The sequence below is a fragment of the Protomyctophum bolini genome, assembly GCF_963924005.1.
Source record: "Protomyctophum bolini genome assembly, chromosome: 2".
Classification (NCBI taxonomy): Eukaryota; Metazoa; Chordata; class Actinopteri; order Myctophiformes; family Myctophidae; genus Protomyctophum; species Protomyctophum bolini.
Window position 1 is genome coordinate 39715853 of NC_137863.1, and position 63866 is coordinate 39779718.

Sequence of the window (63866 nt, forward strand, 5' to 3'; positions counted from 1 at the left end):
TTTTGTCTTTTCCTTTTTGAGTTTGTCTTGTCAAAAAGAAAAATAAATCATGATTCTGTAATTCATTGTTGTAAATGATATCTGCATTATCAATAAATAAATCTTAAAAAAAAAAAAGAACGTTGTTCTGAAAGGCAAGGGAATAGAACACACATACTGTGCAACTCACGCAACAGCAGCTAAGGCCTTTATTATCATGTTTGAAATGTGAGCCGGTGCCCTGGTGACATAACTGAGTTCCTGGGTGGAGTCATGTCAGGTGGAGGCGATGAAGAGAAGAGATTGTGATGGAGGTTCAACTGCTTGGCTCATTAATTATTCATGTATGATCAAAGCTATCCACTTGAATAGGTGTGGGAAGAGGGTCTGATTCCAAAGAAAGAAATACTGTTTCTAGGAACACTTTCATCCTATTTCTATGGCGTGCAATTTGTTATTCTGTATTTAGCTATGCCAGGAGATTATGTTAATGTTGCGTGTTGTGTGTATTATTAGACCTGTTCTTTTTCTCTTTTCTTCTTACGTCTCCTGCTCTACCCTACGTATATCCTCTCTCTTCTCAAGAAAATGACAAATCATCTAATGTGATCTAATGTGATCCTGGGCTCTACACACCCTCCACCAACCTAGTCCCCATATATGGGGGACAAGGAGAGAGCAACGGACTTGAACTCATGCTTCCTTCATGCCTGAGTGTCCAAGTTGCTCCTTTACACCTGACAGGGGGGAGTTTCCCTGGTTGGACGTAGCGCATGGAAGGAACACGTTATTCCAACCAGTTCCTTTCCCCTCCATCAGGCGCCCCGGCTGGCCAGGGGGAGGCAGTTTAGTGACCAGGATTACTGCATGTTTTTTGTGAGATGGAGAGCAGTTTAAAGATGTGTTTGTGCTGACAGCAGGCCATGGACATTTTCAAATTGGTTTAGTGAGAACTATTACATTTTTGTTAATGAATGCAGTCATCCCTCCAAGCTATATATGGGATTTGTGTCCGAGAAGGCTATGGACCGGAACTAGCCAAGTATAGGTACTCACTTGGCTAGTTCTGGTCCCTAGCCTTGTCAGATTTAAGGGATCTAACTAGCCAATTAGGCTACAATGCTTCTGTCCCTCCAGATTATGGAATGTGTTAGGTGTAACGAAGGCTTTCACCTAGAACTCCATATATGGAGATAACGGAGATATCTGGTGCTGACATCACGTAATTGTAGAAACCTCATATATGGGTGTACACATGTATCACATCGTCATGATACGTACGCAGTTGGCTGGCATCCAGTAAAACCTTATAATTAGAATAACCCGAAGAGGTTTAGAGCTAGCTAGCAGCATTTTCTACGCTCCTCGCGACAGGATTCCTGGCCTTACAACCCAGATATCCTCAGCGATGTCTGGCCTTACAAGCCAGACGTCGTTGCGTCAGAGAATTCGGCAACTCGGTTAAGTTCTTACCGGACACCACTGCAGCGGGTTCTAACACAGACAACCAGCACTAGTTCGAGCTATTTTATATTAGGCAATGGCAGATTGGCACCAGCCGATGTTAAAGAAACTTAAAAAATGTATACATACGTTCATCAATGTGACAAATACCCTCAAACTCCCAAATCACAATATGTTCGTGCACATTCAACTCTGTTCGTGCTGTCTCAAGTCAGTCTTTACTCTTTAGTAGTCCCTTTGACAGACTGTGTGCCAACATTCATCAACACATGCACCAAAACTAATAATTATGCAGTGCTGTCTTGAAATCACAGTGAGCATGTTAGATCTGAAAATGTGGGTGATTTTATTGTGACATCCCTACTGAATGTAAAGTTGTGTCATGCATGTGAATTGGTTGAGAGAGGAATTAGTAACCTTTCTCTTTCCAAGCAATATTATATTTTCTGGCAAATTAAATGAAACAAAACTACTCCAGTCTGTAAGGACCTTTACAGCCCAACAGGGAAAAAGCCAGCTGGTGTAGCACCACTATGAAGCAGTTTACCAAATGTGGGGTTTAGTGTGTTCCTTGGACTAGCCATTTCTGATATTAGCTGAGCACACACACACACACACACACACACACACACACACACACACACACACACACACACACACACACACACACACACACACACACACACACACACACACACACACACACACACACACACACACTTCATCCCCTGCCTTCAGCCTGGCGGAGATAAGAAGTAATTATGGTATTTGAAGCATGGCAGGAAAAATAGGTTTACTAACGATTCAAATATACACATGCCAGCAGAAACGGTCCTATTAAACCCTTCATTATGTCAGTGTTCACTGATAAATCCACGTTTCATTGCAGCCCTTTCAGAAGCCAGGTTATAATAAATTTAAGCATAGAAGACCTTCACTGCTTAATTTACTGACAAAATAAAAGGTGGAAATTGATTTGTTATTGTCATTAGAATATTATCCAAACACCCTGAGATGCGACATGAATATACATGCTCTATTCTTGCAAAAACAGTAGACTGCATTCCAGGGCAACAAAATAATTGTTCATTTATACTTTAAATTAAAATAGAAGATCTGCCAGCTCACAACATGGCACTGAGATGTGTTATGTGTTTGTAGATCTGATCATTTTGGCCTGCCACATGACCACACAAGGCATAAACCATGTTCAACAGTACCTCCTCACTAACATGGCAGCAACCACAGCTTTTAAACAATTTTGTGCCATTGACGCTGGTCACCAATTCCTGTCCATGACCAGTCCATATTGTTTCTGAAGCAATGAACTATATAGACCTCACCAGAGATCAGCATGGGACTAAAACACAAATATGTTATAAGCAACATTGGAAATAAGCTTTCGTCAGGGAGTAGTAGAGTATAGGCAGGGATCACTGGAATGACAGTATACTGGTGCAAGGTGCAAAAGTGAAAAAAGGTCACCTTGTGTGGCACATGGAACTGCCGGCTGCCATAATAGTGTGTGAGATTTATAGATTCTGGACCATAAACACTATATTAGAAGCTTTTAATCCAGAATTGATTGATGTCACCATGGGCCACATACTGTACACAGTATGTGGCCCTCTTCATTATCACCTTATGTATTTCACAAATCTCTAATATTTGTGAGCACTTCACATATCTATACAAATTTTCAAAAAAGGACACATTGCTGTCCAGAGAGCAAAAGGGCAGGTGCCCTATAGCGCCACCTAGTGTCTATCTGTGCACGTCCCTGGTATGTGTACAGTGGGGTGTGGTGGTAACTGTACATCCTAATTCCTTATCATAAGGCCCAAAGCTTTGAGGACAGCTGAATCCTCAATCTAAATTATCTCTCCGCCCCCTGTCCGTGTTGTAACGGAAAGAAAGTGTGTCAACTTGATTGACGATCACGACACGTGCCCCGCAAAAAAAAAAAAAAAAAATAAAACAAGAAAAGCAAATATGGCTTTCCCTGCTTTCGTCCTCTTCTCTTGTACTATTTTATCATTCATCCTTTGACTTTCAAACAAAGTGTGAATGGGTGTCAGAGAGGTCAGACAGAGAGCAGCTGAAATGAAGAAAGTGGCAGAGGACCAGCAAATCCTACTCCTGAGTGTGAAATCTGAGAGAGTTTAAGAGCACCTGGCAGACAGACAGGTAGGTCACTTACAGGACTCTACCAGCAGTGGGAAAATTGAGCCCCGTGCTGCACAAACACAAGTGAACTTGGGTTTTTGGCTCGTTACACCAATGGCTGACAACGCGCTGACACATGCAGACAGACAGACAGACTGCCTCAATGTGCCGCCGAACACATAATGACAACATCCTGGGTTTGATTTCTGCCTCGGTATCTACTACCTACTACCTACTACCTACACGACAGCGACAGGTAGTATTATTCAATACTTGCTTGCTTGGCCGACTGGCTCCTGTCTCAATAAAACAGGAAAGTAGCCATAGGCTATACAAAATAATCTTATCAAAGATGGCAATCAAATGAAACAATATGAGAACAGCGAGAACCACAAGGCCTTTTAAATTGGTCGTCCTGCTGTGTAAGTTGGTCTGAAGACAACCACGTTTGAGTTGACTATTGTCTTCAATCTTTTGCTTTTACTCTTCATTATCACCTTATGTATTTCACAAATCTCTAATATTTGTGAGCACTTCACATATCTATACAGTACATATAACTTAAATTGCTAAATTGCTTATATTGCTATTAGTGACATACATACATCTATATATCATTTATCATGTACAACAATACATGTATTATCATGGTCTGATAACCACTGTTATCGCAACATTAAGAAGAAAGAAAAAATTAAAATGGTTCTGTTTCTTTCTCTTTGTTTTTTTCCTCTTTACCTACAGAGACTTATTACTTTGTTAAAAAAATCACACCCGTGAAATGAGGTGCACTCTTGCCATCGTACATCAATTTATGTTAGCGGACATTTGACATTGCTACATAAGGCACATAAGGTGGTCTCTTATTGGCCAAGCGCTTCCACCAACATGTGATTGGTTAGCCGATTTGCTCGTTTACATAAGTTTTCCCTTCAACGTCAATGGCAGTTAATGTAATCATATTTAGCGGAATTAGCGGAATGATGTAAATTTTCCCTTCAATGTCAATGGCGTTTATAAAACAAACATTGAACTACATTGAGACAACAATTAAACCTGTGTATAGGAGGGGCTGGCACCCCTCAAAAATCTACACTATAGCTGAATATAGGAGGTGTATAGTGCCCCTCAAAAAGTTTTTATTTTATTTTATTGCGTGCATGCGTGCGTGCGTGCGTGTGTGTGTGCGTGCATGCATGCGTGTGTGCAAATGACTGGATCCAGACGCCAGGCTCTAGATCGGATCACACTGGTTAATATGGAATGCAAACCAAACTTTCCACGGTACTGTTGTTAACATGAGCAGAAGGCAGTGGATGACCTCAGACATCTGTGGTGATGGAACCTTTTTCATTGTTGAGGAATGCTGATTAGGAGGCGGGTGGCATAATTGCTCCCTGTGTGGTTGGGAGGTTAACCACACAACACATTTATAGTGTTCACGTTGTGAACTGCTATTTTCACCAAATGTTCACCTATGGGCACGACTGCCTATCCGCCATCAACAACTGGATGGCACAAAACTTTCTACAGCTCAATGCAGACAAAACGGAAATCCTCATCATTGGCCCAGAGGCTAGTTCACATACCATTCGACAGTCCCTTGGCCCACTGGCAGCAAATGTCAAAACAACAGCCAAAAACCTATACTTTTTGACAGTAGGATGACCCTTGAGCCCCATGTCAAAAAAGTTACCCAGGCATGCTTCTTTCATTTACGCAACATCTCTAAAATAAAATCTATTCTCACTCCCACTGACCTAGAAAAGATTATGCACGCATTTGTTTCATCCCGCCTTGACTACTGCAACGGACTATATACACCACTCTATCCAGCTCCTCTTTATCCAAACTTCAACTTGTACAGAACACAGCAGCCAGAATTCTCACCAACACCAACCGTCGAGCACACATCACCCCGGTCTTAGCCACACTCCATTGGCTGCCCATCAAGGCTAGAATAGATTTTAAAATCCTTTTAACTACTTTTAAAGCCCTACATGGACTGGCCCCACCGTATATTTGTGATCTTCTGCCCCCCAAGGTCAATGTGAGATCCCTGCGATCCTCTGATAAAGGCCTCCTAATGGTTCCTGGGACTAAGAGAAAGAAAAAGGGTGACCGTGCCTTTGCAGTAGTTGCACCTACTCTATGGAACGCCCTGCCTTGCACTTTGAAAAATGCTGAGTCTGTAAATATTTTTAAAAGTTTGCTGAAAACGTTTTTATTTCGGGAACATTTTTCTGATTTTATTTGACTATGTTGTTCTTATTTGCTTGTTGTACTGTCCTGTTTTAATTATGATTGATTTTATTGCGTCACTGTACAGCACTTTGTAACATTGTTAAGAAAGGTGCTTTATAAATAAAATGTACTTACATACTTACTATTTTTACCTATTATGAGATGCCCAGAATGCTAGTGTTACAATTTAGGCATTCACTGTAGCATGCTCTTATCCAGAGAGACCTTCAATAAGAAAGGTATACATGTACAGTACATCAAATAAACGCCTCAATAAACTATAGGATCACAGGTAAACCAAGACCCTGGGACCAGTATAAACAAAATAGTATCACAATATGAATCTGTACATTGAAACTGTGTGTGTGTGTGTGTGTGTGTGTGTGTGTGTGTGTGTGTGTGTGTGTGTGTGTGTGTGTGTGTGTGTGTGTTATTCCACTGTTTTAGTTTCGTACCTAATTTGTTGTATAAGTTCGAGTCGGTTGTAATCTTGTCTAATGTCCCTTTAAAGAATCTCAAAATAATTGATTAAAAATAAATCTGGCATGGAATGTCATTATGTCAATTCCTTTTACCTAAATTAGAATATGATATGCCTGCTTTGGTATTACTGTCACTTAATTGTCACTACACTGGCATCATGTTTACCAACAATTATCTGTTGCACTGGTGCGTGGCATTTAATGAGGCAGTTTAGCACAGTATACAGAGGTCCACAGCTAGTGTACAATTTAAACCATATGAAAACTTGTTACTTAGGCTTGTTTTTTTGTTTTTGAGTGGTGCAACTTACCCTTAACCCTTACGGAGCTATGTGTGTGGGTGGCTGGCTGGCTGGGTGGGTGGGTGAAAACAGCATGGTTGTTTTTCACCACCTGTGCGCAACCTAACACAACACAAACACAACACAAACACACATGCACATATTAACTGTACGTATATATTGTGATTTCGGGTGTGCCAGTACAGTGACAGTACAGTACAGTAGAGGGTACAGTAGACTGAGTAGAGAGTAGCGTTCCTGTGGGTCTGGAACTCCCCCCCCCCCCCCCCCCCCCCGGGGGACCCCCACACGGAGTTGCACCACTCACTTCAATGGGTGTGATTTTTTGTTTATTGACCACAAAGCATTGAACACTAGCATCTCATAATAGGCGAAAATAGGTGAACATTTGGTGAAAATAGCAGTTCACAATGTGAACACGATGTGTTGTGTGGTTAATTTCAGTGCAGTTCTTTGTCCAGCCAAGCCACATTTCTTGAACACACTGCCAGTGGGCCAAGCAAGTATTGAATATTTGTCATTGTCTTTGCATTCTGTGATTTATAATCCTACTATAAATGTATGTGTGCTGTGCATGCATGCAAGTGATTGTGTCTTTTAAGTTAACGTCTCTCGAGAACCACCCCAACGTCCCACCGACTGACATCATTCTGACATCTGCATAGACTCCATATTCACTCCATATTTGGACATGCCTGACAAATAACTCCATATATAGGAATAAAGGTACACAGAACTCCAGAACTCCATTCATGGGCATAAAAACATCATCTCATCATCTCATTCCCGCCAATCACATTTTGCGTCCTCACATTCGTCAACAATGTTTGTGTTACGCAATGTTTGTGTTTATACAAACACTCAATATTATCCATTCATTGTCAACGGCATTTTAATGTTTGTGTAGGACAAAGTTTGTGCGCACACACACCAAAAGCTGGACATATAGGGGCTATCGCCGCTCAAAAACGTCAGACAATTCATATACTTTTAGTTGTATACCTGCATATTGCAATAATGTGGTTGTTCCAATATTCCAAGCTACAGCTGGACTTGTCTCACCAATGCCTTGGCACACCATTTGGGAATCACTGATACAGCATCACACTACTGTACGTCAGCGGTCAGGGGGGAAAGGTATTCCCTGCATTATACATGTTACGTATTGCCACCTCAGCTAACACTACAATCACACTATTTATGTCTCCCATGCCCTTGTTCCCTCCTGACCCAACCTTGCATGGCACTCACGGACATGCAGAGGGGCCTCCCTCTACAATATATGATTACTAGACTGGAACAACCTAGTGCGTGCTTCTACAGTGGCTAATGCTCTAAGATTACGAGTCTGGAATGTCTGGGCCTTGCTACCTGACGTGCACTTTGAAATCCTTCCATCCCTAATGGATGAGCATAGGGCTTTTTAGATAGAATTACTAGATCACATGTGCCAAATGAGACACTCACGGTTTCTGTTTACCTGTCATTTTCAACCTTGCCGTTTGAGTAGTATCTCTATGGTTATTCCACATGCATTTGCATATTTGTAACAAAACTCTTTGTACTCCCCGTACTGTTTAATATGCAGCAGGTACAGTAAGGGTTGCTATAGAAATATGACCATGCAGCCGAAAGCACCGCTGACCTTGGACAAAATAGGAATTGGGTCTTTGTTTACAAATGGTTCCAGTCCACTGAATGGAAGTGCTGATTCTGTTCTTTGAATTATATTTTGCCGCAGCTCAAGAGCAATTACCGAAGTTAAGCTCCAGGACCGATTGTGGTGGTGCAAGCAAGTATTACTGCAGTACAGATCAAGGAACAAACACTTAAATCGTCACCTCGTGTTCCATATCTAGATGACTGCATAATCAGCAGAAAGACTGAAATAGGAGTGAGGGATCCTATACAAACCGAATCAGGACGGGAAGCCCTTTTGGGGTCATTGTTGTACAGTATATTAGCAGCATAACATTTTTGTAATGTTTCAGAAAACTTAGTTCAGTATTTAGAAGGCCTTTTTTTAGAATAGGCCTTAAGGTCCCTGCACACTGGACACGTTTTCGGATTTTTACCTGCGTTTTTCCGTCTGTTTTCTGAAAAAAGGCGTCCAGTGTGCAACCACCTTTAGCCCTAAATGGGTTAACCATCACATAACCATATACTGTATTATGCTGGAGAATGTAATTTAACAAGGTATGGTTCCCCAATTTGGTACGGACTCAGAATGAACAGAGCCAGATGTGACAAAAGTGTCAAGTTTATGTTTATGTAGACAAATATATTCAAGTTAAAATACGGAAGGGACTGAGAACAAGGGCAGGTGGTATTGGGTGAAGGCTTCAGGGCCTACTGGGTCCTCAGAACTAAACGTATAGCCTACAGCAAATAAACCAATCAAATCAAAACAATACAAATACACAAAACCAAAATCAAATAAAGTAAATAAAGTAATTAAAGTAATCCCAGCAAACAAAATCCAAAATATGCACTATTAATTAATGGCCCAGTATATGCGTGCTATATGTCCTATATGACATGACATGTCCCAACAAACAATCTGTAGGCTACATCTGGTTACCCCTCAATACAGATCATTAACATTATACAAAATATAGCAAAATGACTAAAACAGAACAAAATTCCAAAACCTAACCAGTCAATATATTCAAGGCTCCCCCTTAAGGCTCTCACTCATCTATCCACAGCCACAGGAGTCGCTGTGGATGGATGGATGGATGGATGGATGGATGAATTTATTTTGTCATTGAACACAAGTCTACAACGAAATGTACTTGATGGCATCAATCGAATGCAATGCAAAAAAGAGCGACATAGATAATGCTAATGTGTTAGTAGCATATAGGTACCAATAATAAACAGTAAGAAAACAGTAGGAAAAGTCAGTATATTTACGTACATTGTACAGTGAGGAGTTCCCTCTTAAAACCCATTCCCCTACCCTTGGCCTTTACTCACTCAGGCAGCGTCCCAGCTCCCCGTCACAAAACTCTGTAAATGGAATATTAAATATCACTAATTAAAACATATCCCCATATAATCTAAATGAATCATCAAAGCTGGCCTTTTTGACATAGGACCAGAGACGAGGGCATGGCTGCATGACACTGAGTTGGCCATCTGATGATACACGAAAGAAGAAGATCAAAGCATCAACATTTGTTTGAGGTTTTCTTACCAAGTACACTTAGTACACCGCATGCCTCCACGTCCCCAACAAACACTCAAATCAGGCTTCTGGCCAAACATGAGGCCTCAAACCTGCAGGTCAACCCCTTTACTTTGACGCACTACCCTTAAAGGGGCAGTGCTACACAAAGCAAAGTGTTAAATAGCTCTATATTCTGATCAATATCATTGCTATAGATAGTGTGTTCAGTTAACAAAGGGACTTCCTGTCTCTTCAGTGTCCCTATTGTGGGGAAATCGAATCCAGTCACCTTGTGGTGGATTTAAATGCAACCTTCAAATATTTTTATATTTATATATATTGTATTACTTCTCTATATTTTATTTTTTAATAATAGCTAAAATACTAGCCAATCTTCAAGCTCACAACGTGTCGTGATGTGACACATTTGGAGCTTGTATATCAGCTATTTTTGCTGTTTTTCGTAAGGTATAGGCTTATGAGAACAAATTGAACATTTTGTCTCTTTTGGTGAATCTTGTGACTTATCTATGTTTTTTTATTTTTTATTTTTATCCCACGATTTTGTAACCTAGTTTTTCTTATCACCCAGTGCCAATTATCTAATGTAATCCTGGGCGCTACACCTCCTCTGCCAACCTGGGGGGGCAGCGGACTGACCTCATGCCTCCTTCTATGCATGAGGAGTCGAAGCTGCTTCTTTTCATCTGACAGAGGGGAATTTCCCCAGCCGGACGTAGCGCGTGGAAGGAACACGTTATTCCGACCAGTTCCTTTCCCCTCCATCAGGCGCCCCGGCTGGCCAGGGGGAGGTAGTTTTAGAGACCAGGATTACGGCATGTTTTTGTGAGGGTATCTACCCTAGGGGACACGGGGAGAACATGCAAACTCCACACAGAAAGGCCCTTTCGCCAACCCGCGCCTCGGGTATGGGCACTGATGACACGGAGGAGGGAACACGCCGCCAGTGCCCACAGCGTCCCCAGCGGGAATCGAACCCAGGACCTTCTAGCTGTGAGGCGACAGCACTACCAACTGTGCCACCGTGCCCCTTTATCTACTTATCTATGTTTACACAATGCTTCACCCCCTCCAACTGTATATACTTTCCCCGTTTTAATTTAGAAACTTGCTTTAATTGACAATGAAAATGTATGTCTTCTCATGCCAATAAAGCTCCTTTGAATTGAATCGAATTGAATATCTTAGTTAGATCACGGTTCTTGCGAAGCATTGTTCTTATAGGTGAATTATTTATAAAGACGGCTATTTCCATGTGGACAAATGAGGCGTGGACTGTCACCGCATTAGGACAACAAACTAAAGCATGTAGCCTCTGCTGCTTCAGCACTGACCACTAGGATTTAGTAATGGTGCGTTATCATTCACGTGAAATTCAATTCAATTCAATTCAATTTTATTATAGTGTCAAATCACAACAAGTTGTCTCAAGACACTTTACAACCAACAAAGATCCACCCAGAGCAAGCAACATTGCGACAATGGTAACGAAAAACTCCCCTTTAGGAAGAAACGTCAGGCAGAACCCGACTCTAGGGTGGGCGGCCATCTGCCTCGACCGTGTCGGGGGGGGGGGGGGGGGGGGGGTAGAGGGAGAGAGAGAGAGATAGACAGAGAGAAAAGACAGAGAATAGGCAGGTGGGCTCCGTGGAGGGGTCTGGTCCACATCTGGTCCAGGTCGAGCTCTGTGAGGCCGGGTCCAGGTCACACTTCTGGTGGGCTCCATGAAGAGGCCTGATCCACGGTCACACTCGGCAGTCAGTTGGGGGTTAATATTAGAGGTCCACAGAACTGCGACGGGGAGGACGAAAAGAGACTCCGGGGAGAGATTCCCCGGATGCTGGATTAGTGGCAGGCCTTACTGGAGCCTATATAGTGTATATTACAAGTACTGCTGGGAGACAAACCCACACAACAATGTACGACCATGGTATCCAGCTAGACCCGGAGACAAGTCTGGCCATAGGCTTTGTCGTAGAGAAAGGTTTTCAACCTTGTCTTGAATGTGCAGAGCGTGTCAGCCCCACGGACCGAAGCCGGGAGAAGGTTCCACAGCTGCGGTGCCTGGGACCTAAACGCCCTGCCTCCTATTGTAACTTTTGATATTTTTGGAACAGTAAGCATGTTTGCATATTGCAAACGCACTGCTGTTCTATTTGGTTTGTAGGGATCAATGAGATCCTTGAGATATTGTGGTGCCTGACCATTGAGGGCTTTGTAAGTGAGAAGAAGAACTTTGAACTCTATTCTGTATTTGACCGGGAGCCAGTGTAGGGAGGCCAGTGAAGGAGTGATATGGTCTCTTCTTCTGGTACCTGTCAACACACGCGCCGCAGCATTTTGAACTAACTGTAGGCTTTTCAGAGACTTGCCTGGGCAGCCTGATAATAGCGAATTGCAGTAGTCCAGCCTTGAGGTGACGAAGGCGTGGACAAGTTTTTCTGCGTCATTTTTGGACAGGATGTGCCTGACCTTTGCAATATTTCGCAGGTGAAAGAAAGCATTCTTTGAGATTTGTTTGATATGAGATTTGAAAGACAAGTCTTGATCAAAGGTAACCCCCAGATTCCTCACAGTGGCCTTGGAGGCCAAAGTAATGCCATCTAGAGAAAAGTTCCCATCGACCAACTTGTCTCTCAGGGGCTTAGGGCCGATCACGATAACTTCCGTTTTGTTAGAGTTGAGGAGTAGGTAATTACCTGCCATCCAACTCTTTATGTCTTTAAGACATGCTTGAAGTTTGACTAGTTGGTCCGTTTCGTTCGGTTTCATCGATAGATATAGTTGAGTGTCGTCTGCGTAACAATGAAAATCTATGGAGTGTTCCCTGATGATGTTGCCCAGAGGGAGCATATATAAAGAGAAGAGTATTGGTCCAAGCACAGAGCCTTGTGGGACTCCGTATTTGACCTTTTCACGTGTAGAGGAGCCATTATTGACCTCTACAAACTGAAAACGATCAGACAGATAGGACTCGAACCATTTCAGTGCGGCACCCCTGATGCCAACCAGATGTTCCAGTCTCTGTAGCAGAATGTGGTGGTCAATAGTGTCGAATGCAGCACTAAGGTCCAGCAACACCAGTACGGAGAGGAGGTTATTATCTGCTGCAGTCAGGAGGTCATTTGTAACTCTCAGCAGGGCCGTCTCAGTGCTATGGTTAGCTCTGAAGCCCGACTGAAAGCCTTCTAATATATTGTTGTTTTGTAGAAAATCACACAACTGTTTGGCGACCGCTTTCTCGAGAATTTTGGAGAGAAACGGAAGGTTCGATATAGGTCTATAGCTAGCTAGAATGCCTGCATCAAGAGTAGGCTTTTTGAGTAGAGGTTTGATTACCGCTACCTTGAAAGATTGTGGCACGTAGCCTGTCACCAAAGACATATTGATCATATTGAGTAGGCATGTACCAACCGGAGGCAGGACCTCTTTGAGTAATCTAGTCGGAACTGGATCCAGGGTACATGTCGTTGATTTTGAAGAAGATATCATTGAAGTGAACTCAGAGAGCTCGATTGGAGAGAGACTATCCATATATATATTTGGGTCTGCGGCCACCTCTGAGACCACCATATTTGGTGGCAGTCCAGTGGGAGCCGAGAGTAGTTGTAGATCAATTTGATCTCTGATAGTTTCTATTTTGCCATTGAAGAACCTCATGAAATCGCTACTATTGAGAGTCGTAGGAATCCGTGGGTCCGTGGAATCACGGCTTTTTGTCAGTTTTGCCAAAGTATCAAAAAGAAACTTTGGGTTACTTTTGTTTCCCTCTATTAGGGATGAATAATAAGTGGCTCTGGCCGTGTCGAGAGCCTTTTTGTATATTTTGAGGCTATTCTGCCAGTCTATACATGATTCTTTCTGTTTGGTTGAACGCCATTTCTTTTCGAGTTTGCGAGACGTTCGCTTGAGGTTTCTAGTTTCCGAGTTGTACCATGGGGCTAGCCTTTGTTGCTTTATTACCTTCCTTTTCAGGGGAGCAACAGAGTCTAGCGTAGTTTGAAATGAGCATGTGACACTATCAACAAGTTGATCGAGTTGATGAGAACTATATGTGTGAAGGTCCTCTATTTTGTTGAAATATACAGAGTTGATGGCTGATGGAACCATTTCCTTGAATTTGCTTACAGCGCTCTCGGATATACTTCTGCCAAGGACATTTTTGTCCAGTGGTGTATAATCGATCAATGTAAAATCGAAGGTGATCAGATAATGATCAGAGAGATCACGGTTTTCTGGAAAAACTGTGAGGTGCTCTATTGCAATACCATAGACCAGAATGAGGTCAAGGGTATGGTTGTGAATGTGTGTAGGTTTGTCTACACATTGAGAGAAACCGATTGAATCAATCAATGAGATGAACGCTCTATTCAAGCTATCAGTTCCTATGTCCGCGTGAATATTGAAATCACCAATTATGATGATTTTATTAGACTCGAGAACTAGACTTGATAGAAATTCTGAAAACTCTGATAAAAATTGTGTGTAAGCGCCGGGGGGGCGGTACACTGTAATGACTATCAGCGGCTGTATTGATTTCCAGCTTGTGTGTGAAAGGTTGAGAATCAAGCTTTCAAATGATTTGTATGTAGCTCTAGCTCTAAGACTAATTGCTAGGCCTGTATTGAAGATAGCAGCCACTCCACCTCCAGTTTTCCCATTGTCTCTAGGTATATGTGCATTGGTGTGACTTGGTGGGGTGGCTGTATTTAAGCTAACATATTCTTGCTCACCTAGCCAAGTTTCAGTCAGAAAAAATATATCAAGACAATTGTCTGATATAATTTCATTGACTAATGTTCCTTTTTTGCGTAGAGATCTAATATTTAGAAATCCACATTTGATATTTGTGTCTTGTGGTACAACTGTATTGGTCTTGATTTGTATCAAGTTTGTATGTACAGCTCCTATTTCCTTTTGCTTTTGTTTTTGTTTGTGCAGCCTATATGGTTTGTTCAGCCTGTACAGAGACTGTATAGTTTGTATAGTTCTGATTTGTGGGACAGGTTGGGTAGGCGGCTGCACTGGAGGAAGCACAGAGAGCTGTGTAGGACTGCAACTCTGTTTCCTGGTCCCAACTCTGGGTGGTCATGATAATCTATCTATAAAATCGTCCATATTTCTAGAGATGAGCTTTGCACCGTCCCAGGTTGGATGTATGCAGTCTCTCTCTATCAGACCAGTATTCCCCTCAAAGGTTTCCCAATGATTTACAAAGCTCACGTTATTATCTGGACACCACCTAGACAACCAGTTGTTGAGTTGGCGCATACGGCTAAACATGTCATCATTGCTCATGTTTGGCAGGGGACCAGAGAAAATTACAGAGTCCGACATTGTCTTTGCGTATGTGCAAACTGACTCAATATTTATCTTCGTAATCTCAGATTTCCGAAGTCGAGTGTCGTTGCCCCCGCAGTGAATTACAATCCTATCATAGCGATTACATTTACTTTTAGCAATAAGTTTCAGATTTGATTCGATGTCGCCAGCTCTGGCCCCGGGGATGCATTTGACTATGGTTCCTGGAGTCTTTAAATTCACGTTTCTCATTATAGAACTACCGATAACCAGAGTTGTATTCTTAATGACACGCCGCTGCTTGCGTTGCGGGCCATCAAGTGGAACTGAAGGCTCACCGTTACACTCAACGGGTATAACAGTGAGTGGGGAAAAACTGTTTGAAACGTGAAGTGGTTGGTGTCCCGTGTGCTTTTGTTTACTTCCACGCTTTCGACCAGTAGCAGCCACCTTGGCCCAGCCGTCCTGTTTGTGGGAGCCCCGACCACCCGCGGTCACCGGCGACGGCATGCCCGTCCCCGTCAACCGCGAATGGTGGTGGGCTCCCCGTGGTTGTGTGTGAGCTAGGCTAACGTTTGCACCGCTAGCCAGAATTGCCTCCAACTCGCCGAGCCTCCCCTCCAGCACCGCAAACAAGCTGCATTTGATGCACATGTCCGAAGCAACAAAGGCGTCAGGGCTGTAACTATACATATTGCATACGGCGCAGGAGAGAGAGCTAGAGCGAGAGGAAAGTCCGCCGGGAGGGAAGGGGTGGTGTTGGCGGAAAGCCATCACAATCGCCCGGCTGAGCCGACAGAATGAGACGCTCGCCCCGCCAAACAACCAGCCCGAGTAGCGATAAGATCGCCACAGAGTAGGATAGTTAACAGTGACAGTGTGTGTCTAAACCACAGCAGCGCAATACAATAATGTTTGGTGTTTGTCCCGTTCGTGCTGCTGACAACAAAGCTGTCAGACAGCAGACGGGCAACACAGGAAATGACGCAACAGGCTTACCGTCTCCGAAATGGGTCCGATGCTCATTGTGGTCATTGTGCTCATTGTGGTGAAAGGAGGGACATCCGCATTCCTCAGGAAGGTCGCAAGACCGAAACGTTGCTCAATAAAATGCTCTGAACCAGCAAGTGGCAGTGTGCGGATGTCCCTCCTTTCACATGATTATACTCTCTGTCATCATCGCACCTGCTCCAAATTGCCTGCCATGGTGTGCGGAAGTCTTCTCTCTACGCGTTATCATTCACAAATTACATACCGGTACATATATTGATTGCTACATTTTGGACAGGAAAGCCGGTCTATTAATAGTCTGTCTTGTTTGACTCAAATTAGTTATACAGCTGAATGGGAATAAAAATGGGAACGCCTTCCGATAACGGGGCAGCAGTGGCTCAGGGGTAGAGTGAGGTTCCCAGTTCGAACCCGGGCTCCCCCAGAGTTAGTGTCGAAGTGTCCTTGAGCAAGACTCTGAACCCCTAATTGCTCCCGATGTGCAGGTTGGTGCCTTGCATGGTTTCCTCCGGCATCGGTGTGAATGTCATGTGTGAATGGGTGAATGTAATGCACAATCTATGTAAAGCGCCTTGGATAAAGGCGCTATAGGCCTATAAATACACCAGACAGACAGACAGACAGACAGACCAAGCATATGTGCAACATCATCAGAGAGTGTTGAGGTAAGGTGACAGTGACCCTTAGGGAGGAAAGGATGAGAGGAAAGGAGAGATGGACGGACGGACGGACGAGGGATTGTCCGCAGGGAGGAATAGGTGGGGAGGATATTAGCAGTATGATACCCTGACGCGAGTCCCCCTGGGGCACTGCAGCAGCTGCCTTCACGTGCGTGATGCACAAGTAGCCCGTATCTCCATCGTTTGTGTGCCTTCTCTTTCTTCCCCCCCACTTTTTACTGACGCAAATCACTGCGTGATAATCACTCTCTGGCTCCTCTCATCCCCTCTATGTGTCTGTCTCCTCTGTGTGACTTATATCCTGTTGCTGGTCGGCCGCCTGTGTGACAGACAGGAGGACGTGCTTCAGCCGACTGCGTTCTCAATGACATGTCCAGGACCTTGCAGGATCATGCAAAAAAGAGATCTGCGTGGAGGAGGAGGACGATGACTCAGCACACAGCGGTGTTTGTGTGTTTGAATGAGTGTGTGTGTGTGTGTGTGTGTGTGTGTGTGTGTGTGTGTGTGTGTGTGTGTGTGTGTGTGTGTGTGTGTGTGTGAGGGTGTGTGAGGGTGCGTGTGTGTGCGTGTGTGTGTGTGTGTGTGTGTGTGTGTGTCTGTGTGTGTCTGTGTGTGCATGCGTGCATGCATGTGCGGCGCACATGTATATGAGTGAGTGTATATGTGCTTACTATGTATATGTTTATCTACGCTTGTGCCTCCTGCATATAACTTAATTAGGACACGTAATGACATGCCCAGCTGTGGCGGGAGGGGCACTAGGGTGAGCACATCAAAGGGGGTGGGATTGTAAAGATTTAGAACTGCTGCTATGACCTTGAAGCCATGCGCTCTGTTCCTGCAGTGGTGCTGCTCACGCCGCAATGTTACAGGGCACTAGGAGACAGCCAGTTCCTGGCTGCAGCCAAGTGAGAGGTAGAGGGAATGAATACCGACATTAAAGGCAATCAGTTCTCTGTCATGTAACACAATATTCCTCTGATGTTGCCAGTTTGGCTGCCCTTCCCAATGAGTACGAGATAACTTTGCTTAGAAGTTTTGCATCTTCACTGCAATCTTGCAGTCATATATTTGTTGTATTTTTCCTTATGTTCATACTCAAATGAAATGTGAATGAGAGAAATGGAGTTGGACTAGACTGTGCAGCCTCTGCAAATTAAAATCCCCTTTCTGTCTTTGGCGTACTGCTTTGCATTTGTGCTACAGTCAGAGCCATTTTGTTAATTTGATAAAACTCAAATGTCTGGCACACACAAGAGAGGTAGCCTACTTAAGCTGGCAGGGTCAATATGAAGGAAAAACACTCACCACCCTCACACTCACCAAGACGCATCACCTTTGAATGACTCTCTCGGAAAATAATAGATTTGTCTCTCTATTTGAAATCCATACCAACTCCTCTAGGGGACACGTGTGCCCAGACAAAATAACCTCTGTGGAAATAGTCAAGGATTTACCAACTGATTGCTGCCTGAATGCTGCCTGACTCATGTATCTCCCAAGCTGAGCAAACATATGGTACACATACACACAGCTCTGTATCCGCCATGCTGCAGTATACCACAAGTAGTGCAAGTAAGGCTAAATGTGTGATATTTTATTTAAATTAATTTATACTGATCTGTGTCAAGGTCAGAATGTTCCGACACAATACAAATATTTACAACCCACTTGACATTTGAGGCGGTAACATTTCAGCACAAAGTTCTATTTTGATCATCCTCAAACTGGCACAAGCAGTATATATGCAGCCCCCTTGGCAGATGTGCTTTGCTGTTGTGACAGGTACGGTAACATGGGGCAGTAGAATACAGCATAGACTCCCCAAGGCGTCGGATTGGATGAGCTATGCATGTCTATGCTTACTCTGCAGGAAAAGTGGGGAAAGAGAGGGTCTCACTCTCCCCTTGCCGCGTCAAAAAGCGATTGGCTCCCACAGAGTGGGGATCTCCTGCAATAGGGCTATACCTCCACTAATACTATCCTACCTCCACTGACAGCATTCTACCTCAACCCGCATTGCCCCACAGAGAGAGCAGGGAGCAAAGAGGAAGGAGAACGGGTGACCCCTGTCATCTCAACACTGTGTGTGTGTGTGTGTGTGTGTGTGTGTGTGTGTGTGTGTGTGTGTGGGCACGCGCGTGTGTGCGTGGGCACGCGCGTGCATGCATATGTAGGTGCCCGTTTGTTTTTGAATGCGCTAATGCATGTGCATGTGTGGTGTTGTGTGGGCACCACCATAATGCCATCTCTGGTTTCGTGCAGGGTATTGGATTACTCAGTGGCAGCTTTAATAGTGCCGGAGACACTCAGATCTCTTGATTGTGAGTCTGGATGAGGGAGAGAGGGCAAAGGAAGGGAGGGAAGCGGAGTGCGTCTACCAGGGGAAGGCAGAAAGGGCACAACAACTTCTGCAGAGACACACACAGGTTGGGGACACACGGGTAAGTCAGACACTTAAACTTTGGCAATGTTCTTTTAAATGACATATGGTTACGCTGTATCTCTGTTTGTCCTGTGTTTTATCTGTCCGGCTCTGATAAGGGATCGAGTGATGTCACAGGATCTGTTGTGTTTGTCAATGTCAGCTCACTGTGAGAAAAGGCTAAACAGCGTTGCACTTTTAAGTGTTCCTTAGATAAGTGGAACTTGTGTTTTTAAATTCAAGACATAGATTCAATATTTGCATTGGTAGGTCTAATATATGTGTACTGTACACAGTACTTTAAAAAAAATATATATATATTGTTTTAGGAATCATTAAACCCCTTTTGATATGCTTTAACATCACAAAGGGGATTTTATTGGCAAGGCTGTGGACCGAAATAGATTAATCTATATACTCACACAGTTCCTCTCCCCTGTCTTCTAAGTATTAAGTATTCTTCTCCCTGTATCAATATCCCCTATTTCTGAGAAGGCATAATCAATAAACTTATTTTTTGCCTATATCTAACCACTTTATCCTGGCAGTGGAGGATACAGTGATCGCACAAACCTATAGTGAAATCGATTCTATATTTTATATTAGTTTTGTTATACCTGCAGCTATTAATGCCTGCAATGCAAGTTGAAATAGAGCCAGGAGATTATCCTTGGCCATGCTTGGTGTCAAGTGTAGACAGGGTTTGAAGCTTAAAAGCTTCAGGATATAGTTACCGATCCAAAGCAGACAAATGGAAAGATAAACAGCTACTTAGAACTAACCGTTAACACGATGAACACAAGACTACAGTATAACCTTGTATCAGTGATACGATGAACACAAGACTACAGTATAACCCTGTATCAGTGATACGATGAACACAAGACTACAGTATAACCCACATGTATCTGTGATCTGTTACCGATCTGGTGGATCGCTGAACTATACGAAAATAATGAAACCAACATGTGATAATCAAGCTGTGTGAAGATGGTTCTGTTTTCATGCATAGACAAAACAATTTAACATGATAAAAACATCCCTTATAAAGAACATATTCTGTACTTTAAGTAAAGTGTCTTCAGTACCCAATATTTAATAATAATGCAATCCACACAGTACATTAGTGTAAGCATTTTTAGAGCCTAGCTGGTGGAGTTTGTGTTGTTTGGATCAGATCACAGGTGAGAATTGAAAGTATATAATAATAATAATAATAATAATAATAATAATAATGAAAAAGCAACGTAACAGATGACCGTTATCTACTGATGCTGATCAGGAAATCACATGTGTCTTATCCACAGAGAAAAGGATATTGCACCATTTTGTGATATATATTACTAGGCCTATAACGACTCCTTTTTCCCCCCCTTCTTTTCCAGATGAAAGAAAATCCACCTGAAATCACCCATTAGTTACAGCACAGTTGTCTGAATGACCACCAGGAGGAAGGTGGCCCTCTGGGGATCTCCAACGTGGCACCTCTGTCTCCTGAGCCAGACTGACAGACGGACAGACTGTGGCCAGCACCAGGGCAGGTGATGGAGGTGCCGCTTGTTAACTTTGAAAACATGGATGATGTCGGTGTCAACATAGGTGACCCCAACGACTCCGGGTACCCGACCTCCCCCACCTCAGAGACCCCTGAGCAGAATCTGGTGGCCAATCGACTGACGTTGTCGCCACACCAGTCACCGTGCAGGAGCCCGCGCGGACGCCTCGCGTCAGACCAAGAGGGGTTATCACCCTCCTCTCCCCCGACAGTGACACCAAAAGGGATCAAGTCCAGCAGCAGCAGTTTGATCTCAAACTTGAAACTTCTGATCACCGGCGAGCCGTCGCCCACTGACAGCGTCTTCAGTAAGATGGATAAGAAGGATTGTTGCGAGAATGATGAGGTGTATGAAAAGCCAAGAATGGACGAGAGAGATGAGAAAGTTGTCATCAATATTTCAGGCCTGATGTTTGAGACTCTGATGAGTACTATTAATCAGTTTCCATATACGATGCTCGGTGACCCCATGAAAAGGATAACTTACTTTGACCCCATGAAGAACGAGTACTTTTTCGACCGAAACCGCCCTGCTTTCGATGGCATCCTGTACTATTATCAGTCTGGGGGGAAGCTCCGTAGGCCAGCCAATGTACCATTAGATGTATTCGCTAACGAAATAGTTTTCTATGAGTTAGGACATGAAGCGATGGAACAGTTCCGTGAGGATGAGGGGTTTGTCAAAGAGCCAGAGGTCCTCTTGCCCACTAATGAGATACATCGGCAATTCTGGCTCTTGTTTGAATACCCAGAAAGCTCCAGTGCAGCCAAGTCAGTGGCGTTGGTGTCTGTGTTTGTCATTGTTATTTCCATCTTCATCTTTTGCCTGGAAACCCTGCCAGAGTTCAGGGAGGACAATGACTTTATGGTAACTGTAACTCAAGTCATCAATGGAACGCAACAGATTTCTCCTCAGCCAGCTGCCAAAGACCTGGTGGCATATTTCACGGACCCATTTTTCATTGTGGAAACAATTTGCATCATTTGGTTCTGTTTTGAGCTCGGCGTCCGTTTCATAGTCTGCCCCAGCAAGGGAGCTTTCTTCCAAAACATGATGAATTGTATCGACATTGTCTCCATAATCCCATATTTTGTAACCCTGGGAACAGAGTTGGGTACTACCCCCGATGAAGATGTGAACTCTAGTCAGAATATGTCCCTGGCAATTTTGCGAATCATCCGCCTAGTGCGAGTGTTCAGAATTTTCAAGCTCTCCCGACACTCAAAGGGGCTTCAGATCTTGGGACAAACCCTGCATGCCAGCATGAGGGAGCTCGGACTGCTCATATTCTTCCTCTTCATAGGAGTCATCCTATTCTCCAGTGCCATCTACTTTGCAGAGGTGGACGAGCCCCAGACCCAGTTTGTCAGCATCCCTGACGGTTTCTGGTGGGCTGTGGTGACAATGACCACTGTGGGATACGGTGACATGTGCCCTATCACCATTGGGGGCAAAATGGTGGGCACTCTCTGTGCCATCGCTGGCGTCCTGACCATCGCCCTGCCTGTCCCTGTTATCGTTTCAAACTTTAATTATTTCTACCACCGTTCGACGGGAGGAGAGGAGGAGAAGGCGATACTGGACGCAGCAGCAGAGGCAGCCCTGAAGACAACAGAATCTATAAATCTAAAGTATGGAAGCACACCCTCTGTGAACAAAAGTAATGGCACCTGGCAGAATGAGAAAAATAGCATGCCCTGATTTAACTGAGAGACGTTTATATGAAGGGCATTACAAAGTTGAAGTCAGTCATATACACGGTTCACTGAGTCATATCAGTTATAATCTCTCAAGTCATTATTTTGTATGTCAAACATTGTGCATATACAGTAAGTGCAGTATTAGTAAGCAAGTATTTAATGAGACAACGAGACAGAAGTTGTCCATCTGAAAGATTTGCATGTGGATGTGTCAAAGTGCAATTAACACAATTCAGAAAACATTATTATTTCAGTTAAAGCAAGCCTCCTTCCATGGGATGTAGTAAAAAGTGGGTGAATTATATGATCCTTTATTTAGTGCAAAGACAATTTAAGCGAAGGATGAAACATGTCATCCCTGGATTGGTGCTACACTAGAATGGTGCATGCACAATGCACCAAAGGGTGAATGAGAAGACAGCATCCAGGAGAAAGAGGCACTTCTACTGCCACAGACACTGGGAGCTCCCTGCCAGCAAACCTTTGCTGTGGAAACATTGGTTACGATGGTGTCCCACAGCAAAGTGTGTGGACATACTAAAGAGTGATACAGGGATGAGAAGTACTGCTGCACTAGCCAGAGCACGGAGGATCAAGGTGACTGCTGGAAATGCTGCTGGATGGCGCGTCTCGAGGATGACCGAGAGAGAGATAAGTGTGAAGGCTCATTAGGCAAGGCATGTTGCATAGCACATTTCAACAAGAAGGCAATTCAGAGTGCTTTACACAGAGGTTCTTAATGAATTATGACAATGCAAAAGAAACTCATAAAAAAACATGTTTAAAGACTATTTAAAAGACAATTTAAAATACCTATTAAAGAGATAAGTAAAATTAAAATATGGTAAAATAAACTAAGTTATATATGAAAACAAGGTAAAACTACGATGAAACAAACGCTTCAATAAAAGGCAGTGAGAGTTGTCAAAGACCTGCAGCTTTCTGGGAGTTTGTTCCAGATGTGGTGCATAAACTGAACGCTGCTGCTTCTCCACGTTTAGTATTGACTCTGAGGACAGAAAGCAGATCTGCCCCAGATGGCCTCGAGGTCTGAGATTAACACAATAATGTAGGCAGTACAATAGACAGCTATTGGCATTGCTTATGTAGACTTTTAGAGCCAATATAGATGTGAAAACTGGGAAGATACATACTTTACACGATTGTCCCTGTAGCCTAATAGTAGCAATGTCTTTAGTCCAGAGAAAAGAAACCTATTTTGTATATTGGCTTCATTAAAACAGGATGCATATTCTGAGCTCATGTTACAATACATTAGTCTATACTTGGGTCTATTCAGCAGAATCTAATTTGAGCTTGGCATGGATTTCAAGGACAGCTAGGAGAATGTGCCTTTAGGGGAAGACAAGAGGACATGACTGGACATATTGTTTTGTCAGCAACATTCTATAGCAATGAATCTATAGTCATTATGTTCCAACACAAAGCATTCCCCCATGTTATACAGCATACAAATATGTGGCTAAACAGCCAGCCCATTAATAAGTCTGCAATTAATCTAGCATATAGTCAACACATAAATCACAAAACCACATATTGCACAACGTAATACAAAACAATGCATATTGTATACAATACGCTCCTATTAGTATATGCTGTACTTGTAGATTGTAGATTTGATCGGTAAACTACGCTCACTGAAATTAACACCTGTGTTTTCAGCCACATGGTTTTGTTTAGACTTTTAGGCAATCAAATTCAAGTACACTGTACACTGCACAGTACCACATCCTTTACAATATAGGTAGTTGTTTAATTAGACTCACTCAAAATAATCATCAGTCTTCCTCAGATAACTGATTGAGATTATACATTAAAAACATCCTTCACAAAACACATCATTGTATTATTGCAAGTCCATCTCACAATCACTATAGTTGGGATCTGAATCACTACATCAAGTTGTTTTATGTGAGGGATGTGTTTTAGATTGTATAAGCATGATACATGCTATACAACAAGTGCAACATAAGGCATAGTAATGATACAACCCTAATTTGCTAATTAAGTATTGAAGATTTCAATATCCATTATTTTGGTTATCTCATGTCTGTTGCATGGTATAGTATACCAAAACAAGGGCTATCTCATTATCAGTAATCTAAAGTATTAGTACATATTTACCATCGCTAAATGCGATACAAAGTTTTCATTCCACAGTAGGCGTAATTTCTAATTCCATACCACTTGATTGATTGACAGGCAATATTTCTGTTGGATTTGCAAAATATTGCAGTCAGTGTCCTGCCATGAGAATATGAATCGGTACCCACTCTATATGCATGTCAAGCTTGCTCGAAGTATGAGTGTATTTCATAATATAAGAAGAAGAAAATTGATATATGAACAACAATGGATATAACTGTAACTCAATCAATACCTTTCCATTAATCCTACTGTATGCAATGATATTGTGTGAGTACACAAACCAAAAAAAGAAGAAAAGAACAATGTAATTTCTATTCATGGAACACAGCAATACCTGAATTCAGATGCAATAGATTGTACAGGTGACATTGATTAGTCGCCAGGGTATTCAGCACTTTATTGTTATCCAAGCACTTAATTTTGACACGCACACGCACACACACACACACACACACACACACACACACACACACACACACACGCACACGCACACGCACACACACGCACGCACGCACGCACACACACACACACACGCGCGCGCGCGAGCGCAGTATATACAGTAAATACTGTATATAAGCACTGTTAATGTATGTATCAATATTTTACAATGTACAGAAGCATTATTTGCTGTTTTATTCATTCTGTAATGAGTGCCTTTCATTAAACATGTATCCTAATTGTGTGACATATTCCTCAATTTGTATACCGTATAATTATACTATAACATGTCAAAAGCTTCCACACAACGCCATGTAAAGGTTTTCAACTACCTGTTCGATACAACGTAAATGCTGAAGGGAGCCATGACTGTTGTGTGTTGACGACGTATACAGTATGCTTCCAAAACTGAATACCCATTTACACCCTCTGTTAGCTGTTATTAACACCTTCTCACTGCACCCGGGCCTGGCCTGAACCCTTCCTCTTCTCTCCTTCATTCCATCTCTCGATGTTCCTCTTTCTGTCTTTATCACTCTGCGTGACTGCGTCTCACACCTGATCCTCCCGGCCTCTCTCAAAGACTCTCCCCCCACTAAAATAAACCCGGTGGGTCTCAGCTGAGATTGTGTCATTTCACAGGAGGAGACAGGATTTATTTTTATATCTGTGGTTGTGTACACGAGAGACTGGCACAGAGACTGGCACAGCAAACCACCACTGTGTGATTCCTATTAGCGAGCCTGGTATCCAATGAAGAATCGAGTATATTATTATCATAAAATAGATAATTTTATCGATCCCCAAATGCAAATTAAGAATACTTAGTAGTAGTGTTGACCAAAAAAAGGAATGTTGACACATCCACAATAACACACACTCGAAAAATAATTGAACAGCTGAATAAGCACCATTGACAAATTGATTTAATTTTGCATGAATTGATATTGCCAAAAGGTATTCTGATGCTACATATACGTGCTTGACAATGCTTTCGACTGTCTAGGATAGCTTGAAATGCAAAAGGAACTAATTAAATATGTAGAGCAAGTTAATCATTTATAATATAATCTTTCTTGGCCTCCCCCATACAGTATATTTATGAATACATTTCCAATAATGACTTTGTCTTGGTCTGAACACAGGCCAGATTTGTTTTAAGCCCTTTTAATTGTCTATATGTATTTCTGTTACACTCGCTGGTTATTAATAACTGTAACATTGACATTGTGACATTGACAATGTTTTGGCCATTACTTTCTCTGGAGATGGTTGACAGGAGTCTTTTTGCAGTGTGTTCAATGGTCTGATGACCTTGTCACTGGCAATCAGGTAAATAGTCTGCCCTTGTGCCTCACTGATCACTGATCACTGATTGTGTACTGACACCTCCTGATAGCTTTTTGTCAGTTAAACTGACTGGCGGCTCCCTCAAGGTCAAACCCAATTTGAGTCTGTCATTTATAATTCATGGTGTTCCTCAGAGATCAAATCCTGCCTTTGATAGGGATTCAAACAGAACAGTGGCCTGCGTGACCACTGTGGCACAGCAAACCGTGCTGCGATCCTTTACCCACACCGACCTTAGTATCCCTATATTATTGGCATGTCATTATAGGAGAACATTCAGCAAAAATAGGCAAACATAACAAAAGACGACATATGAGCTCACAAAGTGCCGCAGCGTGCTTGCAGTAGTCCTAGATGGGCTATTCACTATTGTATGTACATTTAAGTATTGAGTTTAAGTGGTTAATGGATCTGAATATACCCAGGTTGTATTACTCCATTCTTACAATTGCTTTCCAAGTGAGTGACAAACCGGTTGTCTTAAGGGTGACAGTTGGGTCTTGCGCTGAAGCACAGACGCTGAACTCTCATATCAGTAGATTGGGTTACTGTTTTGTCAGCACACAGTTTCAGTTTTCTTGTGTACTTGAAATGCAATGCATGCCTTCTAGAGGGCAAAGGCTCATGGAGTTTAACTGCCTCTGTTCATACTCTGAACCCTTGAAAAGTGTCTTGTTTCTTCCTAGCTACTGTACCTGCACTTAGGAATCTAAAGCAGAGTATAGGGACAGTGGGGTATCAGTCAGACTGTACCAACATTACCCAGGGCTTATCTTAACACGTTTGACAATGACCACTGAGCGAATGAGGCATACTTCACGTACTGTACGTATATAAAGTCCACCAGCTTCAAGTGACACAGCAATTTCTGTGTTCGATTTTGATTCGAATGCATCTATTACACCAAACTATGGTGTTACTCGGGCCATTGATCACAATGCCTTCATTTTGCTGACCAAGAACATTGCGTCCTGGGTTTTGTATTACTCTTATGGCTTCCCTATTAACTAACTTACACCAAGTGTGGCTAATATTCCATCTGATCTCTGCAGTGGAGAGAATTAATGACTGGTAGATACATATTTCTTGTTGGGGACTGCTTTCCTGACATGGCATATTATTATCACATTGTAAATTGTATTGAAATTGTTACACAGTCTTACAGACCATGTCAAACCAACACTTAATTCTCTTGATTCTTTATGGCAGGAGAAAATGACACATTGCGGCACACATCGCGGTGGATGAACAAAGCGAGCACCTCCGCCATTGGTGTTTTTGGGGAGCCGAGAAGCGGTCTTCTTCTATGACGAAATAAATGGAAGTGAACTGTGGTGGGAGCTGAACTATCACTACTGCCATCTAGCATTCTATGAGTTAAGATATCCCTCACTTTCATATTGACTAAAATGTGTAGGAAATGCATTGCGCACTGTGTGGTTTATCGGGTTCCAACAAGGAAATCCCCCTTTTATATGCCACTACTGCAGCGACTCGAAGACCTAATTGAGCTAATTCTCAGTGTAATTGAGTAAAAGCTACAAACTAAACATATATAGGTAATGGTTTGACCATCTAGTAGTTAATAACCACACTCAGATGGTAATTGTCTCCACCAGGCCGAAGGACTGGGGAGAGAATATGTTTTGTTTCCCATGTTGTGTTATCTCCAAGTGTGAAGATAATATACCATAGCTCATATTCTGTATTTGAGGTGCATGTATACTACACCTCAATAGCCTAAACATGAGGATATGGATGTGTGAGACACAACTGAGTTATACATTAACATTTAATATTTTTCCTTCGCTTCACTGTTGGCGATGTCACAGGGAAACTCTTGTGATCCTCACAGAATGCAATGTGCAACCACCACCACCACCACACTTTGTGACTGCAAACCCTTCAATTATTCAGCTGACATTTTGGTCTACCTCAATAATTCAGAGCGGCTTAAGAGGCCTTTGTGATGACCAGTCTTCTTTATAACAAACTGACCGTTATGATTAACAACAATATGCAATGGAAGGTATTTCCCTTGCCACATTTGGATGAAATGTTACATTGGTCAGGTGCCCTGTGAATATGCTTCCTTTATCATGCCTCTTTCCAGAATGATTCGGTCAGCATGTCCCATACAACTTTCAGATGTAATCACATCGGACATCAGAGCTGCTAATGATTCAAGGGGATTTATGAGAGGTTCTGCGCAGTGACCGCTGCAGCATCTGCCCCTGCTGGCCGGACGAAACATGAGTCCTGAAATTGCCCTGCTTAATGCCCATGAAAAATGTAAAGGGGGGCCCTGAAGCATCACCTGGGATCCGATTTTAAACATGTGGTTTTCATCTTCAGGGCCTGGTTTCCCCGGCACAGGATATCTTAATTTGCCTTGACCTGATACGACTTTTACACGTGTGGCAATTAGGTACTTTGTCCAGCACTCTGCAAAATGATGTACTGTAGGCTACATTTTCCCTGCTCTAAAATTTCACATGAATTATTTTAGATAATGATTTTTTTTGGGGGAGTATAAACAGAGACAGGAAACCATGGACAGAGCTAGAGGTGAGACAACCAATAACATTAACAACATTACTCCCTCAACACATTCCCATAGGCAGAAAATAACAAAATTAACATTATTATAGGTACGCCTTGAGGCATGTGTGTGTGTGTGTGTGTGTGTGTGTGTGTGTGTGTGTGTGTGTGTGTGTGTGTGTGTGTGTGTGTGTGTGTGTGTGCGCGCGCGCGCGCGCGTGCGTGTGTTAATTTTCTTTCCCAAAAAGATTTTCAACCATCTTCAAAATTAGTAAACATTTTCAAATTGTAGATAGTCTTCTTTTTCTTCAAACCAAGCCGCAGCCAGAGCTTATTGTATAGCACTGAAATAAATGGTGTGATCACAAAGTGGGAAGCGTTTGTGTGACACCTTGTGTCAATAATGTGTTACTACACTTACCTATCTATGGCCAGTCTGATATCAGTGATAACCATAGAGTAGTGATACCCTTACTGTAAGAGCCATGAATTGGTTTGGTCTATGAAATGATGTTTGGTCTATGAAATTAGTGGGCTGTCACTGGTGATTAACGTGGATGATTGACGGGCATAGGGGCGGACCTGATTCACCCGATTCATTCAATAACTCGCATGTTCACCTGCTTCACACACAGTGAGAGAGAGGGGGTGTGTGGAACTGGGAAGCAGCACCTTTGTTGACCGCTTTATACCGCTTATTTTGCTTTATTTGATTTACTTTATTTACGTTGGATCGCTGTGACTACTTTGCTTTATGTTTGAGCCGATCCCATCGCCTCAGCGACTTATTTTTACATCAATCTCCCGTAGTCGCTCAACACTTTAAGCATTTTATTTTGGTGTCACTAGGCTTAAACAAAAACTATTACCAACTTTTTTTCATTTTAATGATAATGCAAACATCATCATTTAAAACAATTAATTGCATAATCATGATTTTCTTTTCTTTTTTTAACAATACAAGACAAACTCAAAAAAGAAAACTGCCAAAACAAACCCACCCCCCACCCCAACCCCAGAAAGGTAAACTACACAGCTCTGCATTACTCTGTATTGTAGGCTACACAACACCACTTGACAACATCAACTCGGATAAATAAATAAAAATAACAATATAAATAAAAACTAAAACTAAAATCAACCCAGAGGAGATATTGCGAAAACCTCAAAGAACCTACCCCATATCTTTTCAAAAGTAGCAGGCTTTCTCCTTACATTGTACAGTATCTTTTCAGGAGTAGCCTACAGTATGATGAAAGCTCATTCAGCCAGTGTCAACTATTACCAACTTTAAGTAAATGCTATACTTTTCCCTGCAATATTTTACCAATCTTTAATTTAAATACATACCAAACCTGTAACTTTAACTCAAGTATTGTTCCAGACAGTTTCATTTTCTTTGCCATGTAAAGACTTTTTCCAGTTCAACAGTGATGTGCACCACTTCAATACGTGACAGGCAAATAATTTACATCTCCCAAAGTTCTGTACTGGTCTGTGTCAGTTCTCCATCAGATACAGGGGCCCCCAGCTATGGAACACCTATACAGCAATCTCATCAAATTCTACTTCATTAAATAATTTATAAGTTTAGGACCCACTTAATTGACCAGATCACTTAATTATATATATTTGTATCATCTCTTCTTTTCTCTAATCATGTACATAGATAACCAATAATTCTAATATGTTCTTGTTGTTTTTTTGTTTTGTTCTTGTTTTATATACTGCAATCATGTTTTCTGTCATATCAGATACAGGTGATGGTATTCCTGCTGGGCATTGCTGCCTGACACACCTCCTCCAGTGCCTTTTGAACAGGTGTGCAGTGTGCTGTGACTTTGGATATACTCTAAGGCTGTGAAACCTCACTGAACACCTCTGTGGGCCCGCCTAAACGGGTCATCAGCTGGGGACCATATAGCTGGATATTCTATATCTCTTGTACAATGTTTCATTGTGATTTGGCCTCGTATAAGCCCCTTGGGCTTTTTTGCCTCAGCCTAGCACTTTACCCTTAATTCTTATATTTATATGTTCACTGTGTTGTTTTTTTATACTGTGCTGAATAAATACAATACAATACAATATACAATACAATATTTCTGAGGATTTAAGATTTTCCCACATTCTGTTTTCACAAAGAGGCTCATAAATCATGAATGTGGACAGTAATCTTAATTGTAGATTAAGATTAGCTATTATGTCCTTGTAAGGTTATATGGGTCAATATCAAATTGCGGGACTTTTTCAGTTTAAAATTTTCTGGAAAAAAAGTTATTATTTTCTAATATATTATTATTTTATCTTACAGAGTATTCCTTAGAGATTATGTTTTCAGTAATTGCCAAGCTCAGGCATGTTCTGATTTTAGATATTTAATCAAAAAACAGAGATGGTAACTCATTTTTGGTCAACTATGTTACGGACAAAAACTGTAATTGTCTGTATATGGATAAATGTCAGATTTTTAAACAAATCATTGTTCTTGGAAGAATATGCGTCCGCTTACCTTCATTTTAAATTATAATCTCCAATTATTAAAGGAAATGTGTTTTTTTAGCATGAAACCTCCTAATTTCACAGAATGCTGTTACCGGTCCAGATGTTTTCTCCTAAAACTCCTGAAATTCATGATAATTTTATTGAAAAAATTATACTGAGCTACATATTTCACTGCTACTAAGTTGCTAAGTTATTTACTTGGAGTTTATGGAACAACTATATATATGTTTTCTTTAAAAACCTAATGGTAACTTAGTTGACAGCATGGTAACATAGTTGACTAAAGTAACAGAGTTGACTGGACATGAAAAAGTATAATGATTTATTTATCAAATAACCTAATCATGAATAAAATGAATTCATGATTATTATTGTATGTTAGCAAACTGCATATTCCACCTCTTAGTGTATTGAATTAAGACCATTTGATATATTGACAAACAAATACAGATAGTTAACATGGAACACTTGCCAGTTTATTAACACAGATTTTACAGACATTGTAAAATGTGCTCCTAACCTGCAAAAAGAAAACGCTGTGTGAAGTGAGTGGTGCAACTCCGTGTGGGGGTCCCCGGGGGGGTCCCCGGAAGTTTTCGTGCTCAGACGGACACAGACAGCTAGCCAGCCAGCCAGGGACGGACACAGCCAGAGACACACATAGCTGTCTATAGGAGTGGTTGCACCACTAAAAAAACACTCTTAGCTGACAATAGATGACTTTCATTCTATTCTTTCACATCGAGTGACAGTGACTGCAGACTACACACTTGTAGACAGATGATTCCTCATGGAGGGCGTCCCCCTGGGATTGGCCCTAGCCAGGAAAGTCACCAGCCTGACAGGGTGGGGGCCCACCCACGGTGACAGGATGACCAGGGGTGTGTAGGATGGAGCCCTGAGGCTTGCCCACATCAACTCCTGAATTTTTTTCTTTCCCTAAGCATATCAAACCATTCATACAAGTTTGCCATGTTCTGGATTCTGAATCGAGAACACTACGACCATGTGCTACATCAACAGGAAAGGGGGACTGAAGTCTCTAAGCCTGCACATGTTTGGCACACAGGCTGTTGACGTGGTGCGACAAGCACCTCTTGTCACTCATTGCCTGTCACGTCCGGGACTCCTGAATACTGGGCAATGCACACCAGGGACTGGTGTGCATTCCGTTACCACAACTGGTCCTTTGCAGAGGTGGCGGCCCAGATATGGGACAGGTTCGGGGCACCCGAGGTGGACCTGTTAGCCTCAGAGAAAAACAAGAAGTCTTGACTCCTTATCTCCCTGGCAGGATCAGCAACCCTAGGCCTGGATGCCATGGAACAGGCACTGGCCCAAGGGTCTGCTCTATGCATTCACTATTGGACCTGATTCCTCCCGTTCTGGCCAGTGTGAGGACTCCAGCCTGGAGGCAAGAAATATTTCCCCTCCTTTACGACCAGCCTTGGTGGCGCCTCCTATGGAGGGACCTGCTCACGCAGGCAGGGCGCAAGATCTTCCACCCACATCCACAGGACCTGGGCCTCTGGGTCTGGCCCGTGAGGGGTCAAACCTGAACGCAGAGGGCCTGCCCCCGAATGTCGTCGCGATGATTATAGGCGCCAGGGTCCTGGCGACTATAGACAACAGTACAGCATCGCTTGGAACATGTTTGAACGTTGGTGCTCGGCTAGACCTCATCGGGTGGTCCCGTTCCAGGCCTCGGTGGTGCACATTCTGACCTTCCTGCAGGAGATCCTGGATAGAGGCCTGGAAGGCCTCCGTTAAGGTCAACTTGGCAGCCATTTCGGCATACCACGTCGGCATAAAGCAAGATGGTGGGAGAACACCTGCTGGTTCGACAGTTCAAGAGAGGCGTCAAGCGTGCCTGTGCGGTTTCCAGATCTCTGGTCCCGTCCTGGGATCTGACTCTGGTACTGGATGCCCTATCACATCATTCCTTTGAGCCGCTGGAGAAGGTGCAGGACCTGAAGTTTCTTCCGCTCTATTGGTTGCCCTGACAACTGCAAAGCGTGCTAGTGACATGCATGCACTCTTGGTCAGCCCGAGCTGCATGAGATTTAGTGGGAACTCAGGGTGTCTATTAGGCCGAACCTGGTTTTCGTGCCTAATAATTTCCCCTCTGTGAGTGCTCCAGTCGACCTAGTGGCGTTCCATCCGCCTTTGTTCTCCTCGGTGGAGGACAGGAGACTGAATCTACCCGGTTAGGGCATTGAAACTGTATGCGGACAGAACTGCTCCCTTCAGGAAGGGTGATAAGTTATTTGTGGCATGGGGTTCTCAGGTCAAGGGAAAACCCATATCAAAGGTAAGACTTTCAAAATGGATTATGGAGCCATAGAGAGGAATATAGCCCCCAGGGGGTCTGAGGGCACACTCTACTATAGAGACATGTCTGCATCCTGGGTATGCCTCCCTTTTTGCAGGGTCGGCATCTCGCCGGGGACAAATTACCAACGCTGCTTCTCTGCAGGTGATAATCGTGACATTTTCCCGAAAAACATGTTTGTCTTTTATTATATTTATTTATTTAATATTTAAAACAGTGTTTTTATTTACTGTACAGTTAGAATAGTAAATTAACTGCTGAAAACTATAAGAACATGACATGAGTGTCAACTATGTTACTCTTAGTCCACTAAGTTACCTATACAAGGGTAACATAGTTGACAGTAACATAGTTGACATATTTGCTGTTTTTTGGTCTAAAATCAACATGGCTGCCTATCACCAAACACCACATGGCATTTTTACAGAAAGATTCTTCTAAATATTAGATCCACGTTTGAGAAAAGTTTAAATTAAAAGTTATTTATAACAATATTGTAGTAACACTGTTGACATGCGATAATTCCACACATGACTCACACACTACTTCATGTTAAATATTGAAGAAAGAGGAGAAAGAACATACATTGGAGCCATGCCAGTCTGTTCATCAGTAGTTAATGACATCATGTGTAGCAGGTCATGTGATTTAGAAATGACACACCCCCTTGAGAGGTGTTTTTGTAATGGGTAACTTAGTTGACAGTGACTTCTCGGACACGGATAAAATGTGTTATTTTCCATATAATAGTTGATATATTGCCAAAAACATTATATATGAAATGATTATCTTAGCCGTATAAAAATAAAATTATCAAAACAATTTTTGATTAAGCTAATTTTATTGCTGTTTAACTAATTAGAAGATGGTTGTTATTACATTCGGACAGTAACTTAGTTGACATTTTAGTGATATCCAGCCATTTTTGTATTAATTAATGATAAAATTTGTGTAAATAAGTATAGTATTTGTAAAGACATGATCATAATGATCATAAATAGCATTAGTTTTTTTAATTTTACTAAAAGTACATACAAGTTACATCCCTCGGACTTCAAAACTCCCGCAATTTGATATTGACCCATATACAAAAAAGTGGTCTCATCATAAACAAGAATGACATCACTATAGGTGTTGTTTTTGCAAAGAGGAAATAAAATTGACTCCTACTTGTTATGAACATCTACGGTAATTGGAAGGGTTTCCTGGAACAACTTGGGTTGCGTCGTTATCTAATTTCAGTCACCTGACAATAAAAACTTGGGGAAATACCCCACCTCCCCATACGAATTTCTCTTTCTCTCTCTCTCTCTGAAGAGCGCACCTGCCACCTGACATCAGGTATAATATATGTGTCATGCTTTCTAAAGCATCACATGCTGAGCTGCACGCTAGTCTTGTTTGTCAAAGTCCTCTGACTGCGCCACCCACTAAAATGTATAATAGCTCCATATGAACATAACGATAGGCTGCTGGTAAAAGAAGGCGGAGGCTTCAGCGATGTGTCCCAACATGGGTGGGAATGTGAACGTTGCATACTTGCATAAGTAATACAGCCTACCATATGTGCACTAAACAACACCTTTATAAAAAGGTAGACCAGGCTACTGCGCGCCAATCGTATCGAATTACTTACAAGAAACATTGTTGGTGAAACAATTTCGGGTGAGTTCAGTTCTGTTCCTTCGACTGCTTGATGTAATGTAGCCTATAGACTATGGCTATAGTACAATATGCTGTTTTAGATTCAACAAGGAAATATAGGCTAAGTGGTAAGGAGCTGCTGCGTACGCATCTGGAATATATGAGAGAGAGAGAGAGAGAGAGAGAGAGAGAGAGAGAGAGAGAGAGAGAGAGAGAGAGAGAGAGATAGATAGATAAGATACCCAGATAATAATATTTCCATTGTGGTCCTTTGACTGTTAGTGTGAAAACTTAATGCCACTTGTTGGAGGTGGGGTGGTTAAATATAAAACAAAACAAATACATTCATACAATATGTATTCATACAAGACACACTTTCCTATCAGACATAGTATTAATACGTACTATTAGACCAATCATTGTTTTTCTTCTGATCTGCTTCATGTAGTCTTGCCAGTTGCCACCATGGAAACACAAGCAGAGGGCAGTCTTCATCATGGACAGCTCATTTCTGTGACCCGCAAGGACACCACCCGTCTGCTGGAGGTGTATGTCAAGCGAAGCCTCAGCGTCAATGACGGGTCGCCAATTGGCGAGAGGCGTGAGAGGAGGAAGAAGTGGGTGACCATGCCTGAAAGGCACAAACGGATACGCAGGTCGTCCAGTGACCCTTCCATTCACTTGGCATCATCTCCAACCGAGGACTGTGAGACATTTGCTGCAGTTGAAACGCCCCCAACGAGCCAGTCTGAGACAGCCCCAGAAGAAACCGTGAAAAAGTCCAAGAAAAAGAAAAAGAAAAGGCAGAAGCCTTCGTTGTGGAAACGCTTTTTGGGTTTATTCTCGGAGAAAGAAGAGGAGCCTATGAGTGGACCTGAGCTGCCTGATGTCACAGCAATGTCCTCCTCTGACAATGCAGCCACCGGCCTTCCCCAGCCTGCCACCCCAGACACTTCACGTCGGAGGAAGTCCATAAGGCGCAGGTTCTCAAAAAAGAGACGATCTCTAAGAAAGTCAAACAAGCAGACGCCCATCACTGAAGTTGGACGTAAGTTTGAAAGGCAAACAGTGGCAACACAGCATGCTGTAATAGAGGGTAGTAGTGTTCCATGCAAATAGTGTTGTCTCTTTATAGTGTTGCTGCTATAAGGATTTCTTAAAGAGGGTTAGAGTGTGACTCTTAGCCCAGTGGTTCTCAAACCTTTTCAATACAAGGACCCGCAAATACCTGAACTTGTATTTGGCCGCAGACAAAGAAAATATTCAACATTTTTCTAAAATCTTTCAAGATAGCAGATAGCAGATCTACAAGCTCAAGCTCAAGTGTCGCAATGTGACGTGTTGTGAGATTGTATATCGGCAAGTGGTTATACTGCTTTTGATGCTATATTATCTCCATCTTTGAGAAACACTGCCTTAACCTATTCATAATCATAACCTTTTTTTGTTTTTCAATTGTTTCTTGATTATTGATCTCAACCATTGCATTCAAGGTCATCAGAATGAAAATGGCATTCAGGGATCATAATATTTTTTGGAATAATATTATAAGTGATTAACTGATTATATGTGAGATGCAGGACCCATCAGGGTCAGATTCATGACCTTTTGTTGACTCTTTGTTGTAGCCTAGATATATTTACAGGTTAAACTACAAGGGTACCCTGTTTCTTCTAAAATAAGTGTTAATATAAACAAATACTACATGCTGTGTTTTCAGAACTTTGCACATACAAATAACTAAAAGTTGTTGTTTTGTTTTTACAGTTGTGAGTGTGGAGCCTACCTACTCCTATTATGAGAAGGTGTCAGAGGAAATGCAGAAGATTGTCCATGACCATGAGGTTAAAGAGAAAGAAGAAGTTCTAACTGATGGTAATATTGATTAGATATGGATTTAACGTTTAATTAATTTGTTACGTTGGTTGCCGCAATCGCCAATATACAGGTCCCTCCCACACATTTTGCTAGCCAATTACAATGTCACAAAAACAACAATAATAATATTATCATTATTACACAGAAATGTGTGTTGTCACATTGGTATAATGAAATGAGGGAGAAAAGGAGTAAAAAGCTAAGAAAAAAAGACAAGTCAGTGGGTGAACTGGCTCTCAGCTCTCACTCGAGAGATTTTGTCTGACTTTGCGTGTGACAGGATTTCACGTGTACAATGTTTTTACGCACCAAAAGACAGACAGAACGTTAACAGAATGTTAAATGTAGCCCCACCAAGGAATTCTTGGCTCTGTCTTTTACTCCAACAACAACCACCCATATTTAACCCTTACAGCTACTCTATTAGTGAGTCAACACTATTAGTGAGTCAAATGTTTACTAGCTTCACACACTCACATTTGTTTAGAGATTTACTAATAAAAGTAAGCTATGTCTTTTTGACATGGACTGTTAACCGTTAACCCTGGCAAGTCTTCCAAAATAAATAGCAAAAGCTTATATTGTTTGTTGTCGTACAACAAATAGAGCGATTTGGTTAAAGGCTCAATGTCGTGCAACCCTTTGCACAAGGTGTATATAGAATGTAGATATTTTCTTGAGTGACATTGGTAGAAAGGGTCATGTGATGAAGTCTAAATCAACCCTAAACCTTTGCTTTCATTATACCACAGAGGAAATAATCAAAAGGATAATTTCCCTGACAAAAGAAGAGGGGGATGCCATAGATCATAAGGTGGGTATTAAATAAGATCAATTCAAAGATTAGCAATCAAATCATTGATTTCTCATTCGTATGGAAATTGCTGCTTCAATTAAAATGTTGTATTGAGCACACAATGCCCAATATGTCCTATAAGTTGCAATTTTGGTCTGGATATTCAAGTTTCTTTCTGCGGTTTGCAAGTATAGCTACTGACAGTAGTCTATTTCCTTCTCCCACCTAGCTGAAAGAGAATCCTACACTGAGTAACTTCTTCCAGGGGATGTCCTACACCTCTTTCCAGAAGTTGGCAGACACCTATGTAGAGATGTCACCGGTCAAAAGCAAACTCACTGTCCTCCCCACTGCACCAGAACTCGTCAAGCTGGCCTTTACCCTCGACTTCACTGCCAGGGTAGCTTCCCTGTCAAGACAGAATATAGGTCACATTACTGGCTTGGGCACCCGCTACTTAGAAGACCGTTTTGAATATAATCAGGTGAGTGTGTAGCATCAGCTTTGCTGGACTTTCCCAAAAGACAGTAGAAAAGCATGATTTATCCATCATCCTTGTGGGCTATATTCAGCATGCGACACCATCATCATACTAAGGAACTTAAATAGAGCAGAAGACTCCAGCTCATTGAAAATGCAACAGTTAGAGTGCTCATAGGGGACAATAATAGTTGAAAACATTACTCCCATTCTTAGACCACTTCATTGGCTCACAGAATTGACTTACTGTGTACAAAGGGTTTGCTCCTGAATACATCTGAATGATCACTGCCTCTAGTCTAAACTAACCGACCTCTTCCCTCTAGCTACTGCACTAGACGCATCACAACACCCTGTGTTGAAACAACGCGCGCACACACGCACGCACACACACACACACACACACACACACACACACACACACACACACACACACACACACACACACACACACACACACAGAGATAATTTACAGTACTGTACATCTCTTTAAAAGCATATATTTTTTATATTTTTTCTTTACAGGCCTGTACAGATCATCCATGGTCCGATTGTGATGATGCTAATGACTGAAACAAGACGACACATAACCATGGGGCCATGCAATAACAAACATCTTCTACAGTTAAAGTAAAGTGGTCTTCTCAGACTTAGTTGTAGTTGGTTATGTTGCAATCATTAGTTCCTTTTTTTTGTAAAGTAAACATACTGTATACCAATCAGGAACTGTTAACACATTGAGAGCAACAGGATATGGACATTTACTGTGAGGCACCTTTTGAAAGATTGTGTCTATGTTCACCCAACAAGACATCTAACTTTTCATTGTTGAAGCACGACCATGAAACAGTTGAATTGCATTAGTAAAGACAAGTGAAATGCTGCTAACACTAACCACCACCGCCTCACCCCCAGGTTCTGGCTTGAGGCCCCCTGGTAGGCCTGTGCAGTAATCTTCCTCTGACTAGGAAGGCACAACAATCTGATGTTAATCATTTTTCACAAAACTGTTTAGGATAATTAAGGCATTTTTAGCTTCAGGTGTAAATGGATTCATCGTCAATGACATTTATATATTTATTTAAACATTTAACAAATAAGATAACTACAACCTATTTAGTTAAATGTAAGCCATACAACTATAAACTTGTAATAAACTTTGTTTACTTTTTTATTTAAGAAGAACTTAATTGCTATTATGGAATGTGATCATTATGAATGCAGGCATTCAAACAGTCAAAATAAAGGATCAGTGATTTTGTAGCATTTGCTAATTAAAACTTATAGCATGAGTCTGCTTCATTCAACGGAGATGGGGTTCTGCTTTCAACCAATTCTATTTGTCTGTCCAGCATGATATCTCCTAAAGTACTTTTGCATGAAACCTTGAGTACACAAAGGTTTTATGTTCGAAATGTTGAGTATGGGTCCCCAGCATGTAGAAACTGGCGGATGCTAACTTGCATAATACGGTGCATAATAGTCCACTGGCAAGTGGACTATTATGGAAGGTTTGACGATCAGGCTAGGAAGAACATATGAATGAAATTCATCTCAATTGGTTGGCTAAAGGGGTGCAGTGGACCTGGCCTCTCATAGACAATAAACAACTTCAGTCTTCAGGTGAAGGCTTGTGGAATATCATGCCTCCACAAAAATGAATGCAACCAATTAAGCCAAATGTCTCATTCTTTGGCACAAAGAGGCAATGCAAATAAGCATGAACACTGTGCCAACAGTAGCCTACTGTTATATGCAAATTGGAAGTTGTTATACGACTAATAGCAAATATAGATGGTTTACAAGCTCACAGGTTAAAGGAGAATTCCATGCTAGAAGGTTATTTTGTGCAAAAGTGCATTATTGGCTATTTCCCCTACCATAAGCCTTCACTGAATTGAATTGAATTGAATGGGGCATTGGGGTGTTGTGCTAATTCCCTTATTTCCATCGCTCAAAAAAAAATCATTTTTTTGTATATATCTTCTCTTCATAATGTAAATAGTATCCCAAGAGGCACACTTTACTACTTATTTCGATGGAAATAAGCAAATTAGCACAAGAAACCAACCCCCATTGAGGGCTTATATTAGGGGAAATAGCCAATAATGCACTTTTGCACAAAATAACACCTGGACCTTTGGTGGGGATGTAACAACTACAAATAAAGGTAAGAAAGCCTTCTAGCATGGAATTCTCCTTTAAGCTATTTTTGAAAGATTTTCTAATAATGTATTTATTTATTTAAGTTTTCCTATATTGCCATGCCCATAACAAGGATGCCAGGTTGAAAGTGGTTCACAAGGATTTAGGACAATCTCTTAATGACCAGTGGGCCTTGCAGTACTCGGCTGAGTCCAGCAGAGGACCACCAAAGACCATAGCCCCTCACACCTCATGAAACAAATGCTGGGCTGGAGGCATTATGTTAGGAACAATTAAAACCATTACAAATTATTTTTGCCATTTGTGTTAATTGTAAAAACTTGCAGATTTCAGTAGTGAATATGGTCGTATGGTCATTTGTTTTTGAGGTCACAAGTAGCCCAAAGTCACATCGCAAGAAGGGTAAGATACTTAACAGTTAATGCAGGTAGGCCTACTGTCAAATCAGGAAAACATTTAATTTACAATTATGCAGTTCTGGGTGACAGATTTCCATTTAATATTAGTTGGCTAGTTGGATAAATGGAAAAATAAATCTGATGAGTAATGACTCGCTGAGTAATATCTGTAGCCGTGTCACATAAAGCCTAATTAGCCAATACCTGTCTGGAGAAAGACTGACTCAGAAGTAAGTTTCAGTTTGTGGCTACAGTACAGTGAGAAAAATAACATCACGCGCACAAGACAAGTTGTGGTGGTTGGCATCATGGAATAAACACTTTTCACAGAAACAAGATTCTTGCTGAATAGGGCAACTCAAACAAAAACCCATTAGCTAAAATTGTTAACACTGAGGATTTTGTTGAGCAGGTTGCTTTGGTGCAAAACAATGGCAGATCTTGAGGTCTTTTTCATTTAAACAGTTCAGATACTGAAAACTAAAGGGCAGTCATGCAACACAAATGCTGCCCCAAACAAACTAAGAACATGATTATGTGGTTGATACAATAACACCTCAGAACTATTTCCATAAAGCTAGAACCGGCATGCATTTCTTGCATCATCCATTGATCTACATCAAGATGATTGTCTTTTCTGCAAGTTGTTTAATAATGTAATACATTTTTACTTTGACCAAACATGCTCTTAGACCACAACTTAATTTTATGTTTTACTGGTGTAATCTGCAGGCTGAGGTCAGCAGTACATACTACAGGCCAGTATATGGATTGCCCAATAATAACAGGTTGCAATGTTTGAGCTACATTTAGTTGGCAACAAAAACAGGTTTCAACACAAGGCATCCATTTGTTTCAATATGACTAATCAGTTGGATGTCATTTATCCAGCTCAGTTTGCATGTTCCCCGATACCCGTTCCTCCAGTTCAAGCACACCTTACGGAGAGGCACCCATCTGTCAAAATTGATAACTCAGTTTTAATAACGATTGGTATTACACTTGACAGATTAGTTAAGAGTAGCATCTCAGAGCTTTTTTGTGTGTTATACTATTCTACCAATTGTTTGATTAGATCATACTCAAGCTTTTTTTTTTTTTACACACACACACACACACACACACACACACACACACACACACACACACACACGCACACACACACACACACACACACACACACACAGCGTGACAATGAACACTTATTCATTCAACTACAGTCACTGTCAGTCATTCAATCCAACAGTAAAGGTTACAAAATGACAGGAGAGTGTGTTCTGTTCTGTAATCCTTTTACATTTTTATTCAATTTTCAAAATTGAAAAGATAGATTGATTAATCAAAGAGTCCAAAGCCCATGTCTTCATCAGACTCTTCAGATTCATCTTTCTTCTCTTCCTTTTTCTCTTCCACTGGAGATGAAGAAAGGATTTTTAGTTAGGTTTATTAAAAATAAATTCACTGCACATAATTCTAAATTCAAACTCTGAAATCTGACTGGGAAAGAGTCTGGGAGGGTCATCATTAAAATGTCTTGAAAATATTTCAAAAAGAATAAATGCAAATACGGTTGTTATATATATATGTACAATTAAAATCAGTTGGAAATATTTTATTTTTATGTGGTTCCATGATTTCACTTAATGTTTATATGGCACACTGACTATCAAGAAAATAAAAACATGGCAATTCATTAAAGCGGCATTTGTAAGTATGATTGTATTTTTTTATTTTGTCTGATCTGTATGGTAGAGTATGTTAATACAATATAACTTATTACAATTGTGGTGGTTGTATTTTGTCTCCCCTCTTCTATTGAGACATTTAAATCGTGTCAAAGATGATGTCTCACCTAGACACAGGATCTGACACCAATTTTGACCCGACTGTCAATGTCAAGACTCAATTCATTACCCGAATACAAACAAGACCACAAAGAGGTGTTATCAGAGTTGATAGCATTCGAAGCAGGTGCCAAGCGCCTGACTGTACTCTGTTGCTGCTTGCATTTCCGTCTAATCAACTATTCAATGTATAGTGCAGCTTTCTCTACCTGCCCGACCAACCCTAACCCTTTTCCTCTCATGGCGACTGCTGTGAAGGTGTAAACCATCTCTCTCTCTCTGCAACAGAACCCTGCTCATCAGCCCCAAGAAGGAGCTGGTGCAATGCTCTCCTTATATGGAGAGGTTGGGTTTAATTATCCCAATTAGGAATTGTGGGCACATGGCCACACGTCTAACGATAAATCCCTTTATGTTGCGTTCACACAGGCAGACGCAACAACGCAGTCCACCAGTCATTGTCAATGGAAGCCAGCGACATGACGATGCAATGTTGCATGTAGCTGTTCCAAATTATACACGCGTCTACGCTTGTGAACGCACCAATAAAGTCGACCATACCAGCCCTTGTAAAACAAAATGTGAGGTCCAGGTTCACAGAGTTACATTACTTGACATTTTGCATGCCCATTTTATCTGCGCACAAAGACCTTGCTTTACTGTATATAAGGTCCACTAAGTCTTACCAGCAGCAGGTGCAGCCCCAGCTCCACCGGCCCCCGCAGAAGCTGCAACTGCAGCGGGAGCCGCTACAGCACCACCACCACCACCACCACCTGCTGGTACGGAGGCTAACTTGGAGAGGCCTGTGGATGAAAAGAGAACAGGTTAAAATACTCGATTCCTTACTTTATACTTATAGTGTGTATTAAAGCTTTCCTCATTCATTGTTTTAAAGGTGTGAGTTTGCTGCATCATGTGAGGGTGTGCGTTTGACTTGTTATGGGATTCTAAATGCTCCATCTTGTGATTGTGGGAGTGCGCACGCATATCCGACACACCAAAGGTCCGACATGCTGAAATGACCCGTCGCTCTAGACATGTGTAGGTCCGACATGCGTTGCGCCAATGCTTGTGGTTAGGGTAGGTTGTCGGTCTAATGACTTTCGGACTGTTAGTATGTCGGAACTATGGAACCAACTGTGGATGGGGTTTATAAATTCTGTATTGTAAAATTGTACATCAACAACTTTTGTACCAATTACAGTACATTTTGTGCACATCTTTAATCCCATAACATCTTCATAGCTGGTGTTAAACATTCAATTTAATTAAAATGTGGACAAAATGGGCTTTTCCGAAACTTTAAATTTAGTCTAAGAAGAATAATGCTTACCGGAATTCATTACTTCATTGATGTCTTTTCCATTCAATTCACTGATGACCTGTGAAGAGAGTCAAATCTCTTACTCAAATAAAAACAGCATGAACAGTGGACAAATCAAGCCTTGTGGAGACATTACCAGGATATTTCCATCATTCCCATACCTTGTTCAAGCGTTCATCATCGGCCTCGATTCCCACACTGCCCAGGATGGACTTTATGTCCTTTGCAGTGACGTTGGTGTTGCCACCCAGGACAGACAGGAGGTAAGCGGCCACGTAACGCATTCTGTGTGAATCAAAGGAAGGAGGAAAACATAAAAAAAAGAAAAAAAAGCTTAAATGGACCCCTAATTTAATTCAGTCCAAGTCCAACAGTTATATGCATACTGTATGTTGTATAATACAACTACCTATACAACAAGTCGACACAATACTATAACCTCCGGCATGTCAAGTTCAGGCATGCATAGGCTACTTAAAATCATTAAAACTGGAATAGGTCTACTGTACATAGTTTTTGTCCTACCTGGGGATTCAAACCTGTATAAATAGCCAATTTTACATTGAGATGCCCATCCTGTAGCCAGGATAGGTTCTGGCCTGGGCATGTCAATGTAAAATGAGGTGCCCATTCAAAAATGGTCTTATGTAATGTATAAAATATACATTATCTGAACATGCATGGTGCATCATTATCACTATCAGACGTAATGTGATCCTCAATGTCTTGTTTATGCCCCAAAATGACCTACATGCCAACAGGGTTTGTACTTGTAGCAATTGTAGGTATATATGTTAGACCTTAATTGTCGAATGTTTAAGCATGTTCTAATCATGTATACTTTATTTTTTTCATCATTTTGGACAGAGTCGACAATTTTACACCGAGGTGGCCAGTGTCCCTAGTGCCCACCTATGCTGTAAGGATGCAGGAATTCGGATAACGTTTAGGTAGCCCTGGTCCAGTGCCTTAACTTAGCCCCATATGTGCCCTATACGCTCATTCTGTAGCTGTGGAGGGAACAGACTGGGGCTATAACGAACTGGACCTGGGCTAACGTTTGGGCTAGTGGGCCTCCTAGCCCTGGTCCAGTGCGTCAGCGAGTGCGTCGGTCAGTGAGAGACTCGCTGACGCACTGGACCAGGGCTAGTAGGCCTCCCTACATGTGTGCGTCTGCAGTTAAATCTTTTCAACAACGACTTTTGTAATTGAATATTGACTAGGCCTATTCAAGTTTGGGATTTTACATTATACGTTTTGTGTAACATCACTGACGGGTTGCGATATCGATGTGTTATTATTTATGCATTATTCTGGCGTTTAGCGTGTAGGCTACAAAACAAAACAGGCTACACATGACAGGAGCAAATGGCGCTCCTCGTATACACCCTTTGTCGAGCATTCATAATATGCCGTGTTTTCACTGTGTGGACGTGATACGACTACTCATAAATACGGACACACATTTTATGGTTTCAAGTTGGATTCGAATTCTAAAATAAACGGCATTTTGTTGGTTTAAAACACAATAATCATCTACTTACTTTAAGTCTTTACAGACACGAAACGTAGGTCACGCTGGAAAATTCGGGAAGGAAGCTCAGGCGGGTAGCACCATATACCCAGTGTTGCCAACTCTCCAGTAACGGAAGTAGCTAGTGGCTCCTCGAAAAGTACCTAAAAGTCGCTAGCGACCTTTTTGCGTCCCTAGCGACTTTTAGGCGCCCCTAGCTACGAAAATATGTAGCCAGCCCAGAAAAACATTTGTCATTTATGTGCACTTAGTTTGTATCATCTCTTCATTTGATAACACATCGTTTAAACTCATTGTAATATTTAAAAAAAAACATACCTCAATTCAACTAATGTTTAGAACGCTATTTTGTTCCGATCCATACAGGAATTAGAAGGTTAATACTTTATGCATCCGAGTGTGTATTTTATTTTTACTAGCCGACTAAACTGAGCTGCCAGTGCTTCCTCCTTTCTTGCTCTGTCGAGCTCGAGGGGCGCGTTCGGAAATACCGCACCGGAGCGCACTCGGCTAGGCAGAGCAAGAAAGGAGGAAGCACTGGTAGACAGTCTGTGCAGTGTGCACATAACCGAGCCGAGGAAGCCACTGAGCCTGCTGTGACCTGTGAGCCAGACCAGACGCGCCGTCCACTTTTAGTTTTGCCAATTTCGCGGATTTGAGGCTGAGAAAAAAAAAAAAAAGATTTTATCTCTGGCGCATATCTGGCGCCTGTCAACACGATTTGTCCCCAATTCACCAGGGGAAAAAAGCTAGATTTCTCGCCAGAAGCTTTTCACTAATTCAGTCGCTAGGGGGGTCTGGAAAGAAGCTAAATATGACGACAAATCCGCTAAGTTGGCAACACTGCATATACCTCGCGGCGGCGTCACCAGGCTTTCACAAGGGCTTTCACCATATATGGGTAGCACCGGAAATACATCGGCGTTCAGTCCGCCGACGTCACGACGACAGAACGTTTATTTTATCACAATAAATATTTTGTTAACAATTTACTGTATAATGAAGAAAATAAATTCCTGCTTTAAAATGTTTTATTATTATTAGCCTACCAGTGATCATCTTTGAAATGTGAGACACAGCGCCCCTTGTGGTTATTAATGGCCATAAAGCTTTTATGAAAATGGAGCAAACAAACTGCAAAATACTGTCAAAAATTACTTAATACAAGGAACAGATTTTGATGAATAAAAAAGTGCTCTGTCTGGCAATTTAGATGTAATGAACACATTTGGAATTCGTTTTTGGCCAAACCATACCACAACCATACCTCGAGAGATGCTCTGGTAAAACACAACACAGCTGTGCTGCCAATAGTAAGTAAACCAAACCATTCACTAATACTTATGTTCAAACAGTCATTGTTTTTCAGGCCAAGGAGGAGAGAGAGAGAGAGAGAGAGAGAGAGAGAGCATGTACCTTCATATACCTATTACATAACATTGTTTGTCAATTTCATAGATTATTTTTAGCTTAGACTTGTTTGATAGCTCATGATCATCAGTGTGTACATTTGTTTTTAGTTTTGTTTGTTTACATTTACACATTATCATTTGTATTAATTTGATTAATCTTAATGTGTATTCAGCATTAACCACTCAAACCCTCAATACTGTCTGATTTCCCCCCTACCACGTTTCTACACCGTAAATAGCTGATCTGCATGCAGTGCAACACGTTCTATTTCATTTATTAATAATTAGTTGTGATTAACATGAGTTTAGAAAGGTTAAGACGTGCCATACACGTACATGAATGTATACATTCCATGTAGCCTACATAGTCATTATAATACAGAATTTAAAGATTTTTTGTTTCAATAACAAGCTATCTTCAATGTTGACATTTAACTTTTCTAAAAAGTGTATCAGGGCCTAGGGCGGCTATATACTGTTGTCTGTTGACAGTAGCATACTGCCATTTGTTACAGTAAACTACTGGTATATTATGGAATATAAACTATAGATATTTCTGTCACTGCTAACAAATTATGGATGTTCTCCAGGGACTATTTTGACTTTTCAAATCAATCCTCTGCATCCCAATACAATGTAATATTAACAAGCGATACAGAACCATGTTACTCTATTTTCACCCATGATTTCAGAGATCTGTGAAATTGACAGACACACAGAATACGTCCTTTAATCTAAGTGGGAGCAGACTTGTGACAATGTGGTTACAGGATGGCAACATTATGCATGTAAAAGCCTTAATTATTATACTCCCAAACATATAGCTAGCTACGTAACATGCTTTGTGCAGTTGTGCCGTGCTCTGTGCTGTGCTGTGCTCTGCTACTATAAGCATGGCATCCATCATGTTATCCATGACATAGAGTGTGCGTGTGCACATTTGACTACATGGGAAAGATTTTGACAGGTTGACCCACATTGACAGATTATGAAATGGGTCAATGGGGCTCTTAACTATACACCAGAGCAGCTGTCTAGTGGGGTCTCGTGGGGTGCTGGTGGCAGGTTGACAGCTAGTGATTGCCTACTACTTTCAGATTTGCAAAACGCAGCGAAAAAATGCACCAGCGTGCAAACACCTTAATGGGATTACTTTGAAGTATGCTAAATAAACGATCTTCAAGCTGGCCATGTGGAAAGGCTGTCTTGTTTACAAATCAAGCTTTTATCAATCAATAACAGTTCTAATTTATGAAACAGAGTGGACGTCTTTCATGGCAACATTGAACTTCACAGTACAACATATTTTGTACTGATATGTTAAAAATTGACAAAGCATTGAGGAGACCAATGGCCCATCAGCAGCAAAAACAGAGATAGACAGATTAGTATTAGGCTACTAATGCTGTGCATAATGACCTCTCATAGGCAAGCCTGGTCCAGTTCATCACATGGTTTATTAAATAAGTAATCTTTGTAAATCAAGCTTACAATCAGCAATGCAGCATTGGAGCCAAATACATAGATATTCTTTCCAGTGGACATCAATAAAAATCATCACATCTAAAGCAATTTAAAAAATAAGACTATGAATGCCTAAAAGAAATTTACCAAATTGTTGATCGAGCACATAAGAGTGACTTGCATTTGGCCTACAATTCCTTTCGTTCTTCCTGTCCTTGAGTAAAGAACCCAGACAGCAAGGCAGTGATATCTAAAACAAAGGCTGGTATCACCGTCATACGTGCTACCCACCACAATGTGTACATAGCATGACAAAGCATTACAAATAAAAAGATTGACAAAAATCCCAGGAAGCATCTGTCCAGGAAAAAATTAGCTTTCTCCATCTTGGACCACTGGTTCCAAGGCAGAGTACGCCGTGCTAATCTGAACTTGCCAAATTCTTCCAATGCCTCGTCCAAGTCATATTCAGCCCCAGCCGCATCCTCAGGAGTCTCCACAAGTTGGGTGGTTTCGTCTTCGTTGGTTTCGTCTTCGTTGGTTTCGTCTTCGTTGGCCATGTCTTGGTTGGCCATGTCTTGGTCGCTTTTGTCTTCGTTGGTCATTAAAAGAACAGACTGTGTCTGCAAAACAAATTTGTGTTCAGTCAAGTTTCCATATGTAAGTTTCCTGCAATAAGTAGTTTACTGTATATGAAAATGCTTTTCGTAAAGAGTCAGTGAGAAGTGCATATGTCATAATTAGCCCTAATCTTTACCACGTGTTGCTGCTGTGTCCGTTCTGTGATGCAGTGGGCTTAAAGATATTGTCCCTCTGGTGTCCTCTTCTTTCTTCAAAATTCCTTTAAACAATTGTAGCCATTCACAAATAGAACTCTCATACTTAGTCCCCTCGTCTACACAATGTTTGTACCAGTTAAGACAGGTCCACTGGTCGAGACAACCACCTTGTGTAGGGTTAATTACCGTACAACGCAAACCTCACTAAGAAGATGGTTGAGGATTAGGGCACACTCAGTAGTTACAAATCCCTCAGTGAGGATGAGGGAAGGTGGTGACAGATGGACAGTAAAACATTAATTTATATCTGTGTGTAGGGGGAGGGAAAGAAAGAGCAAAAAGAGTGACAGACAGACAGGTGCACACACACGCACACACACACACACACACACACACAAACACACACACACACACACACACACACACTGGGAGAAGGGTTTATTACAGGCTGAGGCTTGTGTCTTATAGTTTCAACCTAATGAAGCTCTCAGATCAGTTCGTCAACACACTACAAGAGTGCATAACACACAAATCAAATATATCTCGAGTTAAAAAGCTATGTTACACACTGCTAAATTGCAACCAGGAAAACAGAAATGCTAAAATTCCACAAATGTAGAATTAGTAGTATCATGATGGACTGGGAACTGTCCCGTTAGTCCGAACATGCACTGCTCCCGTGCTTGCGGTTAGGTTTAGGTTAGGGTTAGAGATAGGGATAGTCATTTCGGAACAATGAACCTTCTGACTAATGACACGGCACCGATGGAATGACATGAGACAGAGGTAAAACCGACGAGGAAGCAACATATGAACATATATATAGCCTTTAAGATTTAGCAGAAGCTGAGCTAGGTAGATATGAATCACTTAAACATACAAATTGCTCAGCGTGTAACTCACAGGCTTGGCAGCCTGTTCAACCCCCTGTCACATCCATCGATATATGGCCCAAACCAGTTCAGTTTGATGAAGAGGTGCCCTACACAACCTCTGATAAACACAATACAGCTTATACCCACTTTGATGTTGGAGAATCCAGATGTTTAGTTTACTTTATTTGGATGTAGTGATTTGATTACGTTTTTAAATTGTATTCAGTATTGGTCCTACTCCAGTAAACCCTCCCTTTTCCCAGCTTTCTTTTAAAAGTGTGATTTCTCATAACCACTTAAACCCCATATGGTTGAGCGGAGTCCCCCAGGGCTCCATACTAGTGTATTGTTTTTGTTTTCTGTTATTGTGGGGAAAGCTTTAGTGGAAATTAGCAGATGGACAAGCTCACAAAGCAACGTGTTGTGTTGGGTTGAGTGTCATAATTCAGACGGCGCGTTGGTCCGACTTGCCCCATTACTAACACTGTGCCTAACCCTAACCGCAGGCGAAGCCCCGTTGTCGGACTAATGCGCCGTCGGAATTACGAGCGGATAGTGTTGTGTTGCCGATCGTCACGTTGTGCTCGTCGATCGGCAATTTTACTTTCCCCACAATACGGATGATGGGGTTTAAGTGGTCAAACTAATGTAACAGCAGTACGTAATTACGACTAAAGGACATACAAAATACAGGTTAAATTTGCAAACATATATAAACATACCGGTATATATATAAACATAAACATAAAGGCTGGTATCACCGTCGTACTTGCTACCCACCACAATGTGTACATACAATGACAAAGCATCATAAATAAAAAGATTGTCAAAAATCCCAGGAAGCATCTGTCCAGGAAGAAAATTGCTTTCTCCATCTTGGACCACTGGTTCCAAGGCAGAGTACGCCGTGCTACTATGAACTTGCTAATTTCTTCCAATGCCTCGTCCAAGTCATAGTCAGCCGCATCCTCAGGAGTCGCCACAAGTTGGGTGGTTTCGTCTTGGTTGGCCATGTCTTGGTTGGCCATGTCTTGGTTGCTTTTGTCTTCGTTGGTCATTAAAAGAACAGACTGTGTCTGCAAAACAAATTTGTGTTCAGTCAAGTTTCCATAAGTTTCCTGCAATAAATAGTTTATATGAAAATGCTTTTCGTAAAGAGTCAGTGAGAAGTGCATGTCATAATTAGCCCTAATCTTTACCACGTGTTGCTGCTGTGTCCGTTCTGTGATGCAGTGGGCTTAAAGATAGTCCCTCTGGTGTCTTCTTCTTTCTTCAAAATTCCTTTAAACAATTGTAGCCATTCACAAATTGAACTCTCATACTTGGTTCCCTCCTCTACACAATGTTTGTACCAGTGAAGACAGGTCCACTGGTCTAGACAACCACCTTGTGTAAGCAGTGGGTTAATTACGTACAACGTTACGCAAACCTCACTAAGAAGTTCACAAAGCTCACAAAGCAACGTGTTGTTTGGCTTAAGGCCTATTCATAGTCTGGATTTTCGGTGGTGAGGTGACCACCGCTCCGGTGGTGAGCTGACCACCAGAGCTGAAATAATGTTGAGCGGTGGTGAGTAAAAACAGAGAAGGGCTGGAGGGGTGGCGGTGGTTTGCTCTTCACCACGGCTCGTGACGTCATGTTGTAGTTCGGTGGTCACCTAACCACCGAAAGTCCAGACTATGTATATGAGCCTTTAGCCTATTTCTTATTTGGAGCCGCTCCAATGACTGGCCGCGTGTGTCCCTATACTGTACAGTATGTATGAGTGTGTCCCTAAACTCCCTATACTGTATGTATGTTTGGAGTATGTATGAGTGTGTCCCTATGTCCCCTAGCAATACCACTGAGTGACCTAAAGTGGCACTGTTGAGCAGCCCCCCCCCACACACACACACACACACACACACACACACACACACACACACACACACACACACACACACACACACACACACACACACACACACACACACACACACACACACACACACACACACACACACACACACACACACACACACACACACACACTTAAAGAAAGGATTTGATCATGTAAAAAAAAAAAAGAGGATTTAAGTACAGGACAGGAAATAAGTACTTTGACTGTTAAAATCCATCAGTCCACCATCAGACCAACTGGCAGTCCTGCGTACATGTACTCCCATTGACTGCTGTTTTCTCTGTACATGTCAGGCCCAGTGTGCCGTTTGGATACGGACTCGGCTCAGCAGGTTTACATAGCATGCACCGTCGTGTAATCTGAATTAACGTAACCCGGAACCGTTTTATCCTAAAGGCGTAAACCAGCGGGTTGAGAGCCGAGTTCACATGGGACATGAAGATGCCCACGTACATGGCGATCTTCGGCACGTGACATTCCGGGCAGAAGAACATGATGCAGTTCATGATGTGCAGTGGCAGCCAACACAGAGCAAAGAGGAAGACTACCAAGGCTAGTGACTTGGCCAGCTTTAGCTCCTTCTGATAGTAACGGTCTGCGTCACATGTAGCCTCTGCCCTCTTGTTGAGTTGCCTCCGGATGACCCTGAAGATCTCCACGTACAGGATGATCATTATTGTCAAAGGCAGCACGACCCAGCCAAAGAAATTGAAGTAGACCATGTAGTCCATGCTCATGACAGAGGTGAATTTACAGACAATGTCGCTGGACTTGCTGATGTTTCCCATCCTGGCATCGTGGTTGTGCCATCCAAGCAGAGGAACTAGCCCTGCCAGAAAGGAGAGCATCCAGCATAGGCAAACAGCCACCCATGCCCTGGTTTGGGTCACTATGATGCTATACCTGAATAGTGAAAGAAGAAAAGAGGACCAATGAAACATGACCATATGAGCCTAAAGTCAAGTGAAAACACAGAAGGCAAAGTAGTCTAATTACACACAGGTACAAGCCATGACACTCTGTTGCAACAGTTAAACATGTGTGTTTTCATCAGACGGTCAGGCAGTAGGTAGTCAACCATCGTCATCTCCAGTAGTGTAGTGATATCTGGAGAACATGGTATAGTCATTTTAATCTAATTTAGCCAAATAATTCCAATATATAATTGATTTTTAGAATTCTATGAGATGTCATCGTCATCATACTCATGGTACAAAGTATACCGAAGTGCAACAGAGCAATGTGCATTATTAACAGCCTTTCTTCTTATATTAAGTTATGCACCTTTCAGAAAGCTCCTCAGACCTCAGAGAACCGTCTCCACCAGGCCAGATAGTAGAACTCAATCTTAGCCAATCAGGATGACATATGAAAATGCTGGACAGGTCTGATTAGAGTGTAATGTACACTGATTTGCGTGATGCAAGAATTGGCCTCTTGGTGGTGCTATAACAGGCCAAAGTGAAAAGTGTGCATGGAATTTGTTGGCCTTTTGACAGATCCATCTTGATCTATACAGATAACGTGGACCGATTTGCGTGATGTTTGGACAAAATCTGTAGGAGTAATATGAAGAAATCACACCCGTGTGAAGTGAGGGGCCCTCTTATCATCATACATTATCTTACATCATCTCATTCCGGCCAATCACATGTCACAATATAATTGTCCAGCTTTTAATGTTTGTGTTTACACAAACACTCAATACTGGCCATTCATTATCAATGGCATTTAATGTTTGTGTTGGGACAATGACGTAAAAATGGCCATTCATTATCAATGGCATTTAATGTTTGTGTTAGGACAAAGTTTGTGTTAGTCCTATGTCCACTAAAAGCTGGACATGTCAGTAGGGGTATTGAATGGTGAGGAATAGGATGTTTCTCCACACATACGATGTCATGCCAGGAGCTCCTGTTCTCTCCTGTGAGTCAGTAGGCCTACAACACCAAAATGTGGGGGAATTCAGGAATTGGCATAATGACTACATTTGGAGAGAAAGGGAAAAAGTGTTGTTCATCCATTCCAATTGAACACGGTTAATCACAGACAGAGGCCTACATTAGGTTTGAAACATGTACCTTATGTGCCTTAATGTTTCACATCACAACACTACTACTACTACTACTACTACTACATAAAAAGTGTTATTTTGGAGGACTGCCACAATCCCCTAACAAACTATCCAAGTCAGTCACTTTAGCAGACTGAGAGACATTTTAATTTGCTTAAAAGCTTCCGATGTCCAATCCATCGATTTACATTAAACCTGGCAGAGATATATAGCGCCTTGTCAGATATACAGTACATTTCAGGAACAGTTGGTTTTGATCTACTCTGAGCCCTTACATTGTGATGAAAGAAGGCATTTTAAAACACTGCAGTAGAAAGCTGTTAGTCAGAATTTTTTTTGCAGTAAGTGTATTGGTCATGATTTGTTTCCAGAACAGGGATTTTGCGATTTCCGATTCTCACCAAAATCCCACCTGTGGAGAGAAACGAGGAAATACAGGCCAGACCAACTCACCTTGTAGGAATCTTCACCCGCAGGTATCGGTCGATGGCAATGGCCAGCAGGGAGAGGATAGAGCTCTGGGTGATGCTGAGGAGCAGGCAGGAGACGAAGAGACACGTGTAGAACTGAGTGTTCAGTCCCAGGCTAATGACGATAGCCAGAGGGATCACCAGAACTCCCACGGCGATGTCCGCCACCGCCAAAGACACGACGAAGCAGAAAGTGGTGTCCCGAAGGGCCCGGTTCACGGCCACCACCAGCACCACCAGCACGTTCCCCAACACAGAGGCCAGGGCGATGGCGGCCTCTATGGAGATGTACAGCATGTCCACGTGCTGCCATGGCACGACACCAGGAGACAAAGTCATCTTCAATTTCCACTGATGTCCCTTCGGATTTGACTCTGGCAGTGAATGTTCTCTTAAAAGCTTATTTTTCTACCCTCTCTACATGATCAATGTTCTTGCCTGAATTGTGCAGAGAACTGTGGGTTTCCTTCCGTGATGCATTGAAATAGTGAGTGACCCATGCATGCTGCTGATGAAGAAGAGGGGAGCTGCTGGAGAGAAGAATGAGCATGTTCTAGTGCTGGACTGAGTTCATACCTCTCGGATCTCTCCTCCTCCTTTCCCCTCTCTCTCTCTCTCTCTCTCTCTCTCTCTCTCTCTCTCTCCTCTGTCTATTTATCTCTGTCATTAAATCAAGGGGCGGGGATGGTGGTTTCTGCAATATTCAAAGTACTCAGTAAGCAAAAGTGTGTGTGTGTGTGTGTGTGTGTGTGTGTGTGTGTGTGTGTGTGTGTGTGTGTGTGTGTGTGTGTGTGTGTGTGTGTGTGTGTGTGTGTGTGCGTGCGTGCGTGCGCGTGCAAGGGCTTTCTTTGGTGTTCGTTTAGTCTTGCAGACTCGTAATACACAGAATAAGTATTGCAGGATTTGCAATACAAAAAGCATTGCATTGGGAATGAGATATATAGGTCTATTGTTGAATTCAAGCTAATAAGCTGTCAATTGAAAATGGGAATGCACCACAAGTGTGTGTGAAGGTTTATTGGCTAGCAAGTCACTTAAGACTTATTGCATTTGGAAACTGACCCAAGAAGACTACAGACACCAAATCAGCATTTGGCTTCCTGCAGCATTGGCTTAAAAGTGGTGCTTTCACAAGAAATACCTGTCAATTACACTCTACAAATCAAGGTTCGGCATACAATATATAGGGATCATGACAAGCACCTGCACAATATATTTTCTTTTTTCTTTTTTTCCTCGTCATGTATGAGTATGACTGCAGTCCCTTCCAGTCTGGACTGGACACCACTTTCCCCACTGTGGCAGGAGGTGGAGAAAATGCGGAGTGACAAAGTTGATAAAAGTTCGATTTAGCTGCTGCCGCTGTGCAGTGTTGTGCACTATGGTCTGAACTCTGAAGTAGATGTGGACTAGGCGTAGTACACACTCCACAGCACCACTTGGAAGAATATTGATAACACGGTTTTAAACTAGCAGTTGATAAATAGACATCGAGCAACTCCATTTCTGGCCTAAAATGTATATATAATGTACATACAAGCTGCCAGAGATGATCATTGAGTGTCTGTGCCTGTGACTGCATGGGAGCTCTCCTCTTTTGACAGGCACAGCTGTTGGGTTCGAGCCACCCAGAGCAGTGGAGCCTGCATGCTGGCACCCAACTCGCTTATTTCACACCATATTTAGCGGAATGAATCCCACACTGCAGAAATTCACTTGCTGCATGCTGGTGTGAATTCAGCAGCAAAGCTACTGAATTATTAAGCTTATTGACTTATCTTTGCACCATCAATACCTACTACAGTAGGAAACGTTGGCATCTAATTTTGTTTGTGAGATTTTGTGGCGATTTATATTGTCCCATGCCAATATGGCAGCCTTCTTGGACGTTCTGTGCAGAACAGAGGTGGTAGTACAGGACAGGCCTCCAAGGGCCAATTTAAACAATTCAAACATCCATTCATTCTTGATTGTGCATAACTTTGCTGTTGATTTGAAGTGGCAAAGTAGATTACAGGAGTTCATGAGGACAGTATGGCGAAACATTGGTAATTAAAATAAGTGAAATGCAGGCACTTTATTTGAAAGTAGATCAAGCTCAAAAAGGTTGCTGATCATTAATGCAAAATCTTTACATTTTGGGGAAACCTATCCCAGCATGCATGTGTTCATTCATGCGTGTGCTATTTTAGTTATTTTATTTGGTTGAAATAGAAACAGTGGCTGGAGCTGGACTTCAGTTTTTTCTCTTTCTATTGTATCCTGCTTTTTTGTCTTTTTTGTCTTTTTGAACTCGCCGGTTTTCCGACTTGAGAGAGAGAGAGAGGATAGTTGTTTTGAGTTTACACTAGATGAAGTAGGAAGTCTAAAGTTTAAACACCAAAGTACCAAAACAATGTAATTTATTAGTAAACAATATCCTGACTACTATCATTAACCTTTTTATCATTATCTAGCTGACCATTTCATTGCACAAAATAATTTTATCACTTTGGAAATGAACTAGGCCTATAACAGCTGTGGGTTTGACATATTATATTGATGAAGACAGCATAACGATGAAGACATTGAACTTGAAATATCGCTGCAGCGAGTTGGTAAACCGGCGAGTTCTCCGGTATTCGTGGAGGTATTGTGGCTATGAATGGTAATGAGCAACTTGTTCATGGAAGATGTGCCAGGTCAAATACAGGTACTGATACCCCTGCTACCACTATGCTGGTGGGTTATCCCCAGTTGCAACTTGTAATTTGGCTTCACCAAACTTGCTTGCGCAACAAGCTGAATGTTTTGTCTACAATCAAAGGCAGAGGAAGTGCCCCCACTTCTCAGGTTCTAAATCCAAATTTGAGCTATTAATTTGTAATTGGATAGAGAATGTATATGGCTGAGGGATAACAATATGACTGTGCGAAAGAGAATGCCCTCTTGATCTTACTTCATGACCATTTGGAGGGGGAAGCAAAAACAGATTAGATTTGATTCAATGGCAGAGCAGGAGCAGCCAGATACCATCTTAACCATCTTGAAAGAGCTACATGGTGCCTCCACTTCCTATGTTAGTAGGCGATAACAGCTATCCTTGCAACTATTTCAATGCATCACGGAAGGAAACCCACAGTTCTCTGCACAATTCAGCAAGTCTCATCATCATAACCACCAGTAAGACGTGCAAACGCGGGAAGCGAACGCAGCTGAGACCCTGCAGATCATGTCTGTCTGTCTGTGTGTCTGTCCCGCTGTTACTGTATATGTGGACCTGGCCCCTTTTGTGCCCATATATGGAGCTGAGTGGACCTGGCCCCTTTTGTGCCCATATATGGAGCTGAGTGATTGCTGATGCAACACACTCCATATTTGGATAGCGGGACAGACAGACACACAGACACACACACAGACAGACAGACATGATCTGCTAGGTCTCATAGTAAGTGCTCACTGCATTCGCAATAATACATAAACTTCAATCATGTGGGTGGTTGGCTTCGAAGGCAGCCAATAGCCTGGTATCTGGGGAGTTGGCGGTCCAGGTGCTGCTAAATGTTCGGGTCTATCCTAACAGCAGGGCAAGTTAAAGTCAGTGGCCTATGCCAGTTGTTCAATGCATGGCTCTGAAACCAACATGGAGAATCACAGCTCTATGAAATTCCTTGAGAAATTCAGAGAATTTCTTAGGCTATAAGTGCATTAATGATATCAACAATAACAAAGTTTATTTCAGTCCCTCAAGTTAGATGCCACTGAACAATGGTGGGCAGCCCAATTGGCGGCCTTCGATTTAATTTAGCGGCATTACCGGCCAGAAAGTAATATAGTAACGTCGACTCTCCTACCAGTACAGCGATCATCTGGTTCTCAACCTGTGGGTCGGGACCGCCAGGGGGGTCTCCAGTTACTCCCCACATGATTTGGGGGGGTTCCCCAGATGACAATAAAGTGACAATTTAAGGACTTTTAATACCTAAAAGAGCATTACTGCATCAAAAGTAATCAACAAACTATACTATAAAAATTGGTCAAACATTGGGCAAATTGTCAAATAATATATGAAATGGAACCGAGTCAAACTAAAAGTGCTTCTCTAGGCCACTCAATATGCTACACATCAACCCCTACACAATTCCAAGTGCTTACCAGGTGTGGGGCTCTCCAGTTCAAATATGATTATTCTGTCTGAAAAGGACAACAGACTACTAGGACAACAGACTCTGGACACTCAGCATGACCTTGGTGTCACCGCAGAATACTGGAGTCTTCCCGAGTCACACAAAGGCTAAACGGGTAGGTAACCCTATAGAGTTCTGACCTGATTCTAATAGTAGTTCTTACGTTCTGTAGGATGTGAAGGCTGCCAGATAAAGAGCAGCAGTTAGAAATCCCAGAGTAATTTATGCATCTACTCCAGCAGTAGGATTGCATCCAGGAGCCAAGTGGCTGCTGTATAACTTGGACGCAAGCTGTTTCCCAAACAATTCCGCCGACAAGGTCTAGTCTCTGCCTTTAAAAATATGATGGCTGCCATAAACCATGACTTTATTAATCTATGCATCTTCTAATTAGCCCCGTAGGTCTTTTTTAATGTACTGTAGCTTTAGCACCACAATCACAGCTCTAGGCTACAGAAGCTGAGATTAAATCCAACCTGCATTAGTGAGTCGGTGACAAGGCACTAACTCACTTTTATTATACCTTGTGTCGTAAAGCATGCTGTGCATGCTTTCATCATCATCATATGGTAGTCGACATACACAGTCCATTGTGGGAAAACAAGTCATATACAGTAGCTGTAAAAAAAAAAAAGGGAAAAACTAGAAATGCAAGGTGCCAACTTGCGCCTTGCAGTAGTAGGCCATACATGCCCTACTTGTGCGCAAGCAGATCGAGCGCCCAAGTACTGCTATACTAACTAAAGTCTATTACAACTAGTGATGCACCGGCAGACCTATAGTGTCAGACTGCAGCAGTGAGTCCTACCACAGACCCATAGTGTCAGACTGCAGCAGTGAGTCCTACCACAGACCCATAGTGTCAGACTGCAGCAGTGAGTCCTACCACATACAGACCCATAGTGTCAGACTGCAGCAGTGAGTCCTACCACAGACCCATAGTGTCAGACTGCAGCAGTGAGTCCTACCACATACAGACCCATAGTGTCAGACTGCAGCAGTGAGTCCTACCACAGACCCATAGTGTCAGACTGCAGCAGTGAGTCCTACCACACACAGACCCATAGTGTCAGACTGCAGCAGTGAGTCCTACCACAGAACCATAGTGTCAGACTGCAGCAGTGAGTCCTACCACATACAGACCCATAGTGTCAGACTGCAGCAGTGAGTCCTACCACACACAGACCCATATAGTGTCAGACTGCAGCAGTGAGTCCTACCACAGACCCATAGTGTCAGACTGCAGCAGTGAGTCCTACCACATACAGACCTATAGTGTCAGACTGCAGCAGTGAGTCCTACCACAGACCCATAGTGTCAGACTGCAGCAGTGAGTCCTACCACATACAGACCCATAGTGTCAGACTGCAGCAGTGAGTCCTACCACAGAACCATAGTGTCAGACTGCAGCAGTGAGTCCTACCACATACAGACCCATAGTGTCAGACTGCAGCAGTGAGTCCTACCACAGACCCATAGTGTCAGACTGCAGCAGTGAGTCCTACCACATACAGACCTATAGTGTCAGACTGCAGCAGTGAGTCCTACCACAGAACCATAGTGTCAGACTGCAGCAGTGAGTCCTACCACATACAGACCTATAGTGTCAGACTGCAGCAGTGAGTCCTACCACAGACCCATAGTGTCAGACTGCAGCAGTGAGTCCTACCACATACAGACCTATAGTGTCAGACTGCAGCAGTGAGTCCTACCACATACAGACCCATAGTGTCAGACTGCAGCAGTGAGTCCTACCACAGACCCATAGTGTCAGACTGCAGCAGTGAGTCCTACCACAGAACCATAGTGTCAGACTGCAGCAGTGAGTCCTACCACAGAACCATAGTGTCAGACTGCAGCAGTGAGTCCTACCACAGAACCATAGTGTCAGACTGCAGCAGTGAGTCCTACCACAGAACCATAGTGTCAGACTGCAGCAGTGAGTCCTACCACAGAACCATAGTGTCAGACTGCAGCAGTGAGTCCTACCACAGAACCATAGTGTCAGACTGCAGCAGTGAGTCCTACCACAGAACCATAGTGTCAGACTGCAGCAGTGAGTCCTACCACATACAGACCTATAGTGTCAGACTGCAGCAGTGAGTCCTACCAGGCTACCACAGACCCATAGTGTCAGACTGCAGCAGTGAGTCCTACCACACAATACATAGACCACTTCCTCAACCCCCTCTCCGCCATACACGCCAGTTATTTAAGAGACACATATGATTTCCTAGAAATCAAGCCCATAGCTGTGCCACCACACACATACATTTTCACCATAGACATTGACAGCCTTTACACTAACATACATACAGCCACTGCCCACTGGTTTACAGGCAGTTAGAAATCTTTTCCAGACACCCGGACAACACTAGACCAGACAATGCCATTTTACAATCAATTGCAATGATTTCACATTTAATAACAAACACTATTTACAGATGGAGGGCACGGCTATGGGCAAGAAATTTGCACCCGCTTATGCCAACATATACATGAGTGAGTGGGAGAGAGAGGCCTTGGCAAAGTGGTCCACTAGAACCTACAATGTATTTCATTCATTTTTACAGATTGTGAACACATACACCACGCTTCCATGATGACAATCAAACACATAATTCATCCAACAGAGATTAACTTCCTGGACACCACCGTATTTTTTCATACAATAGATCATACACATAAACGACTACTGACAAAAATATATTTTAAGGACACAGACACACACTCACTACTCCATAAACACAGCTACGACCCATTGGGTCCCAAAATGACAGTAATATAATAGTACTCGAGCTTGAATCACACATAGCCACAACACAAGCAGCAGCAGCAGCAGCAGCAAAAAAGCAAAAAAAAAGTTCCTACCTTCTACTTGACTTCATCACCTGATGCCAGGATGGAACTTTGGAACCCATGGATAGAGAGATAGAGCCTCCGTAGGCCAGTACTTTCCTCCCAGTATCAATGGCACCGACCAGCCTTATTCTCCTGGCTGCCATCTTCTCACTCAGCCTTGGATGTTTAGTACCGCACGGCGCATACAGTAGCATTCTGGTGTAGTGCAGTGGTCAGGGATTTAGGACAGGCTCTAAGGTCCAGCATTCACAGCATGTCACAGGAGAATAGACTCAGGGCTGAGAAGAAGCTTGAGCTTGGGGGGTCTGGGGTCATCACCCTGGCTCGTGTACCTGTCGAGCAGGTTGAGAGAGACACGATAAGCTGAGTTTCAAGCAGAACGTAAATTTCTATTTGAATCAATGGGCTGTCAATGGAGGGTATTGCAACTCTAGCTAGATTCATCCCATTATAGAGAGTAAGCATATGCATTAAATGAATGGCAAAGTGAGTTTAACGTAGTAGAAATGATGTATTATAAAATGATACATTTATATAGCAGCTTTATCCAAAACACTTTACAATGCGCATTACATTCACCCATTCACACTGCAAACGAGGAGAAAACATTGCAAGGCACCAACTTGCTGTCACACTTTGCTCAGTGCGAGGTAGTATGGGCTCAAAATGCATTAGATTCAAGACTCAAAAATGTTCAAAATTAACCAAGATAGCAAGTCAGAGTCCTTGTTAGCAAAATCAAACAGTTTTATTCACCTTGTGTTCAAAGAAATGGTGCAAAAATGGTGTGGTAACAAAACACAGCAACACTATATACATGGCTGAACAGGTTGGCCCTACTGGTCTACAGCCCTACATCAACTGATCCCCAGTGGCAGGTCCCCCTTACTATATATAGGCTAGGCCCCTCCCACTGGACCATACCAACCCTAATTGATTCCACAATTATAACAGCCCCATGTCCAGAGACAATACTTTAACACTTGTATAATTCACTTTTAAATCATTACACATTATCCACAATTCACATAAACCACATATAACAAACCAGGTCTTAAACAACCCGTCTCGTTGTAATCATATAACTATAACTAAATAGTATGTATTACCAGACCCATGCACCCCTGCAACATGGTGCAACCCAATTGAATCCTCCACCTAGAAAAGGAGCAGTGGATTCAGTAGTGACTCTTTTGTGAAACTTTGACCAGGAAATGAGGATGGTGTGAGTAGTGGGTGGGTGTTTGAGTTATCATTACTATGTTGTCAAACTGTTGGACTTTGAAAGGAATAAAAGTATGTTTGACCAACCAATTGTCTCTGTCCAAATTATGAAATGAAATGAATATATGCATATAAAACAGTAGAAATCAAGATTAACTGATTGCTAACTTTGCCGGCATAGTTAAACAGCAAACTGTTGGATGACTGAACACCGACATGTGGGAATACTGAGTAGGAAATGAGGTTATGCAAAACAGAAAATGAAAAACAATTAAACATGTGTGGCTCAAGAGGAAAAGTGAGAAAGCATTCTGTCTTTATCACACACATATTTATATTTATAATCAGATTTCTCTCTCAAATAATACTTCAAACTTTAACCCTGTGTTGAATTCAGTCTCAGTGGCAGGCTGAACTGCCACACTTGCTCATCAGGAAAGGTTTGGGGTTCAGTTTTAGAGTATCTCTTGTAGAATCGATAACATTGACGAGTCTAAATGTTAGGCTACCGTATACGGTTCAGTGTCTTGCTCAAGGACACTTATAGCCTAAGATTTAGACTCTCTTAGGTGTAGGCCTAAGAGAGTTAGGAGTCTAAATCTTGGGCTACTTCATCACTATCCCAGTTGGAGTCAGCACACATTGTCTCCACCAGGCCGAAGGCATGGGGAGAGAGTATGTTTTGCACTCCGTCCGTGTGTCCGTCCGTCCTTCCTTCCGTCCCTCCATTACCAG

The 63866-nt window shown here is 42.2% G+C and overlaps 4 protein-coding genes across 4 annotated transcripts; 2 read left to right on the forward strand and 2 right to left on the reverse strand.

Annotated features, from left to right (window-relative positions):
* Window positions 1-19229: 19229 nt before the first annotated feature.
* Window positions 19230-23283, forward strand: LOC308326878 (potassium voltage-gated channel subfamily A member 10-like). Its single transcript, XM_080779933.1, has 2 exons — window positions 19230-19266; window positions 20633-23283. Exon 2 carries the CDS (start codon window positions 20792-20794, stop codon window positions 22502-22504), a length of 1713 nt encoding a protein of 570 aa, XP_080636059.1. The 5' UTR covers window positions 19230-19266; window positions 20633-20791; the 3' UTR covers window positions 22505-23283.
* A 12164-nt stretch (window positions 23284-35447) lies between these two features.
* Window positions 35448-39889, forward strand: LOC308323074 (apoptosis facilitator Bcl-2-like protein 14). Its single transcript, XM_080774676.1, has 6 exons — window positions 35448-35503; window positions 35931-36530; window positions 37250-37357; window positions 38113-38174; window positions 38386-38640; window positions 39162-39889. Exons 2-6 carry the CDS (start codon window positions 35948-35950, stop codon window positions 39207-39209), a joined length of 1056 nt encoding a protein of 351 aa, XP_080630802.1. The 5' UTR covers window positions 35448-35503; window positions 35931-35947; the 3' UTR covers window positions 39210-39889.
* Window positions 39890-42475: 2586 nt separating this feature from the next.
* rplp2 (ribosomal protein, large P2) lies at window positions 42476-46058 on the reverse strand. The gene is made up of 5 exons (XM_080775529.1): window positions 45916-46058; window positions 44533-44656; window positions 44381-44429; window positions 43731-43850; window positions 42476-42612 (listed from the first exon to the last, which is right to left on the reverse strand). The coding sequence occupies exons 2-5, from the start codon at window positions 44653-44655 to the stop codon at window positions 42536-42538; spliced, it is 369 nt and encodes a 122-aa protein (XP_080631655.1). The 5' UTR covers window position 44656; window positions 45916-46058; the 3' UTR covers window positions 42476-42535.
* A 4873-nt stretch (window positions 46059-50931) lies between these two features.
* LOC308334199 (adenosine receptor A1) lies at window positions 50932-55218 on the reverse strand (the record flags this gene model as incomplete). Its single annotated transcript, XM_080790831.1, has 4 exons — window positions 50932-51078; window positions 51350-51511; window positions 52569-53238; window positions 54863-55218. The coding sequence occupies 4 exons, from the start codon at window positions 55216-55218 to the stop codon at window positions 50932-50934; spliced, it is 1335 nt and encodes a 444-aa protein (XP_080646957.1).
* Window positions 55219-63866: the final 8648 nt, after the last annotated feature.

Bases quoted from the DNA above. Each gene is read 5' to 3' on its own strand.
- LOC308326878 (XM_080779933.1), top strand. From the start codon at position 20,792: ATGGAGGTGCCGCTTGTTAACTTTGAAAACATGGATGATGTCGGTGTC.
- LOC308323074 (XM_080774676.1), top strand. From the start codon at position 35,948: ATGGAAACACAAGCAGAGGGCAGTCTTCATCATGGACAGCTCATTTCT. The intron at 36,531-37,249 runs GTAAGTTTGAAA...TTGTTTTTACAG, and splicing joins GCCCATCACTGAAGTTGGAC to TTGTGAGTGTGGAGCCTACC. The intron at 37,358-38,112 runs GTAATATTGATT...ATTATACCACAG, and splicing joins AGAAGAAGTTCTAACTGATG to AGGAAATAATCAAAAGGATA.
- rplp2 (XM_080775529.1), bottom strand. From the start codon at position 44,655: ATGCGTTACGTGGCCGCTTACCTCCTGTCTGTCCTGGGTGGCAACACC. The intron at 43,851-44,380 runs GTAAGCATTATT...TTTCATCCACAG, and splicing joins CAATGAAGTAATGAATTCCG to GCCTCTCCAAGTTAGCCTCC. The intron at 42,613-43,730 runs GTAAGACTTAGT...CTTCATCTCCAG, and splicing joins TGGGGCTGCACCTGCTGCTG to TGGAAGAGAAAAAGGAAGAG.